At 40.8% G+C, this 61,347-nt stretch overlaps 7 protein-coding genes across 7 annotated transcripts; 4 read left to right on the top strand and 3 right to left on the bottom strand.

The window, feature by feature from the left end:
- Positions 1-534: 534 nt before the first annotated feature.
- On the bottom strand, positions 535-11,721 carry gopc (golgi-associated PDZ and coiled-coil motif containing; the record flags this gene model as incomplete). The annotated part of the gene is made up of 9 exons (XM_079214843.1): positions 535-2,416; positions 2,758-2,923; positions 3,059-3,223; positions 4,080-4,175; positions 4,259-4,424; positions 6,111-6,286; positions 7,130-7,153; positions 8,373-8,537; positions 11,461-11,721. 9 exons carry the CDS (start codon positions 11,719-11,721, stop codon positions 2,301-2,303), a joined length of 1,335 nt encoding a protein of 444 aa, XP_079070969.1. The 3' UTR covers positions 535-2,300.
- A 2,090-nt stretch (positions 11,722-13,811) lies between these two features.
- On the top strand, positions 13,812-27,453 carry mcm9 (minichromosome maintenance 9 homologous recombination repair factor; the record flags this gene model as incomplete). The annotated part of the gene is made up of 15 exons (XM_079215188.1): positions 13,812-13,976; positions 14,763-14,907; positions 15,134-15,240; positions 15,797-16,003; positions 16,203-16,284; positions 16,824-17,028; positions 17,120-17,241; positions 17,795-17,914; positions 18,087-18,261; positions 18,520-18,722; positions 20,733-20,936; positions 23,735-23,817; positions 24,673-24,818; positions 25,591-25,763; positions 27,446-27,453. The coding sequence occupies 15 exons, from the start codon at positions 13,812-13,814 to the stop codon at positions 27,451-27,453; spliced, it is 2,145 nt and encodes a 714-aa protein (XP_079071314.1).
- A 2,486-nt stretch (positions 27,454-29,939) lies between these two features.
- LOC306733879 (gap junction Cx32.2 protein-like) lies at positions 29,940-30,680 on the bottom strand (the record flags this gene model as incomplete). Its single annotated transcript, XM_079215189.1, has 1 exon — positions 29,940-30,680. The coding sequence occupies one exon, from the start codon at positions 30,678-30,680 to the stop codon at positions 29,940-29,942; it is 741 nt and encodes a 246-aa protein (XP_079071315.1).
- Positions 30,681-34,410: 3,730 nt separating this feature from the next.
- On the top strand, positions 34,411-35,256 carry LOC306733880 (gap junction Cx32.2 protein-like; the record flags this gene model as incomplete). Its single annotated transcript, XM_079215190.1, has 1 exon — positions 34,411-35,256. The coding sequence occupies one exon, from the start codon at positions 34,411-34,413 to the stop codon at positions 35,254-35,256; it is 846 nt and encodes a 281-aa protein (XP_079071316.1).
- Positions 35,257-39,437: 4,181 nt separating this feature from the next.
- On the top strand, positions 39,438-40,445 carry zfp36l1b (zinc finger protein 36, C3H type-like 1b; the record flags this gene model as incomplete). Its single annotated transcript, XM_079215191.1, has 1 exon — positions 39,438-40,445. The coding sequence occupies one exon, from the start codon at positions 39,438-39,440 to the stop codon at positions 40,443-40,445; it is 1,008 nt and encodes a 335-aa protein (XP_079071317.1).
- Positions 40,446-44,504: 4,059 nt separating this feature from the next.
- Positions 44,505-55,366, top strand: psmc6 (proteasome 26S subunit, ATPase 6). Its single transcript, XM_079215336.1, has 14 exons — positions 44,505-44,594; positions 45,123-45,202; positions 45,868-45,907; positions 46,648-46,700; positions 48,698-48,765; positions 49,513-49,627; positions 49,842-49,929; positions 50,664-50,725; positions 50,799-50,922; positions 51,431-51,492; positions 52,763-52,883; positions 52,970-53,050; positions 53,939-54,010; positions 54,095-55,366. The coding sequence occupies exons 1-14, from the start codon at positions 44,510-44,512 to the stop codon at positions 54,211-54,213; spliced, it is 1,170 nt and encodes a 389-aa protein (XP_079071462.1). The 5' UTR covers positions 44,505-44,509; the 3' UTR covers positions 54,214-55,366.
- A 1,202-nt stretch (positions 55,367-56,568) lies between these two features.
- On the bottom strand, positions 56,569-60,729 carry cgrrf1 (cell growth regulator with ring finger domain 1; the record flags this gene model as incomplete). The annotated part of the gene is made up of 6 exons (XM_079215337.1): positions 56,569-56,888; positions 57,716-57,823; positions 58,052-58,199; positions 59,337-59,511; positions 59,919-60,055; positions 60,626-60,729. The coding sequence occupies 6 exons, from the start codon at positions 60,727-60,729 to the stop codon at positions 56,571-56,573; spliced, it is 990 nt and encodes a 329-aa protein (XP_079071463.1). The 3' UTR covers positions 56,569-56,570.
- Between the last annotated feature and the right edge of the window lie 618 nt (positions 60,730-61,347).

Genomic DNA, 61,347 nt, shown 5'->3' on the forward strand with positions numbered 1-61,347 from the left:
GCAGCCCACCCAGCTTCTTCCATGCTTGGTTTCATATTTGTTCCTGGCTGGATCACATCTGAGGCGAGATGAGAACTAATGATGAGGATATGATATAGAGCAGTCACTGGCTTTATTTCCACACGTTGCTATGTTACACAATCCTTATGTGCAGGTGGTGACGCTTTGCCAGGTGAGATGACTGGAGAAGCAGATTGTGACGGTCACTATGGTGACTATAGCTGCTGTCAGTTGTCTGTTCACATTGTGCTGCATCTGTCCCTATGGAACCAACCACAAATTAATCAATAAAGTCGTTTTCTCTACAACAATTTTACTCACTAAGATCGTACTTGGTGATATATGCACAGTATTGGAAGATTATTATAAACTATTAACACTTTGTTCGGCAGTTTTTTTACACTATTTAACGTTATCTTCCAGATGATGAACGTGTCATCAGCATCAGCAGTCAGGGGTCTTGCTTACAAGGCACGGATGACGTAAAAATAAGATAATACTCCAAATGTATTACAAAGAAACCAAACTGGAACCAAACTTTATTTAAAGACTAAATAAATGGAATACATTGCCTATAAAGATGCACATGATATGTGTGAAGAGTAAGGAGACACGGACGGAGGTAAAAAAAGTGACATGTGAATGCTGGACGCTCAGTCGTGACGACAGAGTTCCTCTCTGGACAGCAGAGACATGAGCTGGGCACAATAATGGATTTGTCATACGTTCTCAATCCACTGTGCAGTAGTTTATGCTTTTTTTTATTCCACTGCATTACAAATGATGAGGTGTGACAGAATGCAATGTGACAATGAAAAAAAAACAATAACTAAATATAGTCTTGAGCAACACGTTGCAAAGAATGATTGCATTCAATTACATTACATCATACTGGTGGTATTGTGCCACCCCATATATTTAACATACAGCGACATGCCAAAATATGTTAGTGATGAAAAGTTAATGAACTATGGCGGAATAACGGGTCTATTGTACCCGACAGTCACCGACACAGAAACAGGACACGATAGCAGGACGGGGTTTTCAAGGCGACGACGTCAAGGACTTGTAAGGCTATTTGTCACTTTTAATAAAACCATTTAGAAGATCGAAGAGAACGTAGTCCCTTCAGCCTAAAATTGACAAACAGTATAATTTTCATTGTTTGATGGTTTTGCTTAATGCTGGCTCTGAAGGGCTTTAAGTCTCAACAAAGACCCACTGAACAAAGAACACACTCATGACCATGTGGATACTACTACAGTTTTAAAGGACTGCAGTTGTTCCCTAATGGTTCTTGTCAAAGCTTTATGATGCACACTGGAAGCCGCTGGGGAGTCACATCACGGTTGTCAAAAGGCAAGCGAGTCACCAGACAGTACAGAACATCAGCTCCAAGCCCTCGAGCAGATTTATATGAGCAATAAGAGGAGAGATTGTTGCTTAATTGGAATATTGATAACTAAAGAGAAACTTTCACACTGCTTGCCCATCATTGCTATTAGCTTTCCAATATCATATTTGTCATGTGGTTGTTAAAATGTTGAGACCCTGGATACATCATTTAACAGACTATACAGGGTTGGCAGGGTTCTTCTATGTTGTTTTTTCTAAAGTATTATTTGTTGGCCTTTCTGATTTATCTGACAGAGAGAGAGAGAGAGACGGACAGGAAGGGCCGGGGAGGGAGGGCATGACATGCAGCAAAGGGCCCGGGACCGAATCAATGCTCTACCCAGAGAACTACCAGGGAACTCTTTCACAGGGTTTCTCAGCCTGAGTGATGGAGTCATGTGATGGAGCATCTTGCTATAATGATAGAGAAGGTTGTCGACAGATTTATTACTTTTTGTTAAAGATGATTCCTTGGCCTCTACCGGTCCCTGTAGGACATAATGTGTTGTTGTCAAGACCGGATGAAGAACTAGACAAACACAAGCGGTTATCGATACGTATGCTCTTCCTCCCTGATGCCGCTGTGCCTCCATGACAGCTTGTTGAGGTTTCCTCACACCTAGCTGTCCTGTCAATTTCCATTAGTATCTAAATTGAATATCCAAACATTTCTTTTGCTTCTTCAAACAAGTGTAATTTTACCCCAAATCATTGTCACATGCCCAGGCTAGACCCCCAAACCCCACCGGCCCAGAACACCAGGAGGACCAAGGGGAAAACAGACCGTCTGGGTTTATTTTCCCCTGTCCTCATGCTGGTCAATTCTCTGAAGCAGTTCTTTGAGAGGGATTTTCCCACCAATCCTCTCGTTAAATCTCCAAATACAAAACAGCGAGGCTGCGCCTCTAGGAGGAGCAGTCCGTCTCAGGATTCTTTGAAGAGGTTTCCTCTGCAGTCGTCCCACTAGAGATCCCAGTGTCTCTGGTCTCTGCTCCATTGCTCAAGGACATCTTTTCCAGAGCTACAGGATGGACACAGATTCAGATGTAGAAGTCAATTAGATTACTGTTTAATGTCACTTAATGTCAGATCTGGTCAAAACAGTCACTTATTCACACCTAACCTGTTTGGTTCTGGACTGCAGCTCATTGATGTGTGGAAGCAAACAGACCAACCCCAAGCATTTGTGAAAGTATATGTGCTTTGCTGTGAGCAGGACATTCAAAGCTACACTTCAAATCACATTGGTCCTTCCTCAGTGCAAATGGCATCACACCAAACACAGAAACGTACTAATTACTAACTAATAAGTCCTTACTATTAAACAAAATAAATGTTTATGCTTGACGCATACAAACTTACCCTGCAGTGATGCCGAGCTGCTGCTGGGTGGCGCTGTGCTGCTGTTGTCCAGCTCATCCAGGTAGAGGTGATAACGATGGCCACTGTCGTCTTCATACTCCACATTCTCATCATCGCTATCCACCTCTGGAGCCACATACACCACCTCGAATTCTATCTGTCCTCGCTGACAGACACCATGAAGGAGGAAATGGGTACTGTGTTAGTAGTGTGTGTGTGTGTGTGTGTGTGTGTGTGTGTGTGTGTGTGTGTGTGTGTGTGTGTGTGTGTGTGTGTGTGTGAGTGTGTGAGACTACTGTACCTGCTGAGACAGAATGGTGACAGCCTCCTTGTGTTTGGCATCTCTCAAATTGATGCTGTTGACAGCGAGGACGGCATCTCCGACGTGCAGACCTCCACACCTGTCTGCAGGCTGACCCGGATGGATCTCTGAGATTAGAATGGGAACTCCGTGCTCCTTCCCACCCTGGGCACAGAACACATGCAACTCTTTTTAGCCAGATGTATTATATGGTGACGCCAGGAATGTTTTACTGATGCGAGAGATGTGCAGACCAGCCAATAGCACTGCCTTGCTGCCCACTCTTATGTTATTGTTTAGTTTATTTAATCTTATTCAAAAAGTGCATGTTTTAAACAGTAACTTTCACAACCTACAGAACAACTTTGACTAACCACTACTAACATGTATTCCCTCAGTCGAAACATCGCTTACATAGCTCTTTTTAAACAGCTCCCACGTCACCAGGACGGGTATTACCCTTTAGAAGATGCTCTTTCCAAGTCATACATGTATTTTAGAGAAAGCAAGCCAGAATATATTATATCCCTTGGTAAAATGTTGAGTTTCATAAGATAACTAGGGACCATGTAACATTTACAGTAATGTATATAAGGCTCAAATAAAGACATGTTTAAAATTAAAAAACAAGCCGGCGTATTTGGACAATGTTTTTGTCAGTTCATTGATATGACTGTTGGTGTTTAAAATGTCATCAATGTGTGCAGCCAGGAATCTGGTGGACTTTAATCTGAATAAACACGCCCAGATAATCCCACTGTTTGTCCACTGCTGGTGAGGAGGTTAGCTGCTTTTTGGGGCGTCATAGTTTGGGGAACATGAGGTTAGAAAACTTAGCGAGGGTCAGCTGGTACTGTGCCCTGCCACATCTGTATGGAACAAGCAAGCAACCTTCCCTGCGATCTATTCACATTAGTGTCTTATTGTGTTGCATTCCCTGCTGCTTGAACATCGTATGAAATGTATTGAATTACTGGCTAGGTGCATTTTCATAAGGCTTCATAGCCACTTGTAATCTTACTGTAATAGAGATTCCAAGCCCCTCGTGGTCATCTTTGACCAGCACCACCTTCCTGATAGGGCCAACTCCCTGGCTCTTCTTCAACATATCTGGAGCCTGTAATTACATTAACACATTCAACTTTGGAAGCACAAAGAAAGGTATCAACAGTTTCAACTGCTTCGTAGCGTTACACTGACATGCCCCACTGGAGAAAGAAGAGGTTTCTTCGGATCATTGCGCCCCCTACATGCTCGGATGACAGTCTTATGGCGGTGGAGGTGAATCTCTGCCTCCAGTTGGTTCCACAGCTTGTCATGTGCTGGCCCTTTCATGTCACGGCCCAGTAACTGGATCTGCTGAACCCTGGAGGACAAATCAAAAACATTTAGGCTGTCAAAATCCAAGTGCTCGTCAAAGAAAACATGTTCAATTCAGTTCAGTTTATTTTGTATAGCCCATAATCACAAATTATCATGTGTGACATCCCTGTCCTAGGACCTCACATCAGATCAGGAAAAACGTGTATTTCATGTAGTTATGTGTAGGGTTGGGTACCGAGAACCGATGGCAATATGGCACCGGTTCCAACACGTCCGGTACCTACCGGACCGAAAAGCAACGCAGATTTCGGTGCTTTCTTCCGGTGCCGATTTAAATCCTTTTTTTTTACACTACTCTGTAATGTTGCACGTTATATAGATACTAAAAAGGTAGTATGGTACCCGCACGTTAAAAACAATAGAATTTTGATGTATCGATACTATTAGCGGAACAGAGCTCACTCCACCACTCTCTGATGTCCGCCTGCATGCATAGCGGGGCTCGAGGGGACGGGGCTTCCAGCGCTTCCAGCGCTCACACAACACACACAGCGCGCGCACACACAGAGATCGCTGCAGACACGAGCACGAGCACGAGCTTGAGAACGTCCGTCCTCGGCTTTCTGGAACAAATCTCTCAAGTTGATATGAATGATGACGTGTAGTCCAGTAAAGCAGCAGTTTGTAGAATCCAACAGTGTCTGAGTTCTGTTGCACACGGTCCCATCAGGCCACCTGATGCTTGTGTCTGTTCTTTTTTTAAATATATATTGTTTATAGTTTGAAGTTAAAAGGTTTGAAGCTGCAGTTTGAAGATGAGTGTTTTGTATGTATTTATTTTTATGTATAGTATACTTTAAAAGGTTAATATATTGTTAAATTTGAAGAAAAAAAATTGCCTTGGCAATAAAAAAGTATCGGTTCAGGCACCGGTATCGTTTTAAAAGTATCGGTTTAGCACCGTATCAGAAAAACCCCAAACGATACCCATCCATAGTTATGTGCTGATGCCTCCTGCTTTTAAAAAAATCTCTCAATCCTTTTTTATAATTTGTATTAGTTATGCATTTTCATCAATACACCTGAGAAATATATTATCCATGGCTTCCTTTCACCTTATTTCCCTCAAGTCCAAAGCACCTAGCATCTCCTATAACAGCCTACACATGTTTACCAGGTATTACAACTCGTTGTGCGTTTGAGGGATTAACACCACACTGGCAACCAAATAGGGTTGCCATATTTAGTCTCCTTATATTTCGAGTCATTAAGATACTATGCAGTTACAAACCAGCTAAATAATTAAAGTGTGACATGTATACAAGTCACTTCTATGATGTCCAAGCTTTGCAGAATCATTTTCCGTCGAGCTCAAAGATGGCGGGTTAAAACTTGACAGATGTCCTTTGAAGGCAGCGTCGCCACAGACAGAGGTTGCACGTGCAGACACGTCATCTCAGACAGACGCGGTCACGGTCAGTGAGTGTACTAATGGGTATTTAACACTCCGCAGATGGACTATGGTGTCCAAGAAAATGTCAAGAATGGGAAGCCTGCTATTACTGAGCTTGTGTCGCATGTTTGATTATTACACATGTATTTATGCACATGATGATTCCACACCTAGTCAATATTGTGCTGTATTTGTTGATATTATTTTTCTACCGTTGTATGTTCTCAGAAAACCCTCAACTTTAGCCTGAAGGTGTTGTGAACTCCAACTCCTTACCTGCCAGCCAGTTCCTTGTCCAAGTATTTAGCAGCCAGTCTGGCTCCGTACACTTCGGCCTGCAGGACTGCCATGTGTCTGCGAAGAGCCTCATTTTCTTTCTTAAATAGTTTCCCTTCTGCCTCCAGCCTTGCTTCTGCTAATTTATCCTTCTTGCTGACCTCGAGTTCCTGCTCCTGGAACAAGCACATCACATGTGAACACCACACACCTACACAACACAACAAGCATTGGAAGCAAGAGGAGTGAAAATCATGTTCCAGTCTCTGGAAGCCGAATACACGACCACTAAGCTGTTATAATTCATTTCATGTGAAGTTCCACTTTACCAAAATCAAAGTTGAGCAATGGAAATTTGTATATTACTAGTTGTTGTAGAGTAAGTGAACCAAATGAGAAGATTACTCACTCATTTTTTTCCCTGTGATTTAAACATATTGCTTCCAAAATGCACTGCAGCTGAAAAGCTAATCCACTTCTATTACTCTAATAATTACCAATATTTGGATTTGGCAGTTGGAAAAGGGAATTCCAAGTAAATACCAGGACCTCAACTTCATTTGTCTACTTTTAGAATTGCAATTAAAGCTTAATGGTAGTGTATTAAACACGTGTTAGAGCTGAATTAACAGTAATTGTTGTCCGAGTTGGAATGCAAAGCAATAAACAACAATATTATTGTGGAAACAAATAACATCTCAGAAATCTTGCCAGGAGTTAGGCCATCAAAACACAGACCAAGAGCTGTCCACTGCACCGGCTTTTCTGCCCGCCCCCAGATTTTCTGGCTGTTAGTCGGCAGGAAGACGTCTTAACACACTTTTAAATGAGCGTTTCGAGCTTTAAACCTAATTATATGACTGTATTGTCATCGTTTTATTTTTCACAACATTTTCTAAATGATGCAGTGAGTGGAGTTAGACTCAGACCTGGCGGTATAGTTACACATTCTCGATTTAATCCAAATTACCTACTTGAAAATCTGATTTCCTGCTAAATACATCAACACAGAAACTTACCATCACTTCCAATGTTAGGGCAGGCTTGAGGTAAAAGAGGCAGAGGAAGAAAAGAAAGATGTCAGAGATTATGTGTTTCAGGAAACTGAGATTGTGTGGAAGTTCACCATTGTATACAAGTGGCAGATATATTGTAAAGCAGCATGAAAAGAAAGAATAGAGGCAGTGAAAGCAATGAAAGAGCAGTAGGGAGTAGCAAGGCCATAGCAGCCAACACTGGCAACGGAAAAGTCTCTTTTCCTCGGACTACCGTGTGTAACTTGGTCAAAAAGGCTTCTAGTGCCTTCTGCAGACAACGTGTGGGCTCAGCAGAGGCTTGTCTAATGCCGAATGCCTTTTGTAATCCAATAATTATGATCTCAATAAAGGAGGAAATTGTATTGGTAAATTGTATTGGTTATTAGGATTGCTTTCAATCATATGAAATATGAAATACCCTGCTGGTGTGCAAAGACCAACTGCACGACACACTTATATATTTACAAAATATTTTACAAATGGCCACTGTGGAGACATGTCTGTAGCTGCTCGGTTCTTTTACATTTTAGTCTTCCATTTCAATACCGTGGCAGCATACAATGTTGACTGTTCACCACATCAATGAATCCAGATGTGAAGTTAAGATGAGGTTTCATGGTGACACATCCCAAACATCACAGGACGTACAGCAAGAAACTAAATAGAGAGAAGTGAGGAAGTTTATATGTGAATGTGAATTTTAAATCTGTCTGCACTAATATTGTATTCAAGAGGGTTTTTCAGAGTGTAGGTGTTAGTTCCTCCTCCAGATAACGTTACATGTTGTCCTAAAAAGCAGGAATATTCCTACTGGACTGGGCTCGGTCTAGCTGACTGATCTGGAAATTGGAACCCTCTTTCAGACACTTTCTTATATTAACAAGCATCTACACATCACACTGAATCACAAACTGCCAGAGTTTGTTGACAACGTGATGATTTTTTTTTTTATCCTTTCAATTGACAACAAAAAACAACAACTAATTAATTTGAGATGCAGTCAACGATATTGTGCTTCCGTGTGGTTTCACTTTGTTTGCTTCCAGTAGCCAGCTGGCTGCACGGTTCTTTTATGTCATAGCGACCTCTCGCTCCCTGCATTTCTTTCTGTATCTACACTGCCACTACCAAAAAAATGCCACATGCCAAAAAATAAAATAGTAAAAATGGTTTGTCCTGTTGTTAAACTTGAAGGTTGTGAACAGCATCTCTTGCCCCTACCTACCAGTCTGCCTTTGATGGAGTCAGAGTCCTCAGCCTGGCCTTGCTTGGCATGGAGCTGCAGCTGGAGAGCATGGAGCTGCAGCAGCTGGTCATGAACCTCCCTTTCGATCACTTTTCGCTCAGCCTTGGCCTCAGTCAGCTCAGAACGCAAGTCCACCAACTGAGCCTAGGGCGGGGAGTTAGGAGTGTGGTAGAAAAAGCATTGTCAGAACATGGAGCCAAAGATTCCATGTCACACGGTGTCAGTTCTAACACAAGCTATTCAACACTGTCGGATCCTTGTGGCTACTCTGTAAGGACAGCTATGTACTTTGGGTCTGCCAGAGGATGGACAAGATTAGAAATAATATCTCTTTTATAAAGCTTATTTATAAAATCTTAAAAATCGAGTGTATAAAGTAGCTTTTGGTTTTATAGATTGGATTTATTGGTTTGTAGTTAACACAGTATCCACCCCCCAAAAAAAAAATCACAAATAATTGAATACAAATCTGTAAAATTGTCTAAAAACTTTAACAAACAATGTTTCATTCCTATGGGGTGAGAAATTGTGTGCCAGACATGACCACGAAAGAAGCATTTTATTGTGGTATGTGGACAATTTAAGAGGGAGTTTATGTGGACATTGTTAAAGCAGAATTATTTGCAAATGTGTGTGGAGAGTTGTGTAACTGTATCTCAATCCGTGTGACTGTAATCAGATTTGTAAATGTGTTCAAGAAGCACTAAATGTAAACTGAGATGTAAATGCGGAGACAAAGCAGTTAATACGTACAAAGATCCGTGAATACACAGACAAAACTGTAAATGCAAACATAAAATCTGAAAATGCAGACAATACTATGTATAAAAACATAAAAGTATAAATACATAGACAAAACTGTAAATGCAAACATAAATCTATAAATGTGTAGTCATAACTGTACAAATGTTCATATGCATTCACTGTCGCCTTTCAGACCACAACCAAATATGTTCTTAAAACTCTTAGGTCAAATGAGGGAACCAAAGAACCCAGTAAGCTGTAGGAATTAAGCCCACCTTATAGATGGGCACCACACAGATGAGACAAACTCATCATGGCCTTGAACTCACCTGAGCTAATGAATGACATATCAAAATATGACCAAAATCAATGTATACTAAATGATGGCGTAGCAAAACATTGTCGATCTGTGATCCCCCCTCACGGTTAAGTACGCATGTTGGGCCGTGGATTAATTACACAATTTAACGTTATCCATCAGTGTGAAAAGAAGTTTTACTGACGATTGTTATCCGCCAGAATTCTGTAAAAACACTATAAATGACTATAACATTTGGTGGTTTACACTGACAGTGGCAATAGCCTGGAGCGTTGTAGACCAGCTGCTATAACCAAACAAGAAAGGGATCTGTATGCCTGTATGGATCATCAATGATCGGCAATTAGTATCAGTGGAAAAAAAAAAAAAACTAATCTAAAAGTTAGATTTGATCCCCTTTATCTTTTGAGCAGATCCAATCCATGAAACAATCTGTGAATTTGAGCAATGATACGACCTAATCTATCAGGGAAAACATATTTGTTTAAACCACCACAGAAGTTTCCATTGCACTGGTTCCCTCTACAAAAAGCCAAGGGGATTTTTCCATTCAATTTTGGATTATTGTAGCAATTAAGCTTTGTGTAGCAAACTTGCACGTTTTGTTCAGCAACATAATCTTCACCAATTTTATGATTCTTGAAGTGGGAATTCCAATTTTCAGGTTTCCATGGATCGTGGTTTTATCTAGATCTTGGTCCTGCTCGACACCTACTGCTATTATCATTATTAGTTGCATTGCAACTAGTACCACCCCCTGAAGCATATGCAAATTAGCTCGTTCCACAACAAGTACTGCTGTAAATGCATTGTTTCTGTCTTTATGTATTGCAAAACAATATCGTAGATAAAGGAATGTAACTTTTTTTTTCTCTCGTCCGTTTTGTTGTTGGGATATATTCAATGCTTTGGAATATTACTTCATTCGGCAAATCTTCACAATCTGCACCTAATAATTGTGTAAAAGACTGTGTGGAAATAAAATCAGTGACAGCTCAATCAAAAGACAGTGACAGCTCAATCAAATGCCAGTGACAGCACAATCAAAAGACAGTGACAGCTCAATCAAATGCCAGTGACAGCTCAATCAAATGCCAGTGACAGCTCAATCAAATGCCAGTGACAGCTCAATCAAAAGACAGTGACAGCTCAATCAAAAGCACAATCGCAGACCTACGCAGAATAAATCATGATTGTGATTGTTATTGAGCTGTGACTGGTTTTATTTTCATACTTTAGTCTTTATATAATTATTAGGTGCAGATGGTGAAGATTTTCCAATTGAAGTGACTGGAGAAGGAAGAGTGTGAAACATTCCCCACAGCTTCTGCGTGAGAAGTGGACTTCCAGGCCCCGTGTTGTGGGTAGCACGGTTATAAATGAGACCCCACATCGGTGCACTGAACCGGACTGGTAACCGAACGCATATAACAGAGATGTTGGGTTGATACATTCGTATGAATACATATTATGCCATGTATTTCTCGTAATATTCTGCAACATTGACTTACTATGTGGTCGTGTTCAACCATTAAACATGCCATGCCAAACAAAATACTATTTGGTTGGTTGCCTCACACGTTCTGTTATGAATTAGTCAGACTGGCTACAGTGGCTAGCTAGGCTAACAAAAGCCAAGTCAGCTTAGGCTAATGTTAGCTCTAATATTAGCTTCAGGGCACATCGGTAAACATTGTTTACTGTCATGTCACCGTTGCAACACGAGTGTCATGTGCAGTGGTGTGCATGTGCCGCTGAACCACAATGGCCTACCATTGGTCACTTTTCGATATTGTCGCTAGTATATGATGGTCGTGTGTCATTGGAGAGGAGAGTGCTTGTGACATGAAGTTACCGTAAAACAAAATGATATCGTGGTATGTCGCTTGAACGAGACAACGTTACCAGTAATCAAACGGTCTCGGCAGGGGAGCCCAAACGATGACGAACCTTACTTAACGTTACAATGAACTTTGAAGTGTCAATCATACAAAAGTTACTCACTTCTAGTTTGTGGTTCAGTTGGAAAACCGTCTGGGTTTTGTGACAGAGCTGAGCGAAACAGGAGCTTAAGCTGGTCATCTTCTGCCGACCCTCGTACGTGATATCGACTTGATCTGGGTCTATTTCTCCGAGCAGCAGATCAACGTCCACGAAGGCCTTGTCAAACTCTTTCTCTAGCACTTCTAGCCAGCGAAACATAGACATACCTGGGCCAAGGCCTGACCTCTGAGTCGCCGGGGAGCATCCAGGCGAAGCGGACATGGCTAGAGCACAACAGACCCCTTACGTTAACGTTAGCTTGCTAGCTAGCTAACTTTGAATGAGAGTAACGTCAAGTATCTCTGTTTACCACTGCGAAATAACACAGTCGAGATAACGTTGTAACCCGATGGCTAGCCTGCGTATTGGGTTTGCTCAGAGAAGTCCAACAAATAAGTGTACGTTTTCTGATTCTTGTGTAAATCGTCTGCCTGTCCAGGAAGTCTCACATCAGACTAGCGATTGTATCTGTGAGTCGATTATTCCGGTCTGCCTCATTGCAGTGAAAAGTAATGGATAGCAGAGTGGCAGCACTCCGTACACAGTGCCTGCCAAGCACATTTCTTTCACTGTGATAAACAAATTAAGATCCTGTAATTATGAAATACTATCTCATAATTTCGATTTACTATCTCATAATGAGATAGTTAAGTCATAATTATGAGATACTTAGTCGAATTTCTGAGTCTCATAATTATGACATACTATCTCATAATAATGAGATGGGATTCGGCCTAACTCTCAACAGCATCCCACTTCACTCTCTCTGCCAATTCCAGGTGCCCCCATAAGGTTAGGTAGCTTCGTCTTCTTCTTTGAGATTTATTGGCGGTTGGCAAACAACTAATTGCTGCATTATCGCCACCAACTGGTATGGCGAGTGACTCAGGATGCCCACTACTTGTATTATAAAAAAAACAAGCATTTTAATTAAAATGTAATTATTGAAATACTTTAAAAGTCATTACATTAAAGAAATAAAAAAACATAGGTACCTAAGATGGTTGACAGGTTTTACAGCTACACAGGGCATGAGACCTTCATTGACTGTAGTTCAATGGTTAAATAAATATCAAAATGATCTTCTCATTGGATGGGGTATTTTATTATCAACATTGATAACTGTCTGGACATATTCATATTTTAAATATTATTAAATACATGTATACGGTACGGTAAGTTATTTCAAAATGTTCTTCATTTAATGACACTTGTGTTGACTGTAGTTAAGTGCCACCAGTAACTCTGTTACACTTACTTTAGGCATTGGCCTAATGCAGAATCATATGGGCAGATATTACAAGCTTTAACTGATAAAAGAGTCTCAAAAAATGTTTGGAAAAAGTACCTATTTGTCTTCAAATGACCTGCAGATGGCAGCGATACGCCTTTGCTGCGTATAGTCTGCCGCAAATTATGAGCCGAAGAAGAACTTTAGCCCCGCCCTGCTCCCAGTTCTGCCCGCGCAATACAAGTCGTATGTTTACATCTGTGAAGGAGCAGGTTTCCAACGAACGAATGCTTCTGACATCGTAAGATACGGGATGTGAACGCTTCTGTTTGAATTAGTACAATAGTGCAGTTATTAAAGTAACATGTAAGTGATGTTACGGTGGAACATTGTCTGTAAGGCTAACTTAAAGACGATTAACTACACCCATACGTAGTACACGTAACGTCCTCTACCACCGGCTGTGCTTCCACTAATTGGAGACAGCCGATTCAATGTCCATTAGTATTTGCAATTGATCAGAGAGCACCGTTATTGCATCAATGTTAGATATTTGAACTGTAGGCTGTAACAATGTGACTTCTGGTAAGTCGACGGAGAAAGTGAAAACAAAAGCTAAACGTTGAATAGCTCTTCACTCGTTACTCTGGTGAAGCAGCCTGTAGTTGTTACTGGACACTTGTCAACAAAGAACTTCAGCATGGGAGTTTTTTTCTTCTAGAGATCGACAGTTTGAGATGAGCCAGTCCTGCGCAGAATCGCGTTCGTGAGGTTATCCTTGACACACGTGTGCATGACGTCAGAGGAAGTCTGAATCAAGTCTGACACAAATCTAACTGGCATGCATTGTGCTGCGATCGCCTGTAATCGATTCTGCGCAGGACTGGCTCATCTCGAACGATCCTAATGTTCAGCAGAAGGAGAGATCTCTATTTATAATTATTCTTGACACAGTCATATTTCTATCAAGTATAAATCTGTTGTGAACTTGATGAGCTGCTTTGACTCAGACTCTATAAATGTGAAACCTTGACCTTGTTAATGTCTAATCTTCCAGGTGTTCGGATCACATCACTCCACTATGTTGATGAGCCCTGATCAGGAGGCCCTGATTGGAAGGGTGTTTGAAACCTATCTGACAGATCATCATCATGGGGACATTCTCCAGCTTATTGCAGATACTAATGAAGAGACCCATCGGCCTGTGGTTGTTAATGCCATGACTTTGTTTGAAGCCAATATGGAGGTAATGACAACACAATTCAAAACACAATCTACGTAGTAAGTCAGTAAGTAAGTCCGTTCTTGAAAAGTAACCTTCAGACCGTTTTTACCGTTTAATTGACTTCAAAACCACTCGACTCTGGACACGATGGATGATGGTAAATAGAAATATATATATATATATATATATATATATATATATATATATATATATATATATATATATCTATCATGACAAATTTAAGCAGATAAAAAGGTCTGGAAATGATTCAAAATGTTTAATTTGGTAGCTGTTCCAGAGAACTCTCAGTATCAGGACCAAAGAGGTGTTAATGCAAGTGAAGGAGGCCATTAAAAGGCTGTTAAACCACACAGAGAGCAGACACATCAGGATCGACCGAATCCACAGTATGGTACAATCCTAAAAATAAAGAATGTACTGGCAAGCTCACCAACACCAAAAGGCCCGGAAGACCACAGAGTGAGTGAGTGAGTGATAGATGGATAGATTCCTTTATTAGTCTCGCAGTGGGGAAATTGCAGCATGACAGCAGCAGAGGGGTAAAGTGCACACAAGAGACACATAGTAATATAAACAAACAGTAATAAATACAGTAAATAATCCATATATATATATATATATATATATATATATATATATATATATATATATATATATATATATATATATATATATATATATATATATATGCAGCTAGAATTTGGCTTTGGTAGAAGTGGTTATGGATGAATGAACACATTTACAGTATATACTTACGCTAAATCCATGGTATCTCTACATCCACAGGTTGGGGATTATTTCAACGCCTATCCCCATGATGTCCTGGCTCTATTTGATAAAGTGTTACACAGAACAGCACTGGAGTTATCATGTTGTGGAGGAGAAAAAACAACAGAGAGAATGACACACACTCTTCATGCCCGCATTACAGGTCTATACACTATGTGTATTGTTCTTATTGTTGTTTTCTTTGTATTAATTTGTGCGTTGTGCCTGTTCACGGCTTTTGTCAACTGTGCCGTATAAATACAGTCTGACTTGACTTTGACACGTTGACCGATAGTTATCACGGTGATAAAACCTGAGTGAGATGAATGCTGCCTCTGTTGGAAACAATTCACTTCTCTGTTTTTTTTTATTGACTCTTGTGTGCCCAGGTCTGCCAGTGTGTCCGGAGCTGACCAGAGACACCATTCCCAGGTCCAGAGATATAGGACACTTTCTGTCTGTCACTGGTACTGTCATACGCACCAGTGTTGCCAAGGTAACATTATGGCAGGAATCAGTTCATCCATTCACACATACAAGGATGACAGGAACTACCATGCAAGGTGCCATCAGAGCTAAACACATTCACGTGTTGACAGGGATGGAATCGCCGCTCTACCTTTTTAGCTTAAACAATATGTCTTTTTGATGTCGGATGATTTTCCCCTTAGGGAAAGTAAAGTGTAACCATGTCATGTGAGATGCTTTTCAATGAGTGGGATAGAGAGATGGATAAGGGGAAGTGGTAAGGGTTAGGTAATGGTTGATGAGATGCAGCATACATGAACCAGCTGACTTTTTTATCAGTGATATAGCAGCTGGGTGTTGCTTGGTGGATCTTAATGTGCTGCAGGTGTGGGAGTTCCCCCTCTGTCTAGAGTCGTGAGAGATGGTGTAGTAGCCAGCATGGCGCTATAATAAAAAAAAGTAATGCTCACGTATATATTCGTAGGTGAGGAAGGATGAGTGGAAATAACCTAAATCAGTTTCTGCACAATATCTTCATGTTTTTGTTTTGAGTTCTGCTAAGAATTCTTCTCTGCCTCTCATAGGTTTTGGAATACGAGCGTGATTACATGTGCACAAAGTGTCGTCACGTTTTCACGGTGCAGGCTGATTTTGACCAGTTCTACGTCTTTGTCCCACCGGTGGTCTGTCCTCATCCTGACGGCTGTAATTCCTTCAAATTCAGCTGTCTGTCTGGAGGATCTGAGCCTGCTGCCTGCAGGGACTTCCAGGAGATCAAGATACAAGAGCAGGTAGAATTATTTATTTATTTATTTATTTATTTATATATATGTGTATGTATATGTATATATATATATATATATATATATATACACACACACACACACACACACACACACACACACACACACACACACACACACACACACACACACACACACACACACACAATTTTTTTATTTATAGTAAATCTTTCCCCCCACCACACAGGTGCAGAGGCTGTCAGTGGGCAGTATTCCTCGCGCTATACTGGTGGTTCTGGAGGACGACCTTGTTGACGGTTGTAAATCTGGTAAGAACTGTAAATAGCAAGCTTTAACAGTATACAAATACAACCAGCTTCTCCTAAAGTATGCACATGAGTACCCGAGCAAACAGAAGTCTTTGTCATTATATTGACTGCCACTGATGAGTCACATCATCAACGGAACAGAGACAGAACATTCTGAGATATAGTTTCTACTTTTCTATTACTACAATGTGTTTAGTTAAGTAAGATGACTAAAGTAAAAGCTGTTCACAAGTCTAACAAAATATCTCTAGGTACTCTATGCTGATGTTGGGAAAAAGTGTTGTTGCTGTATGAAGGTTGAAATGAAATGAGAAACCACGGTGAAACTGTTTATGGGGTGCTCGATGATGTGAATGTTTATGGGGTACTACTAGGAGACGATGTGACTGTTTTTGGGGTGCTCCTAGGAGACGATGTGACTGTTTTTGGGGTGCTCCTAGGAGACGATGTGACTGTTTTTGGGGTGCTCCTAGGAGACGATGTGACTGTTTATGGGGTGCTCCTAGGAGATGATGTGACTGTTTTTGGGGTGCTCCTAGGAGATGATGTGACTGTTTATGGGGTGCTGTGCCAGCGCTGGAAGCCCTTCTATGATGGCACTCGTTGTGATGTGGAACTGGTCCTCAAAGCTAACAACATAGAAGTGAACAACCACCATGCAGCTGCTGCTCGTCTCACGAAGGATGTTCAGGAAGAGTTTGAAGACTTCTGGAATAACTACAAACATGATCCCATAGCGGGTGGGTAGGAATTGCCTCATAACTCAACCATCCATTTTTCTTTTTTTCATCAAATTTGTATTAATTATTTTAATCCTCCCTCTTTCTGTAGGCAGAAACCAGATCTTGTTGAGCCTGTGCCCACAGGTATTTGGCATGTTTGTGATTAAACTTGCGGTTGCCATGGTGTTGGCTGGTGGGGTGCAGAGAGTAGATTCTTCTGGAACCAAGATCAGAGGTATATCTCATTTGTATTTATCATGTGTTTAAAGTAAGGACAAATATCAATCACCAGAGAGTTTGCATATTTATTATGCCATACACTGCATTGTCACGTCACAGGTAGTACTGCTACAATGATTTGTTTAAGTTCTTGGGGATTTAAGGCTGTGCACCAGCTGCTAACAGACCTTACCTATATGCCCATGCTGCCACTCAATGACAAAAATAGGTGGGCCTTATCTGAAATGGCCTTGAGCTCAGCTAGCTTTCCCCCTTCACTGCAGTCTGTCCCTGCAGTGCTGTGTGGTTAGTCCAGTCCTCTGCTTGTGTTTCAGTTCACACAGCCAGAAACTAAACCAAATGTTTTAAGGGATGAGTGTTATTGCTAATCATCTGTGTCAACAATCGACTCTGGCCTCTTTGGCATCTGTCCTCTGGCAGGCTCATATTAGGTGAGACCCGCCTTATTGAGATGGACAACCATACAAACCAACAAATGACAACCTGTGGCCGTGGCAATATGGAAACTGTGACAAATGTTTTCTCTGTTTGGATTTTGTCCTCTTTAGGGGAGTGTCATATGTTGCTGGTTGGCGACCCAGGCACAGGGAAGTCTCAGTTCTTAAAATATGCAGCTAAAATCATGCCCCGCTCTGTACTCACAGCTGGAATTGGATCAACAAGTGCAGGTGGAGTGTGTTCTGTCAGCTCTCATGTCAGTTTAGCCATTTATCAGGAATTTGTCATCAACAGCTTGATGTTCCACATAAATAATTGAATATGCTTAGATATAAACATATCCAATCACTTCATGTTTTACTGGATGAACTGAATTTATTGACACAATGTTATTTGTTGAAGGACTGACCGTAGCAGCAGTGAAAGATGGAGGTGAATGGCATCTGGAGGCAGGAGCTCTGGTTCTGTCAGATGGTGGTTTATGCTGCATTGATGAATTCAACAATATCAAGGAACACGATCGCATCAGCATCCATGAAGCTATGGAACAACAGTCTATTAGTGTGGCCAAAGCTGGGTAGGCCAGTCATGCACACATGTCCACATGCTCTTAGAATTCCAGTTAAGGCAAAAAAATACCGACATGCATCTAGTTTTAATGGCGGTTCAATTCCCAGCTGCGCTAGCCCATGTCGATGTGTCCTTGGGCTAGACACTTTTCCCCAAAATTGCTCCTGTAGCTGTGCCTACGGTGTGTGAATTTGAAATAGTCCTGATGGGCAGGTGGCACCTTGTGTCAGTGTATGAATGTCTCCACATTGTCTCCTCTCTACAGGATGGTGTGTAAGCTGAATACTAGAACCAGCATCCTGGCAGCTGCCAACCCTAAAGGCCAGTACGACCCCAACGAGCCCCTGTCTGTGAATGTGGCTCTGGCCAGCCCTCTGCTGAGTCGCTTTGACCTGGTTCTCGTTCTGCTGGACACCCGAAACGCAGAGTGGGACAACGTCATCTCCTCCTTCATTCTGGAAGACAGAGGTAGAGGATACGTATGAATTTTAATGATATGAATATTGTAATGATTGTTATTGTGTTATTTATTACAACCTGATGAGCCACAAAACCATCCCAGGTAAATTAGTATACAACTATTTCAGCAAATCGATAATATTTGTAAATGCAGTGTGAACAATGTCTTCAAGCTTCATTCGTAACGCTGACATTTAAATTCTAATTTAACATTGCAATGCTGCACAGCGTGTTTTTTGCATGACTGTATAGTGTTAAAGGGTTAAAGCTGGTATGTCTGCACGGTTGGAGATACAGGTTAGGCTACATGCACTAATATTTTTCTTGACATTATTAAGCAAGGCAGGTAAGACAACTTTTAAACTGGTATACAACAAAACATATAATAATAATATTTAAAAAGATAAATAACATAATTATATGAAAACCTGTCCCTAATTCCCCTCCCTCTAAAGAAAGAAAAAAGGGTGGGAAATGATGTATGTATGTATTGATAGTAACAAGAAGAAAAATATATGTAACATAACCACGAACAAGAAAATGTTAGGGCAGCACTCTTTCTTTACAATTTTCTCTGCTCGACTAGAAAGGGTATCCTCCTCAATATCCTTGGGTAAGACACTTAACTCCAAATGTCTCCCGTAGCTGTGTGTGAATGTTGGAATGTGCACGCTAGACGCCACCATCAGTGTGTGTGAATGATTTCAAGTGACTAGAAAAGAGATGTACAAGTACGTGGTATACAGCGTAGTTTAACAGATACCCCCGACTAGTGTGGGTAAAGCACTGCTGGTCTGTAACAGCAGTGGTATGGAACTCACAACCACCCAAAATCTACCCTTCTTACGCTGTGTGTGTGTGTGTGTGTGTGTGTGTGTGTGTGTGTGTGTGTGTGTGTGTGTGTGTGTGTGTGTGTGTGCGTGCGCACACATATCTCCTTCTCCTAGGAGTAGTTTTACTTTTGAGAGCTCATTAAAAAATTAAATTGAGATCTGTGTTTACAGAGTTTAAATTGTCAGAATAAATGTTCCTTAATTCATTAAATGTTCTACATTTTAGGAGGAAGTGCATCTCACTCAGTCTCACCTGTCCAGCAATGACCATATACTTGTTTTTGGTTGCCATGAATTTTTGTGTCTTCCTTAATTGAAAATCTCTCTCTGTCCAGCATTGTTTGTGGTCACGTTTTGGGTGAAGGCTCTGGAAGTGGTCGTGCACCTCTGAATTTTGTTGTGACTATGGCGATCAGAGCTTTTCAAACGTGGCTGTCATAAACGGTTCACTAATAAAAACACTCTTACATGCACCATTTTGTTTTTAAATGCTTGAGAAAGGTCTTAAAAATGTATGTCGTAATAATGCATCAATCTGGAGAAATATACATCAACAGTCACATTTCATAGGCCACGTTGCCAGATGTATGCTTGTTATGATCACCTCAACAAAGAGTCAATAGTCAAGTCTGTCCCGCCTCCAGCGGACCGGCCACTGTCAGCATCCACAGCAGATGTGAAGAAAACCCTGATGAGAGTGAATATGAGTAAAGCTGCTGGACCTGATGACATCTCTGGTTGTGTACTAAGAACACATACCAACCAGCTAACTGATGTCCACTGAAATGTTCAACATAACACTGTCACAGGAGAGTGGTCCCACTTGCTTCAAGACACCATCGTTCTTGTCATAAGGTCTGGTTCTCCAGCATCAAAAGCAACATCCCAGTCAGCCTGGACCCTCACCAGTTTGCATACGGAGCCAACAGATTCACAGAGGATGCCGTCTCCACTGCTCTCACTCATCATTCAACGCTTCATTAGAAAGCCACAATAGCAGTTTTTAATTTAAAAAATATAATTCGGTACAGCCCTAAAAAATACATTCACTGAGAAAACATTTCTGAACATATATTTATTGAAATTATTCAACAGTAGGCTAATTATTAATATAGTTTTTGTTAAGGCATGATGTATTTTGATTGTATAGCATAACAGCAGTAATGATGTAATGTTTTGCTTTCAGGGCTGCCGGCTGAGTCTGCCGGCGTGTGGTCCATGGAGAAGATGAAGGCTTACTTCAGCTTGATTAAGCGCTTGCAGCCGCAGCTGTCGGAGGAGGCCAACATCATCCTGACACGTTACTACCAGCTACAGAGACGAAGTGATGGCCGTAACCCCGCCCGCACCACCATCCGCATGCTGGAGAGTCTCAGCAGACTGGCTGAAGGTGAGGAGGATGGAACTTTGACTTCATCTCAATACATCTCATCCATTTAAAGCTTTACTTAGTCAAAGCCTTTGAAGCTGATTTATTGGTTGTGCGCCGTTCTCATACTTGCCCAATGATGAGATTTTAAGTTACCCTCAAAATAAAACAAATGAGAATGAATGTTTTTGTAGCTAAGGTATAGAAAGTCCACCGATATGAGTTTGCACTCTGGTATGAATGTTGACTATACGGTGCTGACCGGTAGACCAGAAACGGTCAGCTGCAGATGGAAACGGGGCGTTTTTCAGCTGATCAGCCATGATTCTTTTGCCGGTCATATCTACGCGCCATGATATGATATTTTTTGAGTGAAGAAGATGAGTTTACAATGTGTCACAACTGTAAGTCCAAAATAAGCGGTGGAGGAACAACCTTAACAGTTGGAACAACTGACGTAATCAGGATTACTCGGACAACAGTGGTCTTTATTAGTGGTATTACTACTAATAAAGACCACTGCTGTCAGAGTAATCCTGACGGCAGAAATAATAGTAGAAAAAGGATTACTACTATAGTAGTAGTAATCCTTTTTCTACTATTATGATAATAAAAGATGTAACATAAATGTGATTAATTTACTTGGGTTGAGATCAGGTGACTGACTTGGCCATTGAAGGGCTATTCTCGCAGTATGTGTTGGGTCATTATCCATCTGTACTGAGAAGTGCCATCCAATCAGTTGTGCAGCATTTGGCTGAATCTGATCAGATAGTAAAGGCCTAAACACCTCAAAACTCCTCCTGCTACTTCTATCAAGCTGTGACATCATCAATGAACACCAGTGACCCAGTTCCATTGGCAGCTTTACCAGCCCATGCATAGCACTGCCTCCACCATGTTCACCAGAGGATGTGGTTTGCTTCAGATCAGGAGCCGTTCCTTTCCTTCTCTACACTTTTCTCTTCCCATCATTCTGGAACAAGTTCATCTTTCCTTCATCTCAAACTGATCAGGCTCATTCAGATGTTTTCTGGCAAGGTCTAATCTGGCCTTCCTGTTCTTCAGTGGTTTGCACATTGTTGGCCTCTCTTGATTGACGACTTTGACAAAGACACGCCTCCCTTCTCCAGAGTATTCTTGACCTCAGTATTCATGTTATGAAGGGTTATTCTTGACCTCAGTATTCATGTTATGAAGGGTTCTTCGTGACCTCAGTATTCATGTTATGAAGGGTTCTTTTGACCTCAGTATTCATGTTATGAAGGGTTCTTTTGACCTCAGTATTCATGTTATGAAGGTTATTCTTGACCTCAGTATTCATGTTATGAAGGGTTCTTCGTGACCTCAGTATTCATGTTATGAAGGGTTCTTTTGACCTCAGTATTCATGTTATGAAGGGTTCTTTTGACCTCAGTATTCATGTTATGAAGGTTATTCTTGACCTCAGTATTCATGTTATGAAGGGTTCTTTTGACCTCAGTATTCATGTTATGAAGGTTATTCTTGACCTCAGTATTCATGTTATGAAGGGTTCTTCGTGACCTCAGTATTCATGTTGTCAAGTGTTCTTCTTGACCTCAGTATTCATGAAGGTTCTTCTGCAGAAAGAATTCTGCTACATCTACTTGACATGTCCTCCGTGGTCTTCGGGGCCTTTTGGTGTTGGTGAGCTTGCCAGTACATTCCTTATTTTTAGGATTGTACCATACTGTTGATTTGGTCGATCCTGATGCGTCTGCTCTCTGCCCGATAGGTTTGTGTGTTTAACAGCCTTTTAATGGCCTCCTTCAATTGCATTGACACCTCTTTGGTCCTCATGCTGAGAGTTCTCTGGACCAGTTCTCTGGACCAAATGCAAATTACCATTTTGAATCATCTCCAGAGTTTTGTATCTGCTTAATTTGTCATGAAATAACGAGGGAACAGGCCACACCTGGCCATCAAACCAGTTCTAAGACAATTGTCCAATTACTTCTGAGCCTCTGAAAATGAGGATGACTGTAAAAATGACTGTAATTTCAAAACGGTTTATGCGATAGTTTTGTTATTTCCATTGAATTAAAGCTGACGGTCTACACTGCAACAACATATTGGCTGCTTCATTTCAAATCTGTGTAAAGTTGTGTAAAGGGGAGAATAAGACAAATTGTGTCAGTCCAAATACTATCTTGCCAAACTAACCCAGATTCTTCTAAATTGGTGGAACACCATATGCTTTCAAGCTTCCATGATGTTTGCTTTAATTTGCAGGTCTGAGGGTTATACCATGGTGCGAGCCTCCTTTGTTTAATGATCCTCTTTTTTTAGAGGGGCTATCGAGTCCAGTATGAGTCTCAGTGAGCCAGTAGCACCATCGACAAGATGATCAATCTGGGACGGAATAAAGTTAGCACAGAAGTCCTCTGTTATAATGATGACGGACTAAAGTTAGCACAGAAGTCCTCTGTTATATTGAGACATGGTATTGAACCAAATACAGAAGAAATCGCTTCTTTAAATTTAGCTATAGCACTGTCAGTTAGACATCTGGTCTAGAAACCTTTGCCTAGCGGCGTACGCTCCTGTAGTATAAACTCAAAAAGTTAGAAGGCAATGGTCTGATAAAAAAGGGTTCTGTGGAAAGACTATGGTGGGGTTAAACAGTGAGTTCTGTACTCCCTGACAGAAGCCAATCGAATCCAACAATGAGATCCATTTTCTTGGTCAACATTGTCTTCGGGCAAACAAAAATGTGAATATATTGAGTTTTGTATAAATAGCTGACCGCAGCAGAACTTCTTACCACTTACAGGATTTCCTTTTTTTTAACCTTGCAGCCCACGCCAGGCTCATGTACAGACAGACGGTGACCGTAGAGGATGCCGTCATGGCTGTCTCTGTCATGGAGTGTTCCATGCAGGTAAGAAGAAAACTAAATGACTACTTTGCTACAAGAATATTGATCACAAAAATAAGTTTCTTAATATTAGTGTTGTGACTTACAATGCCAGTGATGTATGTTGTCCATTATGTAACAATGTTCATTTTCATTTGACAAAGACACAGATGGACAATAGTACAATACATATACTGTATACTTGTCCACATTTTTAAATGGTATGACATTAAACTTGGATATACTGGTGTTTACCAGGCCCCTTCCCTTTGTTCTCTCTTTCCTGTGCTGTAGATGTCATTTAAAAAAATATTCTTGATTAAAAAAATATGCTGTTTTCGCCCATCCTACACTTAATAACACATCATAATAAAGTCAAAACTAGAAGAGTTTAAATTTATTATATTAACAAAAACTGGCTACTACTTTAACAGGAAGCAGATTGGTGATGTGTATTGTTAACTGTGCTGAAATGTGTGCCAGCAAAGACTGGAGACAGCACAGCGTATTCTATCCTGAAGCATCAGCAAACAGTACAGTGTCTAACCAGCCCTCAAATCCAAGCAGCAAGGTCAAATCCTCCTGCTTTGGAGGCCTGGTCCAAGGTCACTGTAATGTACAGGATGCATCCCAGCTGGGTGTGCTCACATGTACTACTGATCCAAACTGTCCTGCTGTGGTCAGAGGTTCAACCTGTAGATGCCACACAGAGTGACACCTTACTTCAGCAGAAATATTTAATTGATTAATATTCAACGAATTATTGTGATTTATTTTAACATTGACACTTGTGACTATTAACCATTTGGCCCATTTTCTACCATAATGCTGCAGCCTGCGATCTTGCGGCAGTCTGTAACTATACGGCTTTCCTTTCAGGGCGGTGCTCTGCTGGGGAATGTGAATGCATTACTTACCTCTTTCCCCGACGACCCCGGTCAGCAGTATCAGATTCAGTGTCAGATATTGCTGGAAGGGCTGAACCTGCCACTGCTCCTTCAGAAAGAGACGGACAGACAGACCAGGTGAGTAACGGATGGCTTTTGTCTCCCACATTTCCGCGACAGCCACACATCATCCACATCGGCGTTTTTATGAAAACGCATATCACATAATCGCGTACACTAGGCATGAGCATGCTGGTGTTTACTCTGCAGATGGTTAGTTGCAGAAAATAGAAAGGAGGAACAACGGCAATGGCGTAAAGTAAGCCCAGAGATGTCTTTGCTTGGATCGACGATGTTACTGGTAGTAACGCATGAGTACAAGGCGTTCAAGCCAACCGGTCACGAGATGGGGTCGTGAAGAATCAGGGAAGGACACCAGGATTAGTTTTTTTGTTTGGTACGGAATGTTCCATTCGACAACTAATCAGAAGTGAGTACAAACTATGTAATCCCGTAGTTTTCAAAATAAAACGTTTTCATAAGTCTCCGTTTCCGGGGCTTTAAATGCGGAGCGGTGTGGATTCTGTGAAGATCAAAAGATCTTGTTTTAATAGCAAAACGTCTCAGTGTGGATGTGGCCTAAGATGTGGCTCATGTTATTTAATAGCAATGAACCTCCTCATGCTACTACATGTTGTTCATGTAACCAGATCTATGCCACCAAACTACTGTTTTTAAAACCATCAATACTGGGATGTACATTGAGGTTGTGGTTGTATTTTCTCTTAATACTTTTGTACACAGTGCATCATTACCTTCAAAGTTTTTTAAGTAAGTTTCGGATGACATAATTGAACATCAGGGTTTCCTCATGGCAAAGGAGTTCATCTGCATTTTCTTTGTTCAATAGGCTGAAGAGCAACACCTCAGAGGCGCCAACTGATCAATACCAACATCAACCCGGAGACACAAACTCCATCAACAAAACACACTGCCATGACACCACCAGTAACAAGAGTGATGTCACACTGGACAGTAGCTTGGACTGGTTCCACTCCATCACTTCATCACTGTCGACAGATGGTATGGCCTCATCCAAAGTGGCATCAGCTCCAGAAAACCGCAATAGAAAACCAAACTTCAGTTGCTCGGACGTGTCTACAGCAACCAAACTGCCATGCCCTCCAACTGAGAAGGATGTTCTAAGTAACCCTAGCCCATCATTAAACCATATTGTTGTTTCAAATCCCTCTGCTTCACAAGAAGAAAACATTAAAGAAAGACGCTCTATAATCCAAAAGCAGATGAAGCAGCCTGAGGGACAAAACGATAAAAAACATCCAGAGTTCTTGGAGTGTGTGTTTCAGAAAGTCTCAAAGAATCTGAGAGAGAGAAGAAGAGAGCTGGAGCTAGATCATCAGCATGGAGAGAGGGTGGTGTCTGGAGATGAAAGTAAAGATGCGACTGATGGTTTGGTTTCCCACAAACCATCAGTAAGTAGCTGCTTACTGTCTTCAGCTGAGAAGAGCCCCTCAAATATCCAAATTCAGGATAACCAGCCCCCTGGCAAAAGAAGAAGATTTGAGAAGGAAGACAAGCGGGACCAGACTGGAGCTAATAACATCAGTACTGTACTAAAGGAAAAGATGGCAGCTGAAGCTGAAACTGGTAAAGAGCTGCATGCAAAGTTGTCAAGCTTTATATTCAAACCAAGGAAGATGAGGCCTTCAAGCCACAGCCTTAATGCCAGCTCAGCCGTCAGCGCAGAGTTCCAAACTCATTGTAACCCAGGCAGTAGAGATCCTCACACCTACACAGAAAGAAGAATGAGTGATCCAGAGCCAGTTAGTCTTGATGACTCAGCCAATCCACTTACAGACATAGAGAAGAATAAAAGACAGAACCCGTATCTGAATCTTTCCAAAGGCGGAAGCAGGAGAAAGCAAGTGAGCTGTGTCAGTGAGGTGGGAGAGAGAAGATCTGAAGGAAAAACTGTGTGTCAAGACCAAAGACCCAGAGTCGACACCAGTGATGAGGCCAAAGTAAAACCAAATCCTTTCATCAATGATCCAGCACCTTTCGAACACACTAAGTCCACTGTGGCCTCCTCTGCCCTGGCTAAACTCTCAAGATTTTCATTTACCTGCACAGCGGAAACCAAAGTAGAAACAAATCCTGGTACTGAAGTGGAAAAAAGGCTACTTCAAAGTCTTGGTGCTGAACACTCGAGAGCTAATTCTAAAGACACTCGAGAGCTAATGTTAAGGAGCCAAGTAAAGGATACAGAGCTCACACCCGGACAGGTACATGAACGACGTACAGAGTCACCAACTAAAACCATGTCAAAATGCAAAGCACAGCCTTCTCGTGCTTCAAGCCAAAGTAACAGTGCAGACATGGCGGGTGGGGGTCCTGCTGCCCATCAAAGTAGTGGCAATCTGAAGAAGAGAGCGTGTTTTGAGCTGGGCCCTCCAAGTAGAGGTGGTGCTGCCAAGGGGCCATTTTCAGGACTGTCTCTGTTTGACTCTGCTGAGTTGAGTCATGCTGTTCTTGACACTGACTGGAACCAAGCAGTTTCCAAGAAAGCCAAACTGTGAAACAATGTGTATGTGGACAACAATGCAATCAGGTGTTGCTGTGTGGAAAATCAATTGAATTATTTGCCTGATGTATTATTGAGTTAGCTTCTGTAGTCTGAAAGTAAACCTGTTCAATCATTTGAGAAGTTCAGCTAGAATTGTGTTTTCTTGTTCGTCCTCTTGTAGCTGAATAGCTGGAGGGCTGAGCTACAGCAGAATGAATCTCAGGGAAGTTAATAAGCTGCATGACGCTTGGCTTTATACTTGAGCCAAAAGCGTATCAATGGTTTGTCATAAAGAGAAACTTTCTGGGTCTATACCTTCTTTAGCCTACAAAGTCCATACATTACTTAATTGTGTACATTGTATCTGGAAAACTTTTGTACATACCAACATCATCTTTACTTCAATGAAAACACAATTTGTTGAATTCATGAGCGTGTTTCTTATTTTTCGAAAATGTTGTTCGAAAATTAGAATGTATAATTGGTCAGTACTACTTCTATTAAGATATACATAATGTATTGGTTGCGAGGTTTGGGATGTTTTAATTGCATGAAACAAAAAATGGTATAAGCTCAATACTTAACAGATTATTAGCTTGTTAGCCTTGTGGTAAGTAACGTTCTAATTTTACATTACAGTTATTATTTCAAACGTAGAGTGTTGTGTCCTGCAGATGGCTAATGGTATTCATAAGACCGTATGCATCAGGCAGCAAAGAGAGCAGAGCCCTGTGTGGTCATGCCTGGCCACATCACATGCTTGTAACAAATAGGGCGCAGCATTTTACTTCTCGATCCATGTTATTTTTTTATTTACAGTCATCAGCTATTCATACAAACTGAATTGGATTGCACAATATGCAAAATAAATAAAATAATGATTAAAACTGGTTTTCTTCAGATGACAATTACGTAGCAAATTCAATTTATTTTGTATAGCTCAAAATCACAAATCAGAGGGCTTTACAATCTGTACACCTACGACATCCCTGTCCCAGGACCTCACATCAACAAAACCTTCAGGAGAGCAACAGAGGAGGATCCTCTATCAGGATGGACAGAAGCAATAGATGTCATGTGACCAGAAGTACAATATATGTCATGTGTACAGAAAAATCACCATAACAGAGTTATAACACATTCAATGAATATGACAAAAATGAATGCAAATGTCTCAAAACCGTATTGTTTATGATGGTTGTTTCTGTAGCTTTGTTTCTTTGTTGCATAGCTTAAGCGTTGGCTATTCTTCCAGTCATTTAAACACACTCATACACATAGTTACAAAAACAACTAACAGAACAGCTCATCTTATCAAATGAGCAATCAAGTACTGAATAGAAACAAAAGTGTCATTCTTTAACAAACAAAATTATATATCAATCACAATTCCTCATGAATTCCTGGCAAAAAGAAAATCGTTAAACAAATATATATAAATATAAATATTCATTCCTAAAAACGATAACAAATTCCTTGTCCAAATTACCTAAAATTATATTTATCCATCCTGCTCTTTACAGCATGCCAAGAAAATAGTGAGTCAAATAACATTTCTTATTCGCTGCGAAGGGGGATTTCTATTTTTCCCTAGTATTTCATACACCATAAGTCATATTTTACAAATCCATTCATGGTTCCTTAAATGTTTGGATTTGCATCGAAAAAGTGTGGATTTAAAAAGGAATAAGTTTCTGTGTCAAGTGCAATATGTTGTGTTAATAGTAAGAGCTATTCTTAAAACAATACAATAGAAATGGGTTAGTATAGGGTTAGCAGAATTGGAATTGGAACAATGAATATCATATGGACAAAATATGGACAGACAAATCACAGTGTAAAACTATTACAACCACCACTGAGTCGACTGCAGAGGGCCCAAAATATTTAAAGCCCAAATGCAGCGTTATGTTTAAGAATGAGCTCGGGTCATTGATGCAAATGAATAAACAAAGGGTATTTTACCAACAATGAGAACCATTGTTGTTTTTAACCAATTATTCCACTACCTGTACCTCCTTATTGAACATGTGACCGTGGTGCAGCAGCATATATCGTTGAATCATCCACACGTAGACATTTGAGCCTTTTCTAAAACTAATGGAAGATCATTAGAAAGACGGAAAACAAACGGCTACATTGAGGAAGCCCATCATCACATGTCTGATCTTTGAAAAAAGCCTTCCATCCATTACAAGGCAGTAATGGTGAAGCAATTCTGTTTTAGCTCAACTAACAACACATAATGTCATATACGCCTAACAGCAAAGCCCAAGAATGTTTCAGTTATTTATAATCACTATTTAATGTAATAACAGGGATTTACATCTGTTTAAAATAGCAGTGTAAAGAGTGGCAGTCCTTGTTTGAAATTCCTTGCTTTGATTAATCTTAGCCATTAACTCAACAGATGCATATCGATCCAATATATATATATATATATATATATATATATATATATATATATATATATATATATAGTTTCTCAGCTTTTAGTGGACCTCAGAAGTCTCCGTTTCAACTCCACATTCAGAATTCTTGGATCAGATAATGTCATGTTAACATCAACCACTGATGTATAATTTGACAATCTAGCCTAAAACATATGATGTATTACTGTTGATGCACAATATACATGTAGTACTCAATATGTATGTCTAACAGAGAAAGTTCCCTCACAGTCTATCAGCGACATGTAAGTCCCTCAGATGCTTTCTTGAGCCACTATTCTTCCTCTTCTGCTTCATCTTTGAGATCAACAGGTGGAACATCTCTATGATGTTGAGTATCACAGAGAGGACGGACATCGCCAACATAAAGACAATGAAGATGTTTTTTTCTGTGGGACGACTTATGAAGCAGACTACCGGTCCACGACAGGTTTGGTCGCTAAATGAAATCTTACTGGGCATCTGTATGAAGCCATACAGGTAGTACTGGCCTACGATGAATGCCATTTCCAGCAGGATCTTGAACAGCAGCTGCATCACGTAGCTGACCAGCAGGATGCCCTTGAGCTTTACTTTTCCATGTTCATCTGAATACTTTGGAACTTTAATCATCCCATTTTTACCCCGTTTCTGCTCCAAGCATCTCCTCAGCTTGTTTTCTCTGCGAATCACCAGCAGGACGTGGCCCAGATACATGAGTGTTGGAGTGGACACAATCAGGATCTGGAGGACCCAGAAGCGTGTGTGAGACATGGGGAAGGATCGATCATAGCAGGCATTCTTGCAGCCTAGGCTTTTGGTGTTACAGTCCATGTTTTCCTGCTCATCTCCCCATATGTCATCTACACCAGCAGCTAGGATGAAGATCCTGAAGAGGAACAGAACACTCATCCAGACTTTTCCGACAACAGTGGAGTGTGACTGCACCTTGTCCAACAAATCAGACAGAAAGGACCACTCCCCCATGATGACTACGAGAGAGAAGACAAAGAGAGCGATGGTGATGAAGAGCAATGGTTTCATGTCAAGTCAGCGTGAGCCAACCTTACTTGTAGTGTGCAGTACCTCTTGCTCTCACAGAAGCTTGCTAAATAAATACAATAAAACAATCAGATAGGTTACAAGTGACCACAAAAGAATCAGAAATATATAACGTTATTTGTGCTACCAAGAAGCCGGAACTCAAAAATAAACCCCCAAAACAAATCAACAGTTTCAGGTCTGGGTTTACTTCATGTCAGCTACGCATGAGGCCTGTGTATTGGATAGACTAATTATAGAATATAAATATTTGATATACAATTCGTCATGTGCATGTTTCCAAATGTTTTTTTCTATTATCCATAATGCCCAGTGTATCATTTTTTTTAATGAAAATGCTGAAACCAGCGCCATGACTCGCTGGTACAAAAATGTCAGATTGCATCGGAAGTCACATTTAGACCAAAAACTAAACTAACATTTTGCTTCCCAAGACTGTTCATTAATCAAACATCCATTCATGTGAATTATTTTTTGGCATTTTAACAATATTAAGACTAACTTAATATGAATAAAAACTGTTCCTACCTCAAGAAGGACCACTGTCTGGTTCAGTCAGCCCCTGCACTGTGACTGGGATTCTCTCACTTCCCTCTTATATTTCAGCTGACATTGCAAATTCATCAGAATCCTCCGACACCACACTAACCCGGCCGGTCTCTCTAACATGACTATGTCACGCTGTAATGTTGAAATGGACTAATGTTGAGAAATGACCCCCCCTCCCAGTTCAGCTGTTCCATGAACAACCTTCCCTCCTTTGAACTGTCAGGTGCATTTGACCAACCCTCTGCTATGAAACACTGTAGGCGAGGCTGGATCCATCCCTGAAAGTTTGTCAACAGGTTTGTGCAATTCATTGAAATGTTTGTATATGTACCATTAAAACATAATGTCAACTTGCATATCCCAAAGAGGGTCCTTTTCTCCAGTGTTTTAGACTAAATTCATGTTTAAATATATAACCACAAAGCGAACCTGGGGCCAGGAAGCATTAGTGCATGAAAGCACCTCATTGACGGGTCAGAGAGTATTGTACTGGCTCTGTGGCTCCCTAGCAGGTTAAATTAAAGTATGGTCAAATGAAACATATGCAAGAAAATTGTTTTGCAATGCAATAGCAATAATAAAACATCAGAGACATATCTATCATATGAACTGACTATGTTGTGATTTATTTATGTTTTCTCCCCGTTAAAGGTGTTTGTGATATTGGGCTTTACATATTAAATTAAATTGAAAAATGTTTTTAAGGTAGTTACGTCAATACTAAGAGCGCAACAAATTATGTATTTTTTATAAAGAATTCTAATAAGGATATTAGATCCTACTAGCTGTTTCACAAATACAAATGTCTCTAAATGATCTCAGTATTCTTTTGGCCAATATGCCAAAGCCACTACAAGCTCAATTTGGTGTGTGTTTCACCATACTTAACCATAACATACAGACCAAACTTCAAGCCTTAGTGATTTGGATTTATTGCCCAGATAAAAACATTTTGGTTTGGTTGAGAAGTTTGTAAGATTTAGTGTCAGCTAATGGTGAGGCTGCAGATTGTATTCAACGGAACGTTCCTCTGCTCACTCTTCAAGTGTGGAGAACTACGGAGGCATTCAGGTACCGTAAAAACAGGTTTGGTTGGTCCTTTCTGGGCCACTGTAAGTGCAACATGGTGGACTCTGAAGAGGAGCTGATACAGAAGTAGACATGGAGGCCACTGAAGCCAATGTTTGCGGTTTCATCTATAAGTTGTAAATATGTGAGCAGATGACAACGAGCATGAAGAGAAAGAGATTCCCATTTTTAATGATGACTCTCATGGAGCAGTGGCTGCTACTTCTGTGTGGATGCTGAGTCGGAGCAGACAATGTCGTAAAAGTCGCATTCATTCCTGTGACTGTTCAGACTAACATATGAAAGTGGTCCAAATCACAATTGAAAAGATTAGATTCCATGTGATTTGTGCTGTTCCCGTTAAGAAACTTTACATATATAAAAAATGAATGGGAGTTGGTCCACTTCTGCGTCTGAGCGTGACCTATAGTGTTCTAGAGTTCACACAGTGTGTCTATCAAATGAACATAGGCATACAGACTGGGTGTAAGGCTTGTGACATATCCGTCAATCAAAGTGGGAGGAAAGGCGAAACATGACTTGCAGAGTGAATCGATGATAGAAAAATGTGGTGTTATGGTTCGTCAAAGGTTTTTTGGGAACTGAGTATGACTCAAAATGATCACGAGTTTGACCGAGTGAAACGAGAAGCTGGGAGAAGCAGACTCAAGTGTACATGAGTCAGTCAGACCAAACCAATAGGCCTTGACAGTATTAAAGTCTCACCCTGGTCACTGTCTCACACACCCTGGCTCTCTTGTGATGGAATGTTATACATCTGAAGCCTGACAGGTGAGTACATTGATGTTTCTCTCCGTCCTTGGTTGCCAGAGGTTTCTTCTTTGTTTTCATGTTTTTTTTGGAGAGGATGTTTTCGCATCACAGAAGGTATTTAGTTTTTCGTTAAGACAAACCAGTCGTAATTCTAAATTACCATTTCTAGTTTTTACTCTATGCAATATCCATTCATGTTGCCACTTGTCTTTGCTGGTATACAGGGCTTTTTGTCTTGTGTGGACAGCTGGGTTGTATGTGTGTAGTGCCAGAAGCTCCAGCTTTACTTGCCAGATAAGTGCTGAAACCATTCCCCTTTTTCACAGACTGTAAGAGAGTCTGGTTCAGATCAATTTAGGTGATTGTTTTTAAATCTATAGCCAGGTCTTTGGCTACACACAGACATACGGGTCTGTAAGCAGTGAAGAAGCGCCCACCCTAGTGTACCTGGCCCAGTCTATTTGACGCTCCTGCTTAGTTTCTTCACTTTTCCAGCTTTTTAGTTTCAGTGTCTTTTTTTTTATTATCTTCGTCCTCCACGCCAATCCAGTGAATCCAAATTCACAATAGATCTGACATTTTGCAACAATCTGTTTGTTTTACAGCTGTGTTATTTATATATATATATATATAATATAATATATAGTATTTCACAACGACCTAGAATGCAGCTGCTTGATTATGAGTGGCTGCACTCATAATCAAGGACCGAGACTTAGATGGACAAAGCCAAGCACACCTGGCATGTTTTGGATTAACTGTACAATATATCAAGGGTCATGCGATAATCTGAAACACAATGTATCATTCACAACATGGTGTAATGCAGAAGCAGCTGCTACTATGTATTGCCTGTGTTTGTACCCTCATATCTAGCAGCAGCACATTTCCCAAAGTTTCACTTCAGCTTTTACAGATATCATGTCACATTATGGCAGATAGGGTACGTCCTTTTTTATCAGATATATGCGTGATGGATTCGAAGCTTACCTGTTGCATTATGTTTGGTGTTCAGTTTCACACAGACTCTGACTATACACTAGTTGTTTGTAGTTTCAATTATTTTTGTTTCATGAGACACTTCATATTTAATTATCTCTAGATTAAATAAGGTCTTATCTTCGTAAGAATTGCAGACAACTTGATAAATAAAAGATTAGAGTGCTATGCTTTATCTTTGTATTGGTCTCTTTTACGTTTCAATCCATAGTGTAAGTTTGATGTCTGTATGTTTCTTCTCTACTTCAGACAGCAGCGTTTAGCCATGAGTGACTGGTCTTACTTGTCCTCACTACTAGACAGGGTCCAGTCTCACTCCACCGTGGTGGGGAAGATCTGGATGAGCGTCCTCTTCCTGTTCAGGATCTTTGTTCTGGGTGCTGCTGCGGACAAAGTCTGGGAAGACGAAGTGACAGAGTTCTACTGTGACAGCCTGGAACCAGGATGTGCAAACGCCTGCTACAACTGGATGTTCCCAATATCCTACATTCACTACTGGGTTCTGCAGATCACCTTTGTGTCAACGCCCACCCTAGTGTACCTGGCCCATGCTGTCCACATCATCCACAAAGAGAAGAAGATGCTGGAGAGGCTACGGGACAGCACTGCTGGAACTGTATGGAGGAAGCCAAAGTATACAGATGATAGAGGGAAGGTGAAGATAACAGGCATCCTCTTTTGCACTTACATGACTCAGCTGGTCTTCAAGATCATCCTGGAAGTGGGATTCAGTGTGGGCCAGATCTACATCATTGGCTCTGTGTTCATGGTCCCCTACTTCCACTGTACCATGTCACCTTGTTCCCATTTAAGTGGTGCCCAGTGTTACATCTCCCGTCCCACAGAGAAAACTATTTTTGTCATCTTCATGCTTGTAGTTTCAGGCATTTCAGTGCTCCTCAACATCATGGAGATTATCTACCTGCTCTGTAACAAGAGGAGAGACGCCAGGAATCTGCTTCAAGATCAGCAGCAAGGGCTCCGCCCACAACAGTGTCGAGCTAACCAGACGTCGAGCAGCCAGTTTGAAGGTACCATCCTGTTGCCTCTAACAGGCCTCTGCAAGGATGACAAACACATTGACTCTGTCAGTAAAGAGAAGGACACCTGATGCTGCAATCTATATCTATATATACACGTATATTCATATGTACATGTATATGTATATATGTATGTATAGTTGTATATATACATATACATATATACATATATATGTATGTGTATATATCATTTATGCATTGTAAAATACCATAGGATTAAGTGGTTGCCTAATGCCTAGTGCTCGTATGAGTACTTTGGGTTAGGGTTTGTAATGTGTAATGTGTCTGTTCAGAACATGGTGTCATATTAGTATAATTATAATATTTGTACTGGTCAAAGTTTTCACCATGTTTGAGGTTGTTAATTTTCTTAAAATAAACTTTATTGCTATATGTGCATTAATTACAATACCGTACAATTTATTTGTCAAGAAAAAAATGAGATACACAAGAAATACTAAAGGAATCAACATCAACATTACACAGATGAGCTTATCAGATGTTATGGATTGCAAGGCCAATGATATAGAGTTAGAAAATGTTCAGTCACTGTTTTGGTGAAGGTCATTAGAGGTCATTAGAGTACATAATGCTGGAAGGCGATGAACACACGAGGTAGGACAAAGACAGGGGAGTATACAGCATGTGTGGGGTTGGCAGAGGGAAACATCAGGGCAGGTGATTGAGCGCAGGTGTAGGGAACGACAAGTCAGGACTAACAGGATGTTACACATTACAGATATAACGATGCCTCTCATACATTTAATTTCACTTTATATCGCAAGTTACTTTGAACTTACAAATGATCTCTATCATAAACACTCGAACCAGCAGAGTTATTTGTGCTTGTACTAGTGAGCCATAACTAAGAAAATATCAATTGTAAAAGACAAATAAAATGAAACCTCAAATCAAATTTCGCTGTCTGCTCTCTTCAGTGCAGAGGACAGGGCCAACCTACCAACAATCGTGGTCAGCTGTGGAGCGGCTGATGAAATTATCATCATCGTAAGATAACGTAAAATAGAGCTAAAGAACTGCAGAACAGAGAACACTGTGCAGCTCACCAAGTATGATTTTAGTCATTCATAAAGTGTCTGTGAGTAAAATTGCTGCAGTGAACACGACTTTATTTATTAATTGATGGCTTGTTCCATAGGGACAGATACAGCACAATATATACAGACAAACTGACAACAGCTATCCGATGCAAGTATGAAAGCGTACGGGAGTCACCATGGTGACCGTCACACACGCTGCCTTCTCCAGTCATCTCCCTTGCCACAGCTTCACCACCTGTACAAAAGGAATGTGGAAATATAAAGTCAGTGACAGTCCCTCCATATCCTCATGTCATAACCATAATGCCATAAGAAAACATGAATAAATAATTAAACTGTGTTCACCAATCAAACTCCTTTTTAAAAAATTTGAAAGTACTGTGGTGACACTCGTACTGTATAATGCTGCACGATAGATGCTCTGGCATTGTTGGGATTGTGTGAATGAAATAATTAGGAGAAATAGAATTAGAAGTGTTCAGGGATCCCTTCAGCCACAAGCACTTCCATTTCTGTGGCAAAAGAATCCTTTTCTTGGTCTTCCTCTTGGTAGTTGCTGTGATTCATTGTAAAGAACCACTGATCAGCAGCTCATTTCTATGTATCAACATTCACAAAGTGCTCTGCAGGCTGAACCAGCTGCGCACATGTAGAGGCTGATTTGGGATTTATAAAAGGACATTGAGCACTGGCAGGCTAACGCAAGGTGTTATAAATCTGAATACTTTTTGCCATACGTGCATTTCCTCCTTTTAGCGTATGCAAACATTTAGTGTGGATCCTATGCACTGTTTTATAAATTACACTCCACAGCTGTCAAAGCAGCAGCAGGGCTTCAGATGTCTCTGACTCATGTGAAAACTGTGCCACTGATTTCAATGTCTTTACATTTATGGCCAACCTCAAAATTAAACGTCTCTATAAAATGAACCTCCCATAGGCGTGTGCTCTCCATTGTTGTGGTTGGTTTATAGGATGCAAAACTAATCCAGAAGCACATTGACCTGAATTTGCAAATGTACGGCTTTGTCCCCCACCATGTGACATGCTCACTGTTAAATTACCTTTATCTAGTTCCTCTGTGGAAAACAAAAACAAAAAACAAAGAGTCTCACATTGTTCTTTAATGAATGTGTTCAAGTGCTTGAACTTTTTATTTTCTGCAATGAATGAAGTGATAGTTAGTGAGCTTTATGTTTTGCTTAGCTGGTAATAATGGAATGGTGACTTTTGTATGCGATTAGTGGAGAAACCTAAGCAGCCACATGCCATGTGTTTGCAACTGTATATAGGCCCCAAGATGATGCAGAAGAAGAGAAGAAACATTTAAGGTTTATTCAGGTTGTGTTTATTAAAATAAAAAGGAGGAAATATTAATCTAAAAGTGTTTATGAAAATAGACACGCAATATTTGTATCTTGATCGTAACAAGGCAGGTCCAGGTTTGGCCGACGGAGGCGTGTTTCCCCTGAGGCTGTGGCTGCACGTGGCACCGTGTCAGCCGGAAGCCCCGCCCTCGTGCTGCCGTGGCCGCCGCATGCTGAAAAAGAAGTGCGCCGTGGTGCCGTCATGTAGAACGACTAGCTCGTATTATCGATATCGATTTACCAACAAACATGGCAGCGACTATTTCTTTCTCCTGTCCTTGAATACAGAGGCGTGTCTAACAAGGTAATTTACGCTTATCGACCGAGGGGGTGGTTCTTTTCTAGGGAAAGTATGCTAACATTAGCCTAGCCATTTTGTTACTGAAAGTTTGATATTCTGATTGAGAGCAGGAACGCCCATCAACCACGTGATGGCCGACTGGTTGCTGTCATCTCGGACTTGTCAAACGCCATTCGGCATCTGTACATCAGTCATTTTACAAATATTTGCATGAGAGTTATTTAGAAATAAGTTTGTGCGCTGCAAAGTGGCATAACGTTAACGTAAGTTGAGTGTGACGCACACAAACTGATTTTCGACGTTAGTCTGTGTTTATTGTTAAAATAGCTAACTTCGAAAGTAAAGCCCAGTAAACTGTGCGTGTCTAAAATCGGCGAATAACTTGTATAACTTTACGTAAAGTTAGGCATGCAATGTAAACTAGCGTTAACTTGTGTAACAGCGTTGACGGGGCCAGACGCTCACTCGCTGTTTATGAATATAAAGTATAATTTAGCAATGTTCGACACGACAGTCTTGTTAACTAGCTAGCGTCAGCTGAACCTTTGCCCGGCCGTCTGGGCAACGTTATGGACTCTGAAGTTGAGTAGTTATAGTGCAGTGTGTCGTTCAACAAGTCATTACATTGCAACTCAGTTTTTCATATTCATTCATTTTATCAACATTACTATTTTATGTCAATTGTAGTCTGCGGACCTTACGTGCTGTTACTATTCAGTTGTAGTACCCGTTTCAGCCCCGCATGCTTCTCTACCGTGGCTGCTGTCTTTAGCCTCCCTGCAGAGGAAGCTCAGCTACGGGTCAGACATGAAGCCAAGAGCGGCCTCTTCCCACAACGCACCGGATTGTTGAACCAGTATTGACATGCTGGTCAGTGTAGTGTTGAAGTAATGGTAAATCAATATATTTTCCAGACGTGTCACTTTGTGCTACACATAATGTAGAATGAAACCATAGTTGCTGCCAGGCAGTGTGTCTCATCTGTCATGAAGACTACAATCCTCCCGGAGCTCTCCCTGTGCTCTTAACAACAGAATGCATTTAGATTAGATTTAGATTATTGCAACCAGGTTTTGTTATTTATACTGTTTCAGATTCTGCCTATCAATTCTAGTTCGTATGGAATTAAGGTTCTGATTTTGGGAAATAAATCAGAATATGTTGGAAAGCAAAAGACAATAATTTCCAACAGATTTACACAGCCATTAACAGGAATTTGTTATATGACTCAAATGACTGGTATGAGACAGAACAACATATTCTCTATGCCAGTGGAAGTTCACTGTTTTAATTTGTTTGATGCCGAAGCACTATCGGATTCTTTATCAATATGACACAAGCAGTGTGTAATGGCTTATGTAAATGAGCACATTAGGTTCAAACTGCTTTCAGTGAGTACAATTTAAAATAAATCATGTTTCCTTATAAATCACCAGTTTTTTAAAATCTGGTTCCTTTTCCCAACCCTGCTAGTTCTTGTCACAGTTTTCTAAATGAAACATGTCTCTTTACAGAACAGTAACATGATTAACTACAGCATCAACGGTCTTGAGGGACCTCAGCTGACATCTGTCCCGTGCTCGAGTGCCAACCTCTCCTCCTGCACCCCCACTGGGTCCCTACTGGACAGAATGGTGGTGGGGTCCCCCTCTGAAGCAGGGCTGTTCCAACGCCGTCACTCAATCAACCTCCCCAGTGCAAAGTTCAGCCAGAGCCAGTTTGTCAACAACCTTAAAAGGGATCCCTCAGCATTGTTGGGTAGCAGCTGCATTAGCAACAAGGAGAACCATTTCAGTGCGTGCTTTTTTTCAGAGCAGGGGGACAGGCTGTGGCCTGGCAGTCAGTCGTGTGTGAGTGGAAGCAGCCAAGTCAACTCGAGTCGCTATAAGACGGAGCTGTGCCGGCCCTTTGAGGAGAACGGCACCTGTAAATACGAAGATAAGTGCCAGTTCGCCCATGGCGTGCATGAGCTGCGCAGCCTGGGCCGTCACCCAAAGTACAAGACTGAACTGTGTCGCACCTTCCACACCATTGGGTTCTGTCCGTACGGGCCGCGATGCCACTTTATCCACAACGCAGAGGAGCGTCGCGGGCCCCCTCCCCTCTCCGCCTCCAACAAGATGGATCGCCCTCGCCTGCAGCACAGCTTCAGCTTCGCCGGCTTCCCCAGCTCCAGCGGCCGGCAGGACAGCCCCACCTCTGTCACACCTCCACCCATGTTCTTCCCCGGAAACCCGACGGACTGGCAGAGTAATCCCCTTGCCCACTCAAGCCAGGAGCTTGCCGGCCTGTTTGGCCCCAGCGTGGGGCCTCCACCTGTGTCTGAGCTTCAGGTTCTAAACCCTCCTTGCCCGACCACCCCCTACTTATTCCAGCCCACATCAGAGATCTCCCCCAGCCCCCCGGACTCTCTGTCTGACCAGGAGGGTTACCAGAGCAGCCTGGGCAGTCAGAGCGGCTCAGAGTCCCCACTCCTTGATGCCTCCCGTCGCCTTCCCATCTTCAGCAGGCTGTCTGTCTCTGATGACTAAAGTGTTTGCGTCTCTTGGCCTGAGATGGGAGAAATGGAAAAAGACAGGAGGGTGGAGACCAGTCGCCTCTTTCCCCCTGTTTACAGAAGAAGCAGGCTGCTCAGTGCATTGTTGTAGCAAGCAAGTCTCATCATAAATCCCGATCAAGTCTACTTCCAATATTGTAAACAGTTGGTTAACCAGAATCCTATTTGCGTAAAAGCCTGCACTGGTGCCATGGTGGAATGAACGTGAATGATTGTGTTAAGTAGTTTAATATGACTTATTTTGTGCTGTAGGAGTGGCAGTGGGGTCTCTGTGCTGAGCAAAGTGAGTTTTAGTGTTGTGTGTCTTTACACAGCCATTATTATTATTATTATTATTATTATTATTATTATTATGATCATCTGTGCCACAATCCTAACACCCTCCTTGAGGCTTGTGTCAACTCGGTGTTCATTTTTAATGGATCATCAAATGGAGAATGTCAAAAGACTGTACAATTCTAAAAGTGCCTTGGAGTTGATTCATGTGAAGCCAACAGTGAGCCGAGACTTTATTTTTCACTCTAATCAAGCCCAGTGTCCTTTTCCTCTCGCATGTCAGTGTGACTGTTTTTTAAGAGTGTGACTGACGATTGCTTTCCTGTAGTCGGGCAGGAATCCTGGTGATATGTGCTTTGTAACATTCAGTAAAAGAGGCCTTTTCTTTTAAAACGGCCAACATCAGGGTTTTGAATCTTTGACTGCGATTCTAAATGATCTCTGAAGTTGGAGGTTGAGTAAAAGGGCAATTTCACCCAGGTTACCAGAAAACATATTCTCTCCCTTACTTTTATTGGCATACTTGTATAGTAATGTAGAAGGTTGTGGTTTTCTTTTGCCCAGGTTTGGAGGTGTGTGTCTGTTAGATCTTGCCTCTGTCCCAGTACAATGGAGCAGGGTGGGATCTAGTTTATTGTGCTCACAGCATTAAAAGGTCATATTTAAATATATGTATGCCTATGTATTGTCCACAGAACACACTGGAGACAGTTTTCATACTGACTATTGCGCTTGTACCATTTTGTTTAAATGACAGCTGTGGCACAGAGAATGTTTCTAATTTGGTGAACTAGTATTGGACATTAAACTTCTAGCAGACAACGTTTACAGCAGTCGGCAGGTTCTTAGTGTTAATTTGCCATGTTGGTCTTTAGATAATTTGTCAGCAGTCAAGCTTGGTCCAATCACCTAGAAATCAATTATATGTTGATTCTACCATTTGTATTATAATTATTGTTATTATTATCGTCCAGTTTATTTCCCAACGTCTTCTGTGTGAGGGCTTTGACTGTCACTGCTTATTTATCAAAATCTATTTATTGCTGATCTTAAGCATTTTTATTTTGTATTTATCTGGTTAATGAAACAATAGAATATATTTTCATTCATGTGAAATTATGATCTTCCATATTAATTGCAAGATTGTGAAGACCTGTTTGTGTTATTTTTTTCACAGTTAATATATTATCCTGCAATGACATGTTTTGTAACATTTGATTTATTTTGAAAGTGAATGTTTATTTAAAACACACAGGTTAAATAATGTAATGTTTGCTCTTCCCAGTGAGTGTTGATGGGGTTCTTCTGTCTGCTGACACAGCAGCTGTGTCTGTGTCAGCAACGGCTCACTTGTGGCTTTCTGCTTTCTTTTTACACAGACTTTTTTTTGCCAGAGCAGCCCTTTTCTCTAAAGCATAAAATTCACGGTGAATGTATATGAATGCCCATATTTTGTAGCAATTTATTCAATACTAGGCCTAAAATGCACTAAAATGTTTGGAGAAAATAATTATGTATTCTTCAGACGCAGATGCACGGAACAATACATCAATTGGGTTAAGACCTCCATACTTTGAATTTGATTGATCTCAAAGTGTGTTATAACCTCAAAATGTTGGAACCCTGTTTACATCTTGGACTGTGTTCAGGCCTCTAATCCCTGCTGCAGTTCTGGGCAGCAGCACCTTCTTTCATCCTCTGGAATGTATACTGGCTCTGGAACAGTCTTGTCCTTGTATCCGTGTCTTTTACTAGGATGCATTGTCATTTATTTTTCAGTCACTGAATCAGTTTAACTTTATGTGACTAAAGCATTGTAAGCTCTTATTTTGAAAAGATGATGGAAGCATGCCTGTTTCACAATATCTCGCACAGACTTATTAGCACTTTAAGTCAACACAATGATTATGTAAAGGTTATCTTTGACCACTTTTGCCCATGAAAGTGCCTTTAAATACATTCCCGGTTTCCCAAATGTTGTGCCTTCATCATTTTCTATAACGGAGTAGAGAAAAGCCTGTCGCTGTAGGTTAGGTGTTCACAGGATTCACACATGACAAGCACCTGTTGAATGTATTTTACAGCAGCCATCACTGTTCCTACAGTAATAACTTTGTTCATGGTTTGTTTTGAAATGAGAGTGCAGTTAAAACCAATAAAACATATTTATATTGTATGTGTGTGTGTGAGCTCCTTTGAATTCATTGTGTAAATGGCAGACCATAGTTTACTGGGCATGACACTGTTAGAGGTAAGGACCACTTGCTACATATCCTATGGGCGACTTTGGCTCAGTGGTGAGCCCAAGTTGCTTATTTTCATTTTAAATGTCACACAAAAACTTTGTATTTTTGGGCAGTGTAAGAATGAGGCGCATCTCAAGTAGAAGCTGCGAGATTCAAGTTCTATTTATCTTTCTGGACGGTAATTGTTCCTTTACTTCAAGGTTTAGCCATCACGATCGGGGTTATCTATGAGCAGAGTTTGATCTCACATTCATCTGAACAAGGGGAAATGTTTCACTGGTTAGCTCATGGCTGGCACTCTGCACTGCTCCCATAGGCAGTTACAGCTGTTAGCGTCATCCCGACCAGCAGTGTATTTCTGAAAGTGTTGCACCCAGTTCCCCTTCAGTTAAACACTGAGGGCCAGAGGCAATCAAAATGATCGCAATCTGGTATTATGCACAGTTAAATCTTAGTTGAAGACATGCAGGGAAGGGCAGGATGTGTGACATCACAACCAGTATATAGGCACATTTTAGTCTAATAAGCAACATGTGTGATGAGGAAATTCCAGTCCTCAGTGCACAATACTTGGAATAGACTCTTCCATGCAGTCGAAGCTGAGTACTGTAGATACAATATGTTTTAACTAGTTATCTGAACTTTGTTTGTGATAAAACCCTATGAGAAGCATATTATTATTTATTAGGAGTGTAGCGATCCGTATATCTGGATCGACTCATTGATTTAAGATGAGCCTTTATTTTGAAATTGCTATGGATAATTTCTGTCCAAGCGCATCTCTTTTTACTCGGACAAGGAAAAGGGTTTATGAGGTAATGTTTTGACTGTTCGACGCAACCTATGATCTCAAAACTATTGGGGCGTGTGGGTAAAAGAAAACCCTTTTAATGTTTCAATAAACTATTGTTTCATTGCATCACTAAATACATGTAATAATAACTTTTCCTCCAATTATAGTCAATACATGTGATAACAGTTTGAAAGTGAAGTATTCTGTTTCTACTCTATTATATATATATTATATACTATTTACTATATTATTCTCTGTCTCCAAACTCCTACTAAATAGTCGGAGTTTAATCTGGAGAGTACAGTTTTTGAGGTACACACTTCATTTTTCCAACGATTAAGGCATGCACTTTGAACGTAATTGAGGTGTCAGAGTGCATTACAAAAGGATGAAAATATCGCTTGTTCATGAAGATAAATTCCCCCATACAGAGGTCGGGGCTCAGCCATGAATGTCCCCAAAAGCTACAAACGCACCTGCTGTTCCCCACTGGCAGGACAATGATGTGATTTGATATGAGGATATGATTTTACAAATTATCGCTGTGTAAATATTATCTGTCGTTCATTTTGGGGTGTAATTATTTCATGTTACTCGGCGGATTTGTTATAGCGACAGATCTGCACACTGCAGATCTATAGAAGTGTCAGGGACAGGGCGGAAGCTGCTACCAATTGCAAAACAGTTGTGACGCTGCAGTTACCCAGAGTACAGTGGGGCATCATGGCGGACACAAGGGAGAAGGGACTGCAAGACTACAGAAAAAAATTACTCGAACACAAAGAAATTGACGGACGGTTAAAAGAATGTAGGAGCCGATTTGATTTTGACATTTGTGCTGTGACAGAAATACATATTGTATGTTTTGATAAGATGCATATTATTGGGTAGCCATCATCAGCTAGCTGGCTAGCTAGCTAGTGCTTTGTCATGCAGTTAGCATCTTCATAGAAATGAATGGAAGTAATGCTAAACCGGTTAACGCTAGGAGTGCTATTTTAGCTTAGAAGTAACGTTAACGCTAACTGTAGTAAGTAGACAAACAATTGTAAGATTACTTTATGCCGAGCAGTAACTATCGTTAGGTTCATGACTTCTAAATTGGACCAAGCGTCTCGAGACATTATTTCAATTTTGTATGCATGTCCTGTCTGTTAACGTAATAACGAAATTTACCTGAAGCTAACTTTGACCAGCTAACGTTCACTTGTTTGTTTGACAGTGTGACCAAGGTTTCCACACTTTGGCTGTAACGAACAGTGTAATTCTTGACTGTGTTGTTGTCTTTGATAACCCAAAACTAGAAACAACATATTTTGGCTCTTTTGTTTTCTAGTGAGAGAACAACTGAGAGAACAAACTAAACAGTACGAGAAATCAGAAAATGACCTGAAGGCTCTGCAAAGTGTTGGTCAGGTAAGATTATTGTCATATTGTGAATAGTGCCTCTGGGATCTCACTGAATGGAATAATTCACCTTGTTGCAACAGTAGACTGAAACAATTACAGACATACATTGAATGTCCCCAATAAGAGAGTTCCTACTGTCATTTAAAACAAAAAACATCTTGCTAAAGCCCCCAGTTTTGTTAAATCTATTCATCAAGTTAGGGGAGGAATCTATTTTCACCAGCATTGTAGACATACTGTCTTTTCCATAGCAGGCTAATGTAAGATTTTGAACTAGAGATTTTTTTTTTAAGTTAAAAGAGAGACATGACCACTTATAATAATTGATAAATTCAACATTAAAGAAAATAAACAATATTAACTGTCTCAAACTCAGAATAGATTTATTCTGTGTTTTAGTGAAGTGCCTCACACAATACTGGTGCTTTCATTTATATTAAAAATAAATATTATATTCTGCTGCCAGATAAACAGCTTCACTGTTAATATCGAGTTGCCCAAGCACCGTTAAATTTAATCTGGCCTATCATTAAGGGTGTCATGATGTTTAAAACGAGAAAGGAGAGGGTTCTTCAGTGTGTGAAGTCAGTGGAAGGGACTTAATTAGACAAACGGGAAGGAGAAAATAAAACCAGCCTCTACTAACTACATCTGTGCCTCGTTCCCTGCAGATTGTTGGAGAGGTGCTCAAACAGCTGACTGAGGAGAAATGTAAGTTCATATCTCACATTTACAAATGTCACAGCACAGGTACTAACAGCTACATATTGCTTTGTATTTTCCTCGAGCCAAAAACTCATGGTTTGGATCGTATCATGGATCAGAGTCACAAATCGGATCACAGATTAGATCAGCACAAAAGAAAAAAACAGGGCAAATACAACATTTTGAGATCACTGAACATGTTTTTTTACCGCCAATACTAATTGCTGATCATTGATGATCCATATTGGCAGATACAGATAACATTGTTTCATTATAGCAGCTGATCTACAATGCTCTGTCCTGTCGATTTTAAACACAGATGAGTTGTTTTTAATTTAACATTATCAGAGCTCGGCGACTAGAAAAACATAAATAATCTCATATTTTACTGAATATTGGCGGATAACGGTAGACAGTAAAAAAAAATATTTCACACTGTGATGGTAAATAAACTGTGTAATTAATCCACGGTTCGCATGCTTGCCAAACTGGGTTTGGCAACCTTACGGTTTACGGGTCAATAATGGTCCGTGAAACCGCTAGCAACACGTCGCTCTCATATTTCTGTAGTTGTACTGTGCGCCCTTTTTCCTCCATTCTAGCCTTTCTCAAACAGCTCTGTGGCAGGCTCAAATTATGCAAGATCCACCCTTTTGAATGGACAATGACTGACAGCCTGTAATTGTAACATGTCAAACTGATCAGTTTAGACCTGTAAAGCTAATGTATTTTTGTTTTTATTCCAGTCATTGTCAAGGCTACCAACGGCCCCAGATATGTGGTTGGATGCCGCAGACAGGTAGGTGGTGAACACATGCATATTAGCTTCTCTTATTGGGGCATAGGTGTGGTGGCTGTAGCTTAAGGGGAGAGTGGTCGTCCTGAAACCACAAGCTAGCTGGTTCAATTCCTGGTCTCCCCATAGTTCGCATGTCGAAGTGTCCTTGAGCATGACACTGAACCCCCAGTTGCTCCCCGTGCTTCACGAGGCTGCCCACTGATCCTTAATTACTATGGATGGGTTAAAATGCAGAGAATACATTTCCCCACAGTGGGACTAATAGGGGATTTATCATTATTATTGGTGTGTTGCCAGATTTTATGGTTATATATATTTAGTTTTGCCATTTTCAGAAGAATGATAGACATTTATGTAAGCAAAATCTAAACAAATGGGCCTGTAAATATTTGTGTCTGCACCCAAAGGTTCATAAACTGTACATAACATTAGGATGACCTGAAATGAATAGATTGGTGAACAATGACTCTGACCTGTTTCTAAAGATGATGTGCATGAATGAAATAGGTCAAAACAATGATTTTAAATGTATTAATCATGAGACATGGCAAAACTGCATACATCTTTAAATCATTCAAATGGATTGATTCAAAGTCTTGTTACCAGGTGATGGGAAGTAATGCTGCATATGTGAAAATAGTTATATGAAACCAGGCGGCAACCTCAGGTTCTAAATAGGGAAGTGTTAAGTTTCTTCACTTGTATTCTCTCTTCTGGCCATAAGGGAGCGACTCCTTATTACCAAAAGAAGTCAGTGTATAGAAATGTTCTTACTTGATTTATGTCTGACACAAGCTTCAAAGCGGCTGCTTACAAACTCCACGTTTGACGTCACAACATCTACGTCCACATATATACAGTCAATGTATGACACCTTTAGTGTACCACAGGAAGCTGTGTGTCTTAATAAATGTCCCCAAGTAATTTCACCCGCTGTAGGTGCTAGGTTTTAACAATGAAGAAGAATATATTTTGTTTCTGCTTTATGGATTTGACACTTTGTTTTTAATTGTCTATCAAAACAGTCTGACCATGTCGGACTTAAAGTGGAACCTGGAATTTATGATTTCATATAATGGACTGACATAAAATTGCTAAAAGTGGGGAAATGCATCTGTTTTTACCCCTTTTGCGATGGGGCCCCCAAATAAGACTTGGTGCTAGCAACTACCTTGAGAACTCATATAATTAGTTAAATGATTTCCACCTGTGTGCAATTTAGGGGTGTCACTATTTTATATCTACGTTTCGATTAAATCTTTGATTCAAACTTTTTTCAGCACTGTCGGCTATGCTACTGTTATAGATCAACTGATCATTGATGCATGCCCTGACCACTTGAAAGTGTTACTACATTTTCTGCAGCCTGTAGTTTTTTTTTTATGTCAACGTGTTTATATAACTCAAAATGTTGCCATCTTGAGGATAGTTTCTCCGTCATCTCTACTCCGGCAGTGTCCGTGATTTCTCAAAGTGCAGCTGCAGGCGTCCTGTAACCTACGCTGTGTTGCTATTGAAGTGTGATTAGGTGGGGTGAAGAGGGAAAACAATACAGGCAGAATCGCATATCCTACTTTTGCCTTCGAAGGTTCATTCAATCATTTTAGCATTGCAATCAATCAGACACAGAGCGGAGCCATCTCTACCACTGAGTCGCAGTCGCTCCTGTGTAAAGGTTGATGACATAAATCCAATAAGAATCAATTTAATTTACAGATTGTACTAAGAGAAAGAAAGTTTAAAATGAGAAATTAAAATACCTTTTACTATTATGTCTGTTTCTGGCCCATTCAGCAAATAACATATCTGCCACATCTGCACATACATATTGTTTTACCCACCTATCTGTTTTCTTTTTTTAGAGGATTCTTTTTTTCACTTTTACAAATCAAAATTGTTGATAGTTCTTTAGTTTTTTGGATAGGACAAAAATAACCAAATTTGCACTCATTTTCAACCTCAATGTGTACACTAATCTATTGTGTTTTTCGTCACAGTTGGACAAGTCCCAGCTGAAGCCAGGAACCAGAGTGGCTTTGGACATGACCACACTCACTATAATGAGGTAGGCTGGATTTATTCATCAATCAGAGTTGGTTTAGCAGCACAACAGTTTAATAAGCATCTAACGTTCAGGCTACATAGAAGATGGAACGGATACTACCTGTTAGCAGAGTAGATATGGTTCAATGGTAATAGACCTCAGTGTTTCCCTTATGTTTAAAGCACTTAAAGCAGTGGTTCTCAAACTTTTTCTGTCACGCTCCACTTTGGAGGAAGAAAATGTTCATGTCCCACTGCCCCAACAAAGTTGTAACAAAATGGTCCATGCTGAATTTTGTTTGCAATAACAACATTTTTGACTCCATCTGTGCTTTTATAAATAATAGAACAGGGCGCCGCCCCCCTAATATAATAGTAGGGGAAACACTGGACCTGTACTTAAATGACAAATAAAATAAAAAACTTGCGTTAACTTATTGTTTAATGCAGAACACAGAAGAGTACGGGGTGCAGTGGTTTTTATCAGCTGAAATGCTTTGGTTGCGCCTAGTTTGTATGATACGGAATATCCGTAGAACTACAAGATATTGGCACAGGGTAGAGTACTTGCTCTGGGTGAAAGAAAGGCTGTCTCATTTTAAATTCTCAGCATCCAGGAAAAAAAACACACTCAGAGCCTTGTCACACTGCTGCGTTGTGGAATTACGCAGCACTCCTAATACAAAGAATAATCAAAAAGAATGTCAATAGTGCTTTTATTGTGACAGCCCTGCAGTGTGCTCAGCTTGTGTTTCCTGTTCTGTCCAAGGTACCTGCCCAGAGAGGTGGACCCTCTGGTCTACAACATGTCCCATGAGGACCCTGGCAGCGTTTCCTACTCTGAGATTGGAGGCTTGTCTGAACAGATCCGCGAGCTGAGAGAGGTACAAAAAAAGCTAGCAATTTCTTTGATTTTGTTACTCACATTGTGAAATGTGATGTATGCATTGTAGTTTAACAGATGTTCCAATATTTGTTTTATGAGTTGTGTGGTTGGGTTTTGATTGGGCGGATTCAGTTGTGGTTGGGAAATGCATAAAAAAAAAAATTTAAATTTCTGTCAATTGATTTCAAAACAATGCTGTTATCTTGTGGCAGGTGATTGAGCTGCCTTTAACCAACCCTGAGCTCTTCCTGAGAGTGGGCATCATCCCCCCTAAAGGCTGCTTGCTCTATGGGCCTCCAGGTCAGTGGTCCAGTGAAAGAACACCCGCATTTAAGCTTGCTATTCTTCAAATGCCAGAGGGTGTACAAACACCATGTACTGTGAAGAAGCAAGAAGACAACGAGTTTAGGCCATAGGCCAATCTACACAATATAGAGGGATTGTCATTATCGCTGAACTCGTATCTCATATTGATGGACTACTTTATCACCTTTAAAAAAAGAAGCCAAGTATGACATTCATTTTAAAGGCACAGGTAGGAACTTCTGTAAATACGTTTTATTTGGCTGCAAAATACTTACTCAAATGTAGATTTTTAAGACCACCTGTTTCTAAAGCTTCTGAAAACAAATTGCCATTTGTAAAATGTTTTACAGTGTTTTTTATCAGTGGATATTTGTCTATCATGTCTGCAAAGCGGGTGCGCCCAGATACTAAAATTGAGAGATGATTCCAAGCGCAGCGATCACTTGCAGAGCCTTTGCTGTGATTACATTCTTTACTGACATGTGCACCTCAAACCAGTGTCACGACGACAACCATAAACTATGCTTCAGAAGGCTTCCAATCAGTGACATCATTCATCACATTTTAGTACAAAATCATTTTTGAGCCTGTATTTATTTGAGACGCTAAGCTCTTTGTGAACCTATTTGCACAATGTTCATTTGTATATGAATTTCATGACGCAGATATCTTAGAAGTGTTGTGTAGTTAGGCAATCGTTTTAGATTATGTGTTTGTATCTGTAACAGGAACTGGGAAGACTCTTCTTGCCAGAGCGGTGGCCAGTCAGCTGGACTGTAACTTCCTCAAGGTGAGTATCGGCGCCACCTCAGGTCAGACTGCCACACTGCAGTCAGTCAGCTGATTCTGTGTCTGCGCTACAGGTGGTGTCCAGCTCCATTGTGGACAAGTACATCGGTGAGAGCGCCAGGCTGATCAGAGAGATGTTCAACTATGCCAGAGACCACCAGCCCTGCATCATCTTTATGGATGAGATTGATGCCATTGGTGAGTGACACTGAGGATCTGGTTTAGTTTTTGTCCTTCCTGGGGCTTTAGCATTTTCGGTTTAGGCTTTGTTTTTTTCTGGTATATGTATTTTCTCATCTACTCTGCATGACTCTACAATGAAAGCTTTACGAGTAAGCTTTTATTGTGAAGCAGCTGAAGCTTAAACGTAGCCTTTGTCACTCGCTGATCTTAGTTAATTCTAATGCCTTTTTAAAAGTGGAGCCATATAAAGATAAGAACAATTGTGTGTTTTCCTTCATTAACTTTGAATTCCCTTGGAACCCCGGATCCCATTACTAGAATAATCAATACAACACAAATAAAAATAGAACAAAATATAAACTGACAAATAAAGGATATTGCAGTCCTATTTGCACTGATTTTTCATACAGTGGTTGAGAGCCTCAACTTGGAACGTAAATATTTGAGTATTCCCAACACACCTGCTAGCCTGTGTGTCGGGAATCCTCACTGAATGCTCGTCATGTTTGTTTGTTCCCTGTAGGCGGCCGTCGTTTCTCTGAGGGAACTTCTGCTGACAGAGAGATCCAGAGAACTTTGATGGAGGTAGCTGAGACACTGAAGTGGGATGTCTTTTCTAGCACACCGTCCTTTAGAAAGTTACCCACAGGAATCTCTAGAGGGATCGTTCTGTGCTCCATTAAGGTTGTGTCTAATGCCTTGGAGTCAACAACTTTAACCTCACAGTCATTATCTACAACAAGAAACAATCCTACAGAAGTGTCATCCAAAGGAACAGCAGCCAGCAGTGAAATGGGCCTTTGGGTTTCTCCTGCAAACTCAGAGGTCTGTGTATGAGGGCTACTGGGGAGGAAAACGGCTCTCCTAATGCCGTGGAGGATGACGGGCTCCTCTAGTCTAATCATGAGGTGTTTCCCAGAGGAGCCTGTCATCCTCCACGGCATTAGCAGAGCCGTTTTCCTCCCCAGCAGCCCTCATACAGAAAAAGTATATTACATTATAGTAATGTGCGGCGGAGCTAGCTGATTAGCTGATTAGCTAGCTCTGCCGCACGTTGCTACTATTTCACATTCCTTTCCAAAGATCTCATGCTGCCCATTAACTCTAAACTGCTCCAGTAAAATGAGCTCTACATTTGTTCGGTACTCACTCAAACTAATCCCAAAACGCTACAGATCCTTTCTGACTACTTAATAGCGTTCTGCAGTCCTGAATCAGAACTGTTTATTGACAAAGAGAGTTACACATACAAGGAATTTGGCTAGGTGATTGGTGCGTAATAATAAACACTGTGTAAGACATAATGAGACATAATTTAAATAGAAACTGGGAAAATTTACAATAACATATAGTAAACAAATAATAGTACGTTGTATGTATATTATCAGTAAATGCTAACACTAACCTTACAGACAGATACAACTCCACCTTTGTCAGTCCCAAACGCAGTTAGTGTGCTCCTTGTTTTTACATTACCTGAATGCCTCCGTAGTTCTCTCCACACTTGGAAAGGGAGGGGTGAGCACCTAGTTTAATGCAATCTGCAGCCTCACCACCACGACCAACAACACAGTTAGCAACATAGCGACCACAAGCGGCCTGGCTTCTGTCCCAACCGGAATAATCCCAATGTGAATAAAGGGAGTAAAACACACATGATGAAACACAATAGTCTCTCTGCAATGGGACCACTTTGGTCATCTGAATAAATGATCATGCAATTAGTGGCAAGAACCTCACATTACTAGCAGCATATTCACGAAATGATTAACTTGTTTTATTTGTCGCAACTATTGATGTCAGCACAGTAAATAGAGGATAAAACACAGGGGTGGGTCTGTATCTGTCCTATCAGCTGCTGAACCAGATGGATGGCTTTGACACGCTGCACAGAGTCAAGATGATCATGGCCACCAACAGACCTGACACTCTGGACCCGGCCTTGCTGCGTCCCGGCAGACTGGATCGTAAAATCCGTAAGATCTCGGTTCCTGTTGCTCATTGGTGTGTCGTCTGTCTTACAGCACACACAGCCAAACTAACGTCCTCTTCTCTTCTTCAGACATCGAACTGCCCAATGAACAAGCTCGTCTGGACATCCTCAAAATCCACTCCAGTCCCATCACCAAGCACGGAGAAATAGGTGAGTGAGCCCAACAGCTACCTGGAGAAATCCTCCTCATACCGTGGTCCGTTCTCTCCTTTTAAGATGTCCCATTTGTTAGAGCTGTTTCAGAGTTATGCTGTTGTAATGCTGGTTTCATCGGCTTCAAATCCAAAATGTTGATATATTGGTGCAGTTTTAGTTTTCTTTGAGACTGACTCTGTCTGTTCTCTTCACACCAAAAAACACATGACCTTTCTTAACCTCCATTGTCATGTGATCTCCTTCATGTTCCCGGCTCACGGCTGTTTATAAACAAAAACAACCATGTTGATTACATTGACATATTGATTATTCTGATTGATCATTTTCAATCCGTTTCCTCGACTGAATGAAATGCAGTTATAGCTTTCATTTACTTTGTCCTCATCCTCTAAACACTGCTGTGTATTAGTGTGGTCAGTCTGATAACACTTTAAAATACTTTGGTCCCATAAACGATTAACAGGACAACATGTGTTGTTTTCTGTTCTATTCATATTTGAGCGTACATTGATGAATCCTAAAACCAACAACAAACTCACTACCTCAGGGTTGGACCTCCAACACAACCTGATGGATTCACTGTCTCGCTATTAGTAGGAACCATCTATCAGTGGTTTTTGTTCATTATTTACCTTTCAATGTGTAGTGTGGCCAAATGTATATTCACAGTTTAACTCATTTCCCTTTGGAGATGAATTAAGTATACAGCTATCCATCTATTACACCTGTAGGCATCTGGCTGACCCCATTCACTTTGAGACCTGTTCTGTCTGGGAGGGGTGGGGCTTCCACTTGAATCTCCTGATGAAAGACATTATGAGCAGTGAGAATAATATTCCTGAACTGTATGCATGTCCTGTGACGGTCTTTGGTTCGTTTCAGATTATGAAGCCATTGTGAAGCTGTCAGACGGTTTCAACGGAGCTGATCTGAGAAATGTGTGCACAGAAGCAGGTAGGACATCAGTCGTTGAGTTTCGTCCTTAATTTAATTTCCTCAACCATGTTATTTACCTGTTTGTTTGTTTGTTTGTTTTAGGTTTGTTTGCCATCCGCGCTGACCGCGAGTATGTCACTCAGGAGGATTTCATGAAAGCTGTGCGGAAGGTGGCGGATTCAAAGAAGCTTGAGTCAAAGCTGGACTACAAGCCTTTATAAACCCTCTCTGTGTCATAGCCCCTCTTCCTATATTTTTCATTGCATTTTCATGGATTTGCTGTGTTTCTTGTCCTCCAAGTTGCCAACAAAGTGACTTTGACTCAGTAACTCCTGTTTCCACTTTATTAAACACGGCATCATAAAGGCTGATCATTCTGCCATCCCACAGAACACCTGATAAAATAACTTGTACTGAAAATACACCATTATGGAAAGTTGTGTTTTTTTTCAAATTCATCACCATTCTTTCCTCATTAGCTTTGAGTGAGCGGACGTTTACATCTCACTGTCCGCGTTGTCCAAAACTCATTAAAGGGACACTTTCACCCCAATATCATGCTCATTTTGGGTCTAGATAGTTTGAGGTGTTGAGATGTCTGCATTCTCTCCAATGTACATCGACCAGATCACTCTCTGCTTGTGAAGCTCAAAGCACCAAAAAACAATATATATATTCACATTTTCATTATATTGTAGTTAAACAATAGGCCGGAAGAAAAAGCAGAGGGTGCCGCAAATAATCTCCAGATAAGTGAGTAGCAGACCGCCCCGGTTCCTTTTCATGGCCTTAAGAGTCTTCTTCAGGATGATGTTTGATTGGAACTTCAGCGTCAAATGTCTGAACAGGCTCAGTGTTAACAGAACCAAGTGGTGACCCAGTATGTAAAGCATCTTGGCTTCACGTAGACCCAGTTCTTACCTGTTGGCTGTTATGTGCTGATAGTGTGACAGCAGTTCGTCTTTACAGTCACACTCAACTGAACTAAGGGATACAAGCCGGTCTGACTTGTTCCCTCTGGACTTTCATAGCTGCATACCATGGATACTGTAACCTCGTACTGAATATGAAATGTAAAATTACACAAATGTACACTGTACAAATATATATTAAAGGTACATTTACTAACTAAATAATTTCTATAATTCAAGGTTTTTCTATTAGACATAGTAACAATTTAAAGATGAAATGTATCTTCTGAATGGTGGCACTAAGGACAGGTCATTAAGATCAAATAGTCATAATTATTCAAACTAAATGTGTGTCCATCTAGCTAGTAATGTGACGTCAATATCCTAACCAGGCTGGTCATTTAATAAAAGTTTTGAAATGCACAACTGAAACATGACCTATGATTAAACAAAAGTGTGATGGTTCCTCATTAATAAAAACTAATACATGCACGTCAAAGGAATCTTTTTAATTGAGCTATTTTTTTTTTATACAGTTCATGAGTCTGCATTTACACAGTCTGATTAGAATTGATTGGCTGTGGTCGAGAAATAATATTTCACTTTGTTATTCTCAAACCAACTTGCTCTGTGATGTGACTGATTTCATAGGTTTATGAAGTGAAAGCTTTGTCTTTTGTCACATCAGAGCAGATCATTCTGTGGCTGGAGTTGATGACAGCCTGTGAACATTATCTTATCTTATTATAATACACCTATCCAACGCCATCAGTCCTCACTTTTATTTCATGTTACACAAGCTTCGTCCTTCACAGTTCAGCTGAGTTTCTGAGATTGTATTGTAACCATAGAAGCTCCCATTAAAACATCAGCAGTGGCCAGTGCTGAGCTGGGAGCTTCTCTGCACACTAATACATGGCGAGGGCTCAAATATCATATTCACTATCTGCTGTGGTCATGACAGCAGATGCATTCATGCTGAAAACAAGTGATACATGCTTATGGTAATGTGAAAGGTGCACAGAAATGTGTGGGGGGGAGGGGGAGGGGGGGAAACGGATCACGACAATGCTGTCTCCCCAATCCACACTAACCAAGTAGTCCGTATGCAGACCACACACACAGTGCTGTGATGTCCAACAGTGTCCCATAACAAAGGCGCATAAGGCAACACATGTAACACTGTGCGTTAGCTACAGAAATATCTTAATAGAAAAATAAAATCCATCTCCGTTTTACTGATGTTCAACATCGCATTAATGGGATCATTGAGAATAAAGTACACATTAAGTTCCAAGAAAGAAGGAACTCCTTGGATTTCTCTACATTTTTCATAATTTAGTCAAACATGTTCACTAAAAGGAATGCTTTAATGCTCCAAATAACATGAAACAAAATATAGTCTTTTGTGACTATAATAAAACTATACTATAATATACTATAGTAACTCAATAGAACATTTAGTTTGAGATGAACAATGTCCATGTATGCAATTCACAACACCATTGTCGCTGTTCTTATTGCTGACATAAATCAGTGCCATGGCAATATTTAGACTGGTCCTGAACTGTCACCCAGTTTGGAGGGAGGTGCAGGAACTCCATTGCAATGATGCCCATCTTGCTGCATATGTTCTCCTAAATAACACTGAAAGGTTCAGTATGGACTCATTGTTCTGCAGCGGGTCCCTGTGTCAGGGTGAAGGACTCCTGGACGAAAGCCCTGCACATGGGGCAGTGCTGGAAGTGTGACACACAGCTGTCACACACACAGGCGTGTCTGCAGGGCAGCAACACCTTGTTCACTGCTGCATTCTGACAGACCACACAGTCTCTGCCCCGCCCCGCTGACCGGCCCTCCTCCACCACTGGACTCGGCTCCACTGGACTGGCCTCGTTTGGTTCAGTGGGTTGGGTACTCTGCTCTGAGTCCAGAGGCTCAGATGCTGTCATGACCCCCCCATTGTCAGCTGACATGAAGAGAGGCTGCGAAGACACGAGGCAAAAAAGGTGGGAAAATGGTGGTTCACAGGAACTATGACTAAAACATAATCACGGTAACGTCATGTGATGTAGGACTTCAAGGTTATCTCAGGTCCGGCCTGGAGAAGACACATTTCTAACAGAAAGTCTGCAAATATTATATTAAAACTGAAAATATAAAGAATTGTCTGTTCTTGTCCTGTTTGGTGGCTGATCCAAACCACCAACCACCAACCGGACAGGAACCTACCATAACGGACAGTCAGGACCTTCTCATCATGGACCCCTCTGGGAGGCTACAGAACACTGAAGGTCAACCCTCTAACATCAACATATCCACTGCTGCCATACAGTTTTTAAATCGTGCATGGGCATCGTTACATGGACATAATCATCAAGTCCATGTAGATCCATTCACCATTCATTTCTTTGCACTATTTCTTTGGTTTTTACACAACACTTGAGTTGTACATAGACATTTGATTTATTATTTCATCGCTCACCTTTCCAAAAAGACCATCCTTATTAACCATGTACTAACATTTATAACTGAAGAGAGTATTCTACATGTTAGTACACCATAAAGGTTTATGGTGTACTAACATGTAGAACACTCTCTACCAGATCCCTTCCTGAACAGCAAATGGATTCAATAGTAGTTTGTTCATTCTGGATCACACAACTGCTATCATAACATCTGGTCTACAGATCTCTGGTCTCAGTCCCGTTGTTTGGTCAGTGTTCTCAGAACATAGTGTAGTTACCTTGATACATAACATGGAGCACCTGACGGTGTTAGTCCGGAACAATCTGCTTGAAATGAGATGTACCTTTAACTCAAACATGTTCCCTTGTGAGGTGAGCAGGTACTGAAAGAGAACCCGTGCAGAAAGGCTGTATTTGTCATCAGGAACATGAATAACCGTCAAACTGGCCACCTGAAAGAGGAAAGAGTGTCTTTAAGTTTGGGTTATGGAATCCCTTTTCTTGTCTTACTAGAGAGCTTGGCTTGGTCAGAGTGTTGTGACCTGCATGTGTCTCCACTTGCTTTGACCTGAACTTTCTCTCTACTTTCAGTCTTTGTGCTGAGCTGAGCTGAATGAACAAGCTCTGTACAGTAAACAGTAAAGCCCTCTCTCCAAAATGTCTGACTGCGATGGACTCACAATGTTGTAAGTGTTTCTTGCTTCTGGCTCTGCCAGCGTCAGCACGGCCACAAGAGGGTAGCGTTCCCTTGGCAACGGCCCAAAGTCTGTGATCCCCTGGTCAGCAGGAATCTGTGTGTGGCATTCCTCTCTGTCCTCACTGGCAATGCTGGGGAGGGTCGGGGTCAAAGAGCCGAACACAGGGGGGAAAACCAAAGACATACCTCCATCATCATGACAAAAATCATAGCATTATAGTAGTGCTGTGTCAACATTACGAAGGGAACATCCACCCCGAAGCTCTTTTATCACTAATAACTAATAGAAATTTGAGATTTGTATTATCATGGTCCATGTGTATTTCATTATTTATCCCCACAGTAGAGGAGAGGAGGGCATCTGTGGTCCTGTCCATAGGACAAAGTGTCTTGAGCGAGACGCTGAACCCCAATGTACTCTGTGACTGCTTGACAGCAGCTGCTCCTGATGCTTAGGATGGGTTAAATGCAATAATACATACATAAGAATTAAATCACATTTACTGAGTGCTTTTCTGTACTCAAAGAAAAAACACAAAACAAGAATAAGAGATTAAAACAATTAGGATTAAATATATTAAAATTAATTCAAAACCAACCCCTAGAGGGGGCAGACTGAGCGATTGTTATATAAAACTGTAAATCATAGCTTGTTTTATGAAAAAAATGCCCCAAACTGCTGTATTTGGATGTATTGAACACCATAACTAATATACAAGTGAAATATATGGTTTGGTACATGAGAAAATGTAAATGTCACAGATGTGCGCAAATGTGCCCCATGCAAATGTTGGAGACCTCGCCTGAATTTCCCCTGTACTAAACCCTCTCTAACTTTGTTCTGCTTCACTTTATCAAAGTCAACCTTTGCAGAGAGAATGTTCACATATTGTGCTATGATTTGGGTTAGAGAATGTTCACATATTGTGCTATGATTTGGGTTATAGTTGGACCTTACAGCTGCATCATTTCAAAGAAATAATCATCCTAAAATCGCTTTTCTTCTAGGTGGACCTGAAACCTTTTCATTTTTGTTGTGTGTCATCTTCATTTATTCTTAACCAGTAACATATAGACTGCTATTTACACATCTGAACAAAATCTCACATGTGTAGGCAAAAGTATTCAAATAGCCCTATTAGTTGCAGAGATACACCCTTTTTAGTTTGGCCTAAAAATAGGTTGGTTTTCAAAGTGTTAAAAGCAAGTCCAAAAAGGTGTGTTTAATTATGACAATGGAATAACCTTGTTACTACTGTAAAGGATACTGGAAGCTGTGGCAGTGGTGGTAGCGGAGCTGCAGGGCCTCTTGCAAACAGCGGGGGGTTCTGAGTGGGCAGCGCTGGTGGGCTAGCAGCGCGGCCTGCAAGGCGCTGACCTCACAGCCCCAGAAACAGCTCAGCACACAGGGCTCCAGACAGCAGGGCCTCAGGAACAAACCGTCTGCAAGGAGGGTCCACAGTTATGATGACTGGGCCACAACACTCACACAATTCATCCTGGACTGGATATATAGCGGCTGGAACATTCATAACCTGCATATTTATAGTTGTACATGCTTAGTTGGTGAGATCCATACACATGAAAGCATCAACTCCACAACGGTCACAGAACAGGAAGAATATCTGCACTCTATACAGGAAACCATTTCCTCCGCAGTACTTCCTGTCGCTTGACATTATAGAGCTTCAGGTGGAGACATCCCACAGTCTTTACCTGGAACAGGAGCTGTTGTCATTCTCTTGTTATACTTCATTGTATTCGTTGACCAGCAGACGCCTCTAACATACTACAAAACCGTGTGAGGCGAGGAACACTTCATCTCGTGTTCTGAGGGTGACTGTTCTCACCAGCGACAGATGCCGACCCTGAGCCCATCTCCAGGATGAAGGGGTTGGTCCTCTGAACCATTTGCTTCTCCGGGGTTGGCAGCAGAGACTCGGTCTCATCAGAGCTGCGAAGGATCACTGGGACATCGAAGCCGAACCTGCAGGACAAAGAAGACAGAGTGGTTATGTTCCGATGGCTCTCTGAATCTCCTCACAAAGAAAGAAAAGGCTGAGAGGTCATGAGAATAATCAGCTGAAGCAAAGAATACTAAATCTAACTTTCTGTCCAACAATAACTACCAGAACAAGACATCTCTACAACTACTGTTTACATGATTGTATTCATGGATTCTCAAATCATTTTGTGTCACCGAGACTTTTACACTACACTCAATACTTGTGTATTTTCTTAATTTGTACTTCAGACAGTTTGAAACAGTGTGCTTCAATCTAATAACAACTTAACGTTACTTTCATACTTGTTTATATATTTGGCCAAAATATGATTGTGAACATCTGCGATGGGAAGAAGGAAGGGACCACTGTTCTCAGAAGCTATGGCATTACATCGTGTATGATTATGTCATGCTTATTTTTCGAGGTGATTATGTAGCCCACGTTAAAACAACAATATAGAAAAGGTGCCTGAAGCGGTCCAATCCGAGGGAGAGGCTAATATGTGAAACCTCCAGTCAGAGGCTAAGCTAACGAAGTGGACTGTCACTCACCAGCCCAGCACCATGGCGGCGGTCACCACGAAGCACAGCGACACCACACTGATGTAGAACAAGGGGGAGTACTCATACATGGTCACAAGGAACCCCGCTGCCATTCCAAAGGATTTAGAGGCCAAACGATCACAAAACCCTCTGATAAACAATTCCCATGACGGCCAGGACAGGAACTCCTCATATATAACTACGGTGGCCTAGAAGGTAACGCTATATGGAGTGTACACAACAACTAACGCTAGACTATTGTTAGTCATTTTTACGTTTAGATTTTAACTGCAATTTAAATTGCTTTAGAATATATATTTGTTTTAAATATTGTATTGCCTAGTTTTGGATGACATTTTAGATCATTTTGTGACTATTGAGTCATGTCAGCAAAAGATAGAATACATTTACTTAACTTGTCTTCAAAATAAAAGCGTAAATACAAAAATAGGCTTGACGCTGGCTGCAAGCTATGTTTGGATATTACACAGAGATAAAATAATAAAGAAAACAAATTATATTATTGTACTTGTATACAGTTGTATGCAGATGCTTATGGGCATTGCATTTTATTGAGAGAGTTATGAAAGCAGCTTATTCTTCCTCGCGCATCGAGTTTATTTTGAATGTTTCAACAGGAAATACGTGTTTTGTTGTCATTAACTTGACAATATGGATCAACTGAGATTACCATCCTAGCTATACCGTACATTGATTATTCCAGCAGTTGT

This window comes from Taurulus bubalis (genome assembly GCF_910589615.1).
Source record: "Taurulus bubalis genome assembly, chromosome: 3".
NCBI lineage: Eukaryota > Metazoa > Chordata > Actinopteri > Perciformes > Cottidae > Taurulus > Taurulus bubalis.

What these genes read in the sequence shown, in the direction of transcription:
- psmc6 (XM_079215336.1), top strand. Translation starts at nt 44,510, where the DNA reads ATGGCGGACACAAGGGAGAAGGGACTGCAAGACTACAGAAAAAAATTA. An exon ending in GGATGAGATTGATGCCATTG is followed by an intron (nt 50,923 to 51,430) that starts GTGAGTGACACT and finishes TGTTCCCTGTAG; the next exon opens with GCGGCCGTCGTTTCTCTGAG. An exon ending in TCCAGAGAACTTTGATGGAG is followed by an intron (nt 51,493 to 52,762) that starts GTAGCTGAGACA and finishes CTGTCCTATCAG; the next exon opens with CTGCTGAACCAGATGGATGG.